The 54,260-nt window shown below is 38.1% G+C and overlaps 3 protein-coding genes across 3 annotated transcripts; 2 read left to right on the top strand and 1 right to left on the bottom strand.

The window, feature by feature from the left end:
• Window positions 1-1,072: 1,072 nt before the first annotated feature.
• On the top strand, window positions 1,073-28,984 carry LOC141905017 (uncharacterized). Its single transcript, XM_074793713.1, has 6 exons — window positions 1,073-1,273; window positions 14,298-14,595; window positions 18,626-19,816; window positions 20,138-20,228; window positions 21,019-21,127; window positions 22,287-28,984. Exons 1-6 carry the CDS (start codon window positions 1,166-1,168, stop codon window positions 22,542-22,544), a joined length of 2,055 nt encoding a protein of 684 aa, XP_074649814.1. The 5' UTR covers window positions 1,073-1,165; the 3' UTR covers window positions 22,545-28,984.
• A 617-nt stretch (window positions 28,985-29,601) lies between these two features.
• Window positions 29,602-34,168, bottom strand: LOC141906283 (serine--tRNA ligase, mitochondrial-like). The gene is made up of 2 exons (XM_074795528.1): window positions 34,097-34,168; window positions 29,602-30,980 (listed from the first exon to the last, which is right to left on the bottom strand). Exon 2 carries the CDS (start codon window positions 30,952-30,954, stop codon window positions 29,602-29,604), a length of 1,353 nt encoding a protein of 450 aa, XP_074651629.1. The 5' UTR covers window positions 30,955-30,980; window positions 34,097-34,168.
• Window positions 34,169-35,530: 1,362 nt separating this feature from the next.
• LOC141906282 (uncharacterized) lies at window positions 35,531-49,397 on the top strand. Its single transcript, XM_074795527.1, has 21 exons — window positions 35,531-35,609; window positions 35,840-35,886; window positions 36,317-36,389; window positions 36,477-36,570; window positions 36,923-37,065; window positions 37,433-37,521; window positions 37,645-37,709; window positions 37,971-38,099; window positions 38,447-38,553; window positions 38,756-38,850; window positions 38,956-39,048; window positions 39,758-39,834; window positions 40,828-40,914; window positions 41,261-41,431; window positions 41,597-41,737; window positions 42,243-42,338; window positions 42,538-42,577; window positions 43,052-43,161; window positions 43,282-47,970; window positions 48,151-48,216; window positions 48,439-49,397. The coding sequence occupies exons 4-21, from the start codon at window positions 36,520-36,522 to the stop codon at window positions 48,538-48,540; spliced, it is 6,351 nt and encodes a 2,116-aa protein (XP_074651628.1). The 5' UTR covers window positions 35,531-35,609; window positions 35,840-35,886; window positions 36,317-36,389; window positions 36,477-36,519; the 3' UTR covers window positions 48,541-49,397.
• The last annotated feature ends 4,863 nt before the right edge of the window (window positions 49,398-54,260 follow it).

Here is a 54,260-nt window from a genome sequence, read left to right as displayed (position 1 = left end):
CATACCCCATTTGTTAGAACGCATCGCCGACCAGAAAAGGCAATCAAGTAAATACCATAAGAGCGAATTGCTTTCATAAATACATGTATACTTGTAAAATATGTAGTCGCTGTGAACAACATGAATCTTCTCTGGTAAGTACGGAAGCCCCTAGGTGACATATGAGATAATTTTTTTCATAATTTCGACTTATTAAGTCGAATTTTGACATAATAAGTCGAATTTCGACATGATAAGTCGAATTTCGACATAATAAGTCGAATTTCGTGTTAATTAAGTCGAATTTCGACTTAATAAGTCGATATTCGTCATCATAAGTCGAATTTTGTGTTAATTAAGTCGAATTAAGTCGAAATTCGACTTAATTAACACGAAATTCGACTTATTATGTCGAAATTCGACTTATTATGTCGAAATTTGACTTATTATGTCAAAATTCGACTTAATTAACACGAAATTCGACTTATTATGTCGAAATGCGACTGAATAAGTCAAAATTGTGAAAAAAATTTTTCGTATGTCACCTAGGGACTTCCGTAGGTAAGTGACAACTCTGTTGTAATCAAAATAGTTAGCACAACAAATTCAAAAATAGAAGGAAAACTTTATTTTGGGACCATTTTCTGATTTTCCATAGCCATAGAGAAAGAAAATTCCATAGCCTTTCAAGGGCCTGGAAAAAAATTCCCATTTTCCAAACCAAAACTTCTCAAAACCTGGTCCCTGTTTTTATCAGTTTAAGTACCACAATCAAAAACGCGCAGTTTGATCGTTTATTACTTCATCTACTACAATTTAAAGATTTCAAGCCGATCGATTTTTACAAAATTACAATGTATAAAATTCCGGGGATATTCCCATTCAAGAATGTTATGTATCTTGCTACAATTCTGATAAATCGACATTTCGTCTTCGCGTTTGACATATCACATCACATATCGGATATATCGCGTTCTACTTCACGGGAGATTCCCCTGCGCCCGACCAATCAGAGGCTTCGCTACGCGAATCATGACGTAAAATCGGGGATACCTGGCTTCGCCTCCATTTCTATTGACGTCTATGACTTCCTGGTCGGTGTTGAGTTTATTTTTCGATGAGATTTACCGTCAAACGTACCTACGATGTTTTGACGACTTCAACGACGCGCGTGTGAGGAGTAACGATGAGTAACGATCATCTAGCCAACGTCGACGAGGTCATTTACTCAAGTTTCCTCGTCAAATCTCCCGGAAAAAGTCGATCGTTTCTGGGCAAATTCGGATACAAAGCGGTAAGTACATTTCTTAAGCGATTATATCTCTACTGCTGCTAATAAACCCGGACTGCGGTTTCGTATTTTCACAAACCACAGTTTTTTAGAGTTGTATATATGTGGTTTAACTTGAAGTTCGCTTATCAAAACACACAAACAACTAGAATCCAAGATCCTGGGTGTTGTAAGAACACTGCTATAACAGTTGCCTACTCAGTAGTACCCGTCACAGCTTGTCTTGTTTTAGGCTATAACAACAATTGCAATCTCTTTCTGTTGATTGTATAGCTTGAAAACAGAACTAAGAAATAGGAAGGTTAATTACGGAAATGTCTGCTCTGTTCGATAACCGGACTGAGATTTAGTTTCACGATCAGACATTTTCAAAAACTACAGCCCTCTATTCAATACAACGGCCGTTTAAAGCATTTGATATAGTTACACAATCAGATTCTGAAGTCCCAATTTCATGTGATCAATTTGCTATTTGTTAGGCCTAATAGTGTAGTGCCTTTTAAAAAGTAGCGTTTTTAAAGTCCCCAGTTTTTGGCTAACAAGCTTAACACGAACAATTAGGCTAGGTCGCTAACTAACAACGACACCATCTCGGGAATCCCTGACTGAGATATTGGGCTGTTACTTCGTCTTAAAGATTGATTAAAGCCTATATTTTCTTGCCATTTTTAATCCTAACTTAAATTTGTGGGTTTTTATCTTGAAATAGGGATTGACCCTGTTATTCATTTGATTGATAGATTTCGTTTGATTTGTGTCCTTACAAACCCACCGCACCTGCAGGTAACAAAAACAGGGGGTTTGATTTTTAAGTCAGAAATTGATATTTGTCTTACCCCCAACTTAGCGTATGTCTATAGGCCTATTTGTGAAACCTAAGAGATAATGGTATATTTCGTATATATCGCTAACTTCTCATTATGAATATGCGAAACATACTCAGGTTAAGTCTTTTTGGACCATGAATATTTGGTCATGGGTCGAAAAAGTATAGACAGTTCTATCTGAGTTCCAATGAATGGATATTCGATCTAACCTATCATCATTTCAAAAAGATGTCAGCGATATCCATAAGATGGTACAGAAAACCCGACTAACTTTTTCCCAGAAATATTTTGATTCCGTTGTTTGGAATACCCCAATGTCATTACGCAATATTATATCCTGCCAGTGCCACTCGAGAGAGTTTAACAAAAATATTTTATCCCGCAGCTTATAGGTCTAATATTTAGTGGTGCAAGAAATAGAAACAGCACTAGTTGCCTTTTCATATGCTTTCCTGTTTTAATGCTGAATTTATTGCGTTATGATATCCGGTCAAATGAGTTCAAAATCCTATACGGAATTAGCAATGGGTTAGCTTTACCAGCGAACCACCAGGAAAACAGTGCTACCAAAACAGGCATGAAACAAATCTGGGAAAAACAGATTTTGATTTTGTGTATCTCGTGTAACCCTACTGCTAGTGAACCTGATGCCTCTTGTCATGGATTCCACATTAGGACATCTAATCTACCGGGTAGACCATTATCCAGATTTCTATCTCATTTGTTTTACAGCCCAATCGTACATAGGCTATAGCGGATTAGGCTAATTCTAATTTCTTATAAATCCGATCAATTTCCCTGATTCTAAGTGATCTGAATCATTAACGGTTTATTGCGTTTCAGTTTATGACCATGTAATTATATCCAAGCAGAAATCTACGGGGCAGAATATTTTTCTTTCTTTCCCGTCTAGACAGAGATGATACACAGTATTATCAGGCCTGTGCGCTATGCGTTTTTATTGACGACAAGTTGACATGTTTAGTCGAATCTTTACATCATCCAAGCTGCGGAGGATCTGACGAGATTTTGCAAAAGCGTGGTCAGTCAGTGACCTCCTTTACTTCAGTTGAGCTGATCTAAACATAGAAGCAAGTGGAGTAAAGAGTACAATGAATATCCCATGTCAAAAAGTGTTTCAGCGAGTTCATTACTCCCCGAGCTCTAGCAGTTTTTAAGTCAGGGTATTCTGATATTATTACATGATTTTGTGTGCGCGAGTGTGTGTGAACCAGTATAAGCCTTTCATATGAACACCTGTAACAACTCCAATCTAGCTGAAACCAAGAACGATTTCTTCTTTCAGTACTAAGGTATTAATAGTAACATAAACCCTAATCAGTCGCAAGGAGCATTTGACTGAGGGCTGGGGGCTGAATTTGACTCTTAATTTGAAACCCAAATTAACCATGTGAACTTCAAGCCCATATTAGCTCATGTTTTGTTAACCATCATAATCATAGATTTTGCACACTTATATATTATGGATATTTAATAACTTAGGAACATCTGACACAACCCCCCCCCCCCATAATTTATCAGTGAACGCAGATGTATATCCTTTCGTTTTGGTGCCCTTTCATTGTGTTGACAGATGTCCTAGAATCAGACTCGTAGTATAGTCAGAAATATGCGCGTGCGTTCGTTTTTAATTTGGCTGAAACTGAACTGTGGTCTGATGGCGATTTCTGCTGATACAACAAACTCATTTGATATATAATATCTATTTGGTTGTAATAGTTGTGTGACATGAAAAGGGCAGAACTAAAACTCTGATCTAACGCCCCTAACACGCCATGGGCATATTAAATGCTTTGGACAACAGGTTGTTCTATTGAAACGCGTTTGATCCCTTTAGATATAGAGGTTCGGTTTCGGGAAAAAGGGGACAAGACATCTCGACAGTTTCTTCGACGATACCGTTAAAACCATCGGCTTAATCGGTGATGGGCGGTTCGATAGTTGTTGGATGTAAATTATGAAACAATATATAGAAGTGTAGAATGTTATTATCAAACATACTTAACCTATTTTATCTATCATATATATAGATATATGTATGTGCGTGTGCGTATGATTTGAAAAAATTGTAATAAGGCAGAGAAAAAAGCAGAGTACAGAATTTTCATCATCAAGGGCAATAATGATAATGACTTTTGATTCAATAGCCACGATCACACGATAGCGTTATTGGCCCGCGCTGGATAAGGCTCGGACTAACCGTCGTACGTACGGGTGCCTGAAGGGCCCGTGCATGTTCGACACCGGCGAAATTTGGCCGGACCAAAAACGTCGGACACCAGATGGTTCTGGAAGCGATTCGCCTCGCTTGCCCTCATGGTTTTTTATGTCAGTGAGTGTTGAAATAACGGAACAGATGAACCAGATGGTCATCTAAAATCTTGAAAACTCCGTGCAGCTGGCTTCTAGGTATGAAAAAATAACGTTCAGTTTTTTAAGATGATGGAGTCCGGCCGTGACTCAATGACAGTGCGGGATTATGTAATAATAGTAATTTATAAGGCGCTTTTCTGCAGAAAAACAATGCTTAAAGTGCCAGCTCCTCACAATACGCAATCCTAAAAAGATTTTCTTAAAATTGCCGACAAAAATTGTCAATATCCGACGCTCTAAAGCTAGCAGGGAGAGCATTATATAGATGCAGACCGCTTTTAACTGCTTCTAGAAATCAGCAAATGTAACCATCTCTTTGATATATGATGGCAATCTTGCGATCTCGACATATCTTAACAAAAACTAAATTGTGAGAACTATGAGATGATGATCTGTACACGCCCAGTCATGGAGGGGGGTGGCTGTTACAAGCGGAATACCAGACATTTGTGAGATTGTCGACAGAAATGATCAGTATTTTCCGTTGTCGGTGAGAGAGAGAGAGCACGTTTATTATTGCACAATAATTACTGAAATGCAGACTGCCTGTTCTTTTTTTTTTTGTTGATTTCGGCGGACATCAGTGCTGGCGTACTGGTGCACCACCTAGCAATGTAATAAGCGTGTTTAACGTATTTTTCGGCTGCCTCGTTCGTATTTACGCACGCGGCTTGGATCATCGTCATACATCACCGTTTTAGGCAGCTTTTGATCGAAGCACATGACGAATAGAAGTACCGTATTAATATAGGCTATATGAAATATAAAGTAGAATATATGTATATATATATATATATATATATAATATATATATATATATATTTATATAATCTGTGAAAGTTTTCGAAAAACCTGATCTGTTTTCATCACAGACAGCATGATTTTCATTTTAGAATCGATGGCAAATTTTTGGCAAAATGTGCACTGTTATTCAGAGAAAGGTAATTATTATGGTCCCGATGAATTTGGTCTCGTTTTTTCTAACTCTTTAGTTTTAGCTTTAGCCGGTTTAGGTAGTTATGTCGTTATATTGAGGTCTACGTTGCAGGATCGATACGAAATAACGTTCAGACTTAAACACCAGTCTTAGTTCAATAGTCGTTCTAACAATTTTAGATCATTCTCATGAATTTAGACCATTATTTTCAAGGTTACAAATAATGTGCAACTAGACCCAGAGGCCAGTTTCAATGATGTAGCTCAAAATATACCCTGGGAAATCTTTGCAATCTATTAATTGATGGTTTCTCTTTGTATGGTAGTTATAAGCCGTGATTGTGCAAGCATTTGTGGCCTGGAACAATCGTTCCCACAGCTGCCAAATGGGACCGGGCTACATTTGGCGCGGCCAAAAACGTCGACCGAAAACGCGGGCCCGAGCCAAATTTTAGCACGGGTTAAATTATTGCATGTGATTGCAACTGGTTCCGGAAGTGAGTCACTTCGCTTTGTTCAGTATCAAGTGAGTGATTTACGTGACAATGCGTTCTCTAAATTAGGCACGAGCCAAATTTCACTCAGGCCTCATCCGTGTGGGCCGATTAAAACCAGTTCCTCTAGTCTCACAGGTTTGTTACCTAGAGCCTAGAGGTAGGCTATTTAGGATATTTCAACGTATTGTAGCCTCCACGTGCGACTGATTGATCAGATTCGGCCAGAAAATTTTTTTTATATCAATTTATTTGAAAATCCAGGTGCCATTCATCTACCTCAGAAATCACATAATAATGATAATCATAATAATGTATTTTCTTACATAGCACGGTTATAAAACCTGAATCACCACGCTTTATATTCAAAAACTACATTATAAAAATTGCAAGATAGAAATTAATCACCATACGTTTTTATAAAAAGAAAAAGTTTTGAAAGTTCTGGATTTGAAAGCTGAGGCTGATGGAGACTGAGTCTTATGTTGCGAGGTTCCAAAAGGTAGAAGCTGGGTAATAAAATGACCTTGCGATAATCTCTTTTAGCATAGGTTTAACTAGAATTGTTGGATCACTACCTGAGCTTGGGTACGAGGTGTATCCTATGGTGTCAAAAGAGATTGAAATCTCAAAATCAGATGGTCGCGAGGAATCTCTGAAATGATATGTGAAAGTGTCAATCGGTGTTACAACTTTTGACGCTGTAAAAACCGTTACAATAATGTTTATATACATTACTGATACCTAGTTTGCGTTATGTAAGGGGTTCTGTACAAGTCGATGTGTACTATGTCATCAATGTTGGCGTTTTGCATTTACTTGAATATATTTCATAACTCATATTTATATTTATTAAATTCTAAAAATTATGTTTTGAGAGGATGTGCATTATGTCATCAATGTATCGGAGCTCGACTCATTGGCGTGCGATTCAATTCAATTATCGGTGTATTCAAATCCAAAATAACTTTATTGACCCTTGATATCATATAATATAATAAATTATATGATATCAAGGGTCAATAAAGTTATAAATATAAATTATATTTGATGATTTATTGTCGACAATATTAAGCAATATATATATATATGTGTTATTTTTCACAGCGTCAATAACTTTCAAAATAGAATCCATCCTCTAGTATTACAGTAGTAGTGTTGCTACCTAGAGGTATTAATATATATATATATATATATATATATGTATATATATATATATGTATATATTTGCTATACCTGTAGGCTCTCACTCGGCTCTCCGCTCTCTCACACTGGGTGTAGGTTGTTACACCTGTACGGTACACCCGGTTTGTTTATAGTGTATTGTGTTACGATGCTATGCGCAGAATGCGTGGTTATTTTCAGAATTAAAGTCTTTTGTTTTTTACGTTGGCGGCGGCTGACGGATACAGTGGGATACAGTCGGACGCGTTTCGTCTACCTGTCGTTATTCTCAGCACGGGCGTCACCAGAGGTGGTCGGTGGGGTGTCCATGACCCCCCCTTTTTAAGTTAGTTCGGCATCATTTTTATTTCCAAATGAATTCGCATTGCAGAAATTTCGTAGATATTTTGCCTTTACTACAGTACCAGAAAAGTCTCTCAAGCTTCGAATTTCAGAAATTACGAATATTTAAGGACATTCCAGCAATTTCAAGATTTCAGAAATAGTCAGATACGGCGCCAAGTATGGCATATAGTTCCACTTGCATTAATTCTGACCCCCCTTAGTGATGCGGCTGCTAAGGAAACTGACCGAAAGTCTCAGAACCGACTCTTCAATCACCCTTGGGACAGTGATGTCAAGTTTTAGATGTGTTTGTTGACGTCATTCATTTTTATTTACAAAATGGCTATTCGTATGAATAATCCGTATTGATAAGGTTTAGTGCTATATGTAAGCCGTTTCCCAGAGACAATTTCGGTGGTCAGGCTGTTAAAAGATTACTATAGGCTACAGTTGAAGAAGTAGAATTAAAGCAAAAGCAACCATATCAGTAATTATCATAATGAAGTATGTAAGAACTGATGATGGTCTAAGAAAACCATATTCTATTCTTTAACCCTTTCAGTGCTGACTAATTAATATCCTATAATGCTGGAGATAATTTGAAAATTTTTGAAAATTCCATCCTAGTGAGTTGAATAACGGGAATATCACTATAGTGCGTCTACACCACGACGCAGTGTATCAATAGTTACTAGTATTTCACTATGTTTGACAGGTGCTGCCATTTTTCAAGAATGATAATTACTAATAACTAATTACATCAATACACCACAGTGCGATGAACTAGCAAAATCTATCACTGATTTGTACACCGCACTGCGGTGTAGACGCACTGAAAGGGTTAAACAATAGAATATCTAATATTGGGTTGCTACGTTTATGTACATTATATATTTTGAGAGATGCGGGAATACGTACGATAACTTCAGTTACATCGGCTGTCCAGGGATCAGTATTATATATATATGTTTGTTATTATAGTTTTAGACTGATTGAATAAAGAGTACGTACCAACTGAATATATATTACAATCTTATCAATTTCATAGAATCAGGAAGTTAGTGTGAATATGACTGTCGGTTTGGTGTCCGTGCTCTTGTCATAAATTGATTGGACGAACAGGTCGTATATCAAAGAGATTAGAAAAAGTAATTACGCTGTCGTTTCAACCAATAGCTCTTTTTACAACTAGTAAAAGTTATTTGTTTATCGTTTTTTTTGTCAAATGTAAACAATTAAGTCAGATCGAATCTGGTTTTAACTCATGATACGTAGCCGCAGAAATAAAACATGTTTTGCTAAAATCAGGGTTCTTATGGGTTTCTTGAAAAGTTAAAGAATATTGAAATTTTTTTACAGGCTTTGGAAAAGCTATGCAAATTTCTCTATGACTATGGAGAAGGTATGGAAAATCAGATAATGGTCTCAAAAGAGAATTTTAGGTTTTATGTTCCTAAATGTCTTTTTACACATTTGATAACAAACGTTATTAAAATACTTTGTCCACGGTATTGATAATTGGCATTTATTGACTTTGAACGAGTCTACATTGCCAGTTCTAAGTTGGTTGTATGTAACTTAGTAGTTTTGAAGATTTAATATCTGGATATGGAAAAGGTATGGAAAATGAAATTGGTTAACCCATAAGAACCTTGTAAAAGTGTACACTTGTTGATACCTGTTAAGGTCGAGAGCATAGGAGCATATTTTTGCGAATTCATAGATTGCTAAAAAAAAATTGACCGTGTGCCCGATCACAGTGAAGACGATTTAAAGCCATCCTATAGAAAAGCTTACAAGACGCAAACTTTCATAAAAAAGTTACATATTCATGGCATATTACCTCTATGTCATCAGGCTCGGGCCAAGTTTGGCCCGTGGCTTATTAGAGAGCGTGTTCACACGCAAACCATTCACTCGATACTAACAATGCTCAAACAAAGCAAAGTGGATCATTTCCGGTGCCAGTTGCAATTCAAACGCAATCATTTGTGTGGTGCTAAAATTTGGCTCGGGCCTGGTCCGACGTTTTTGGTAGGGCCAAATTTGGCCCAGGTCAAACAGGCTCCGGCCCATTTGGCACCTGTGTGAACACTTGTTCTGGGCCAAATTTGGCACGGGCCAAAAGTGCTCGTGTGATCACGGCTATAGAGATGCAAGCATATTTAATGATTTTACAATTTCCTAAAATGGGAGTTTATTATAGTACGATACCCACACTCAAACGTGGTGAATGGATAATAAGATAAAAACCCTCTATGTACAAATTTATAGAAAGTTAAATGTAAGTAAATGAAAGTTTTTATTAACTATCTCACACCTGACGATGATCCCTACGGTGAGATCGAAACGTCGTGTATTATGCATTTTAGATTGATGAATAAATTCTCGATTTTATTAAAATCGAGAATTTATCTTATTTATTATTTTAAATTAAAATCCTTTTGATTTGTACATAGTGGGTTTTTATCTTGTTAAGAGTTTATTGTTATTGAGTCTGATGAGCAGTATGTTTTTCCATCCCCCAGGTCCTAATCGGGGTATTATGGCAGGTTTGAGGTATTTTTTTGCTGGTTAAGGAGAAGAGGGCAGGGATAAATTTTGAATATGAAACTCTGCTGCTACCAGGATTTGTGATTAGAGCTTATGATACAAATATCAGTATATACCTTCATATTGTCTTAGACTCTGGCATCGCTGTAAATGAAAGTAATATTTAATTATACTGTTGAATCCACTGTATAGAACACAGGGGTCTGCATGTGTCATTGTTTCTGCACTTATAGGTGTCATCATTGACATTTAAACCTTGTAACAACGCAATTACGTCAGAACAGATTCACATTTTGCTCCTTTGGTTGGTGACTGTTTGCTCCGAAATAGGAAACATTATTTACAGAAACATTATTTACGGAAAAACTGTTTCATGAAACCAACATGTGCTCCTTGCATGCTCCTGTCTGGTTCCGCCCCTATCGGGAATTTGTATTCAAGTGTCTAGCAGTTGTGACCTCTAAAATAAAATCGAGAATTTATTCATCAATCTAAAATGCACGTCCGAAATTCTGGACGGTTTCCAGTTTTTTTTTAATGTCGGGAATCTTGTAAGCAATCGACGCATTAAAGAAAAAAAAAAACTCGCTAATTTCTAATTTCCTTTGGCCTAGATGACTGTCTAGTGTGTCGGCTTGCTTCCTGCGTGTCGTCGTCGTCGTGCAGGGGACATGAGTCACCTCACGAACGACGAACGCTGCAATAAAACAGATATGTGTTAGGTGAAGATTAGATGCTGCTGTACATTCCATTCATAGTATGTATTGTTTTGATTTCATAACCTCTCACTGAAATATCCAGGCCATCGTTGGTCGGTTCGTTCAGTAGGCCTAATCGCGGTAAGACGGAGAAATAGAAGAAGAATCGAAGACAATGTTTGAAGACTGGTCGTTTGAGTCTCTCGCGCGCGCGCGCGTGCACTGTACCCGACGATGGGATCTAATTCTATAATCGGTTAACTGCGTGGTATGTAGAATTCTTTATGTCCTCGCGATATATAAGGGTTGTACTTTATCATCGTATTGATTAGAAATATGCGGGCGGGTGTCTATGCATGTTAGTATCGGGAGTTTTCTTAGTACAGTACTGTAATGCCTGAAGATTCCTTAGGAAAGACGGTCAGATTTGGTCAGTGATATAGAGGCCTTTGCAATCTCCGAGGAGTGACAATTTTTTAGGTATCGAACTGGCTGGTTATGATTTTTTTTCTGCGGGGAAAGGCATTTGAAAGTATTAGTCTCGTTCGCAGATATGCGCGGCACTTTAGATTCGGCATCTCGGTGGTATTTTGCTATGGATTCAGCGTCAATACCGCGTTAAGCGTGGTATCTTCCGCAAACAATAGAACAGGCGACTGGCCACCTTGTGGCGATAGCAGAAATGAAAATCCAGGCTTTGCGTTCGCGCAACACGAAGTACTGCATCTGTTATTGGTTCGGAATCTCATTCTGAAGCACTGAATCTTATAGTTACGTCGGCTGAACACTGAATACTGAATCTTACTATTCGTTTGAATGTAGAGGTCCTTCGTTGAGATTTCATGAGCCGCGGCTATTTGCTGAAATTTGGCTCAGGCCTGGTCCAGCCTTTTTTCGTCTGGCCGAACAGGCACGGGCCCATTTGGCACCCGTAGAAATATGTCATATCGGTGATCAAATGGCAGTTGAGTGTGACAGTTGTGCGGTAAAGACTTGCGCAAGATATACACCCAAAATATGAAACAGAAAGGCTTAAGGGCTGTGTATATGGCCGCTTCAAAACAAGAAACATGGTTTTACTGAAACTACATGCGCAGTCATGAAGCCAGAATAGATAGGCATCTATGTTCCATGTTTTGGGTTTATATCGTGCTATGCGCACTCAGCTTTGTCACTCATACTTGATGACTCTGTTAAGAGACATGGATCCTTAGGCAGATGGACTGTTGTACACTTTCTATCAAACTAGCATTTTTGGCGGGGATCAACTGTCCACACGTGTGCCAAATGGGCCCATCCTGTTTGACCAAACCAAATTTTAGCACGGGTCAAATTATTGCATGTGAATTGCAACTGGTTCCGGGAGTGACTCACTTCACTTTGTTTAATCAATGTTTAGTATCGAGTGAGTGGTTTACGTGTGAACGCACTCTCTAATTATGGGCATGGACCATATTTGATTCGGGCCTGACCTTTGGCCAAACGATATTCGACATTTCTGATGACTTCTCGTAAGGAATCTGAAATATCATCAGGTGTTGATGGTGTCTCAGAATTGCCGCGGATGAAACGTATTGTTTACATTTCAGAGAAGTTAGTCCTTGGCATCTTCAACAACACCGACTGTGACGACCTTTTGACATTTTCCCCCGTCTACCTTCTTATTCGTCTATTTTCGTCTGTTTATCCTTCTCCAGCTTCCTACTACGAATCGATATTTCGAACGCACGCGGATTTGTTTTCGTCTATTTCATCTTCGAATTCTCCGGCAGTTCGCGCGATTGCTTGAAAAGGATTATTCTGAAGATAACCATGACATTTAAATTGATATCCGTCTTCATTTGTACGCGTTGTGAGCTTTGTTTGACTAGGATCGCTTGCCTGGTAGAATAGATTTACTCTGACATGGAGAACAGGTTATGGTTTTGAAACCCCTGTCATAAAGAAGTTCGAAACATTGAAGATGGAATTCATTTTCAGAAACAAAAAATGCACTGGTGGATCTAGGAGTCTTTGAAGAGGATCGACCTGAATTGGAATGGACACTTTATTTGATAAGGGCAATATGAGGGCTGCAAGAGAAACATTGGTTAGGTTTAGGGTTAGGGTCTCATTAGGGTTTGGAAATTTAGGACAATAGGCACTTTTTTGGCCCTTGTCAAAGCCCATTTGGATTCATTTTTCATCTAATTAATAAATAATTTTCCATACTTTTTGGAGGGCACATTTGATATTTGAAGGGGTGGACTAGTTTACACAGTCCACCCCTCTATTCCGCCCTTGAAATGACATATTTTTTCATTTCTTCAAATAGTGAATTTTATTTTCAATCTTTAAATGTGTAGGCTTATATAGTGGGATTTAAACAGTGAGTCTAGCTTATTTCAGTTTATGTTGCTAACTGTTTGTCTAATGATGTGTAAGAAAGGTGATGACCCCTAGCTGCGGTTACCTGCTGAAGTTATTAAATGTGTATAAAGTGAACTCATTATTGACTGAATTATGCACAGTTCGTGTGGGAGTATATGTAAGTGACAGCTATTATTTGGTTATTACTTCTGATAAAGTTCTAGGGCGTTTATCTACTAGCCTATCATCGTACGGTGCTCACTCAGGCACAGTGTGGGATGGGTACTCGACAAATATTGCGTGGTCAGTTCAGATGTTTATCGCAGTGTTACGAATGGCAGTGGAATTAATGATTTAAGTATGAAATGGCCTTTTTGTGCCTAAAATGGTTGATTTTGGCCAGAATTCTTAGGCCTCTAGCTTCTGTATAGTTTGTCGAAATGGGAGTACTTTTGGATAGGATCTTAAACATAGCAGACAGGGGTTTTTTCGAATCAGTTATTACGCAATCAATGGCCATCTAAAAGTCTCATCAGTGCTCATTCATAGATTGAAAAATGTGTCTCAAGGAAAATATCAACTTAGTAAGCACTTTAATCAGGATACATCTGCTCGTGTGGATTTGATGCTACCTATTTTTCATTCTCACCACCAGGAGGAGTAAAATATTGAATTTTACACAATTTGTCTATTTAACGTACTGTATATTTGTACCTATGCATAGTTTGTAACCACAATCAGCTGCCAGTTGCTCGAAGGTTGATGGTTAGAGTTAACCAGGGGATAGTTGAAATAGTGACAATCATAACTTAATCGTTAGTATGGTTTTTATCTGCCAGTTATTTTTAGACCAACTTTTGAGCAACTCACCCAGTGTTGTAGATCATGACAGGTTCTATGATTGTTTAGAGTTGTTTATTAGAGTTCTACCTTGGAGTAATCATTGGAGTTAATCGTTGAATGATTGCTCAAGGTTTTACGTCTAAACTGCAAGTATCAGTGTAAACCTAGTGGGTCTTAAGAGATGGCCGGGGCCTTTAAACCTGTTTAAGTTAGCGGAACTTAGTCCATGTTTGTATTGACAGCCAACGCCAATGATGGTTTCGAATTAGGGACCTCTTGGTTCCCAGTCCTCCTCTCAACCAACTGAGCTAACCGCACGAGTTTCAATGTCTCTGGTTTCTATTACGCGTCAGGTCAACCTGTACCTATAGCGAGATGTCCCGATATCTAATATTTTATGTTTGTAACCTCTTTAATCTTCCAGAAATGGCGACGACGTTACTTCGTGCTGTTCAAACCGAAGGGAAGTCTGTTCGGCGATTTGCAGTTGGACTATTTCGACAACGAACAACGTAAACGCCACTACGGCAGCGTCGACTTGGACCAGACGGAACGCATCATATCATCGCTAGATTCGAATCAATATAACTATGTGTTCGCGATAAAGACGAAATACAAACGCAAGGATCGGATTTACTATCTAGCCGCCGATCGCGAGGAAACGATGAACAATTGGGTGGAATATCTTTGCACGGCCTGCGGCTTGACTCCCGAACCGGAATGTAAGTAACGCGCGGATGAGAGTTTTCCGGTTTTCCGTGGGGCTTCCAGCATTTTTGGCTGTCGAGATATTTCAGAGATTTGGGTTTTTCAGATCTTACATGTCTGGAGAGATATCATGTGTGGGTAGGGGGGGGGGAAAGAATGTGAGTGATCACCAGTCAAAACTGATGATTAGATTTGATTAAAAGTGGCTACTGGCCGAAAATATCGAAATTTTGATACCGAAGTTTTTTTGGGGGTCGAAAGTTATTGATTTTGATTTCCGAACCTCCCTCATCAGTAGTCAGGCAGAAATCGAAGTTTTTAGGAGAAACGTAGGTAAGTGTGAACCCGATAGCGCAGCGGTCTTTGTCAGTCCTTGCCCGTCGGATTATCAGCATTCTCATCCCACAACATGCCTAAAATGTGCCATGCAGCGCTGGGTATGTCATGTTTATCTTTGTTATCTTTCCTATCTGATAAAGAGTTATTTGATTAAAAAAGAAAGAAGCATTCTCATACCCTGTAACATTTTGCGGGCCTCGAGCGAGTTTCGGCTTAATTAGATATTGCTCTCACTCTGTTTTGGAAATCTGATATTGCGTCCCCTAATTCTGCATTCATGCAATCAGTTTCATTTTTAAATCTTGGGCATCCTGTGTGCTGTTTCTTTCGTCTCTGAGATATAATTATACGAACGACATTTTTCAACGGCGACGTGTCCGCCGCTGTGTTTTCGAAATAAAGCCGGTTGCCGAGTCCGAACGATTCGGCGAATGTCTCGGCTATAATTGTTCTCCGTCTGACTGTTACCATGGAAATGGTCTATAAAAAAAAACAACTTTTTGTTATTATTTCAAGACAAATTATACCGCTAAGAATAGATGCTGAATTCAGCTTATTATTCGACAAATAGGCCATTTTTGATTGTGCGCTGTGTTATTCATTTCAATTCACTCTAGTGCCTGAAGGTTTACAGGTATGATATATATATATATATATATATATATATATATATATATATATATATATATATATATATATATATATATATAATATATATATTTAAATTGCTACTTGTCCCTTGTCCTGCTAATAGATTTGAACTTGGTACCGTACCAATGATCTGTGGGCCGAGACATCTAACGATATAGAGCTTTTTTGTATTTGATCCCCTGGGGGTGCCCTTGGGCTGGGGCCCATATCTCTATGAATTGCTACTAGTCCTGCAATTTTCATAGGATCAACAAGATGAAACTTGATACCAACGATATGTGGGCCAAGGCCTAAAACAATATAGAGCTATTTGTTGTATTTGATCCCTAAGGGCTGTCCCTATGGAGCAAGGCCAGTATTTCTATGATTCACTCCTAATCGTACAATTTCAATTGCATCGCTACTGAATTTTGTACGAGTATCATATGGATCAAGGGCTTCGAGAATATGTAGGCGTTTTTGGATTTGACTCCCAGAGGGGTTTTTGGCATGTGACCCATATTTCTATGAATCGCTGTAGCCAAATATTCTATAGATGTTCGATGGGCCAAGGACTAAAACAAGGTGGACCCCTTTAACCCTTTCAGTGCATCTACACCGCAATGCTATCATTACCAAATTTGGTATGGATCTAACATGGCTCTTTTTGTTTGACTCGGGGGTGCCCTAGGGCTGGTTTTTCTATCAATCGCTATGACTACGAGTCTTCTATCAGTAGCAGCTACAAAGTTGCATTGTTGGTTTGAAGATTTGATGCTTTAAGTGTTCCCTTAGTGGTGGGGCCATTATTTCTATGAATAGCTACTGATCTAGCCGTTTTTAACATATCAATTCCATATTTGGCATGTTTGTTCTATGTCAAAATACAGGCAGTTCAAGGATTTGTGCCCCCAAGGGTATTTATTTTTAGCCTCGGTAACATAGTCCCCTAAGCTACTGACTAATATTACCAGTACTCACGTAAATGTGTCACCCTAAAATCAATAAAAAAGAAGTCCGATCCTCTACCCGGTACTTATGTACTTATGTAAAATCGAAACCTTTATAATCTTTAAATCAGGAAATCATTTCATGAGGTATTTTCTTCATTAATCAGACTTTTGTGAATACAGACATTTCGGTTTTTTTTTTCTAAAAAAAAGGATATTTCAAAGTAGCGAAAATATCTATGTGCATCAGCCTATTTTTGTGTTCTTCGTAAAGATGCGGATGACTACATCAGTTTGTGCTACGTGCAATCATCTCATTGTTGAGATGATTGTTCGTAGGTTTGGTATGAACTGGTGGCAGCTTGCACTGTTTTACCTGTTGATCTTTCTGAACCCTGTGACATGATTAAGCCATATCTCTAGTCGAGTAACACACTCCAGTAGGTGCAGCTTGAGTTTTATGCAGTACCAATATTCAAATAGATTAGATTAAATCTCGGAAGTTGCAGAGATCTGTGAATTCAATTCAATTTCACCCCAAAAAAAAGAATCGAATCAGTATCATCTAATTCAGCAAACCAACCAAATTCAATTAAATCATGTTTAGCATGAATCGTAGGAAAAAAGATCCACTGTCAACTTAAGTTGAAAAAGTGAAAAAAAATTGTTAATGGTTTCCCTCTGAAAATATTATATCATATCAGCCAATGCTAAGAGCACTCTTCGGTACATACACCTCCTTCAATTTATGACATCAGTATCGAAGTGTCAAGGCTAATGAGCCTCTTATTTTCATTGTTATTTATTCGACATTTCTTTAATTGTTACCTGTCCTACAGTTATGAATGGATTGAAACGTAACTTGGGATTATTGAATGAACACTATTGAATTGAAGAGACGCTATATCCGTGTTGAGACGATAATGTAGATTGAATCCCACTATGATAACAAAAAGCAGTCTGAAAATGTAACTGGAGCTAGTAGTTTATTCAACGTATTCCTGAAGATGACTATTACAATATAGTCGAAACGTCGAATAAACCACTAGCTCCAGTTACATTTTCAGACTGTTTTCCGTTATTATTGTGGGATTCTCTCTACATCATTGGTTTAATTTTCATGGGAAGGAGGACTTGTTTGCTTGACCCGTTCAGTCAAAAGCTTTCATTAGATATATAGATGAAGAATTTCTATGAGTTTAGTAAATTTATGAAAATTAAGAAATTTGAGGACGAAACAGCAGAGAGCAACGTCAGCTGTCAGGCTGTCACTCATATACATGTACCATATACATGTGAACGATGGGTATAGTTGTCATATAATTGCTTATTCCATCTCCAGGTGGGCCAATTCTCTTTTGATGTTGTTATATCAGTTACCTCACTGTCTTCATGTCGCTGAAAGATAATATGATGAAAAATATCAAAATCCTGAAGGAATTGTTGACATTTAAGTTTATTGTGAGAATAGATATATAATTGAAACTATGTATATGCAAGTTTGTATACATGTACCATACAACAAAATGAGAAGCTACCATAGGAGAGACTATCCACTGGTCAACTCTGACCATCTGACTCAAGGGGTGTACTCTTTTATCAGATCTGAGAATCCGTTTGGCTCCAATCATACTCTATTATCGGTTGTTTGGAGAGTCCGAAACCTCCTCTCTGTCGAGGTGATGTGATTCGGAATTCCAGTGGAGCCAACTGAAGATTTTGTATGGAGACTTCGGAGGTCATAAAAGAGTATGGGCCACTTTTGCTGTAAAAACAACAAAATTTATTCCCAGGCCCGTCCAAAAAAAGGGGTCTCATTGGAGATGATTTGAAAAATTTCTCCCCATTGTGTTGAATAATGGGGATACCACTATAATGCTTATACACTGCAGTGCGGTGTATCGTGAGTGACTAACATTTCGCTATGTTTGACAGGTGCTGTTATCTTTCAATAGAGATGAAAACTAATTAGTAATAATGTCAATACAGTGATGCGATGTACTAGCCGATCACCGATACCATCACCAATTGATACACCGCACTACGGTGTAGACACTTTGAAAGGGTTGATGAAATCTGTTGATTCAGTAGATAATGAATGATGTTTGTTTCTCTTTCATTGTAGTCGATATGGAAATGCCTCTGACTACATCACCGAGCCCGACGAGTACATTAGCTAGCTTCCATACTGCTGTCAGTCAGCAGAATACGGCTACTTCTACCGTATCGAGTGGTCACCAGGTCGGTCTAGGTGGAGCAAGTAATCCATACACGCCAGATCCGACGGAGCACGACTACGACGACGACGACGTGCCGCCGGTGCCCGTACCTCGTCCGCGTGCCACGTTGATGAACAGTCGCGATCATTCGTTCGATAGACCGTATATTCCGCTGGATCAGTGTATCAGCGCGCCGCATCGTCAGAGTTTGACATCGATACCGGACGAGCCGCCCCCGCCGCCCCCGATCGGCGGCGCGCGCAACAGCGAACAGGATTTCTACGACGTGCCGCCGACGCATCGATTCCGACGCGTGTCTGATTCCGGCGAGCAGGATTTTTACGACGTGCCGCCACATCGATACGCCGACGCTGAACTCGCGCAAAATATGGCGCAGTTGGCGTTCCGTACGAGCGTAGGCGACGACGACGTCTACGACGTTCCGCCGCCGCGTCGAAGTCAGTCTCTGCGCAATTCGAGCAATTCGCAATCGTCGGACATGCCCCCTCCGCGTCCGGTTCGACCGTCTGTCAATCACCGGCCACGGTCGACATCGGCGGGCGGTTTCCAACCCGTCTACGGTAATCTGCCGAGCAACAGTAAATCGCACCCGGAAAACAGCGGCTACCATGGCAACCACAGTCCATTGAGCACGTCGCCACCGGTCGGCGGCGTGTTCACGTCATCGATGGATGAAAACTCGCTTTACGATTTCCCGAAGTCGATGCGTGTGCACAACCCGCTGCTCGCGCAGTCTCCGCCGGCGCCGGGCAAGCCGCAATCCGGCCGGTCGCACGCGTACGTCAACACCGATAACTGCCAGTTCGGCAACAAGGACAACAGCGTCAACAACAACCACCTCGAATACAACTACGTGAACGAGTACACCGACATCGACAACGAAGAGCCGTATCAGAATATGGGTGGTGACTCGCGTCCGGAGAGTTTCTACCAGGTGCCGCCGGCGTGTAAAGTGAAACTGCACGGCGAAATGAAGCCGAGTTCGCCGACGGTCGTAACGACTCGGCGTGTTACTCCGCCGCCTATTCCTGCTCGTCCTGGCGCCTCGAAAACGAATTCGGATCAGCTCGGTATTGGTAAGTAACTCGTTACTTTCGGGTTTTAATCAGAGCGTGTTCTGTCATTTTTTTCGGGGACATTATATGTGGTCTCGAAACGAAAAGAAAAAGAAAACAACATTACGTTAAAGATCCTAGATCCACCCCTGATCCTCAGCAGGCTATTGTGATGGAATCGAGTTATTTTGCGAAGAAAATCGGGTTGATCGCAAACAAAATGTCTGCCTTTTGCCCTTTTTAGCCCACCTGGAACTTGTGTCCCCGTGGGCTGTGTCAGAAGTTCTTATACGATTTGATGATGCATGCATAACGACGATTAAAAACCTGTATCAATTTTAGGTCAATTCGATGATTCTGGTACATACGATGTCTTCCCCACTAAACGGACGAAAAGTTTTAAGAAAGATGCTCATTCCTCGCCATTGAAATAGTAAGTTCTAACTCTTGTTGGACTGTTAAGTCTGATATCGAGCAACAAATAGTCCAATTATTGACTGCGAACCCCAAAAATATTTGGATCACTATAATTAATGACAAAAAAATGGCGGGCAATTGCAATTCTCTTATGAATACTACCGAACATTGTTGTTGAAAATAATAATGATGATCTTTCCTTGGGGAGAAGTAACAAGCGCTCAGGAGTCATCTATCAGGCCAGGTACCCATTTACTCCTGGATGGAGAGAGGCAATGAGGATAAGTGTCTTGGCCAAGGACACTACGGTAATGTACAGGGTTCAAACCTACGACCTGGCTTCCCAGTGTCGAATGCTCTAACCACTCGGCCACACCGCTCCACAAGTGAAAAGAACAATCATAAGCCGCGATCACACAAGCATTTTTGGCCCGGGCCAAATTTGGCCCGAAACAACTGTTCACGCGGGTGCCAAATGGGCCCGAGTCTGTTTGGCCCAGGCCAAATTTGGCCTGACCAAAAACGTCGGATCAGGCCCGAGCCAAATTTTAGCACCTGACAAATGATTGCATTTGAATTGCAACTGGCACCGGAAATGATCCACTTCGCTTTGTTTGAGCATTGTTTAGTATCGAGTGCATGGTTTGCGTGTGAGCGCGCTCTCTAATCAGGCACGGGCCAAATTTTGCCCGAGCCTGATCCGTGCCAATTTGGCCCAGGCCAAATCGTGTCCGTGTGATCGCGGCTATATAGTGTAACTGTACACTTCAACGTGTTAAAACTTAATACACCGCGTATCGTTACAGTAAACCACCTTGTATTCCTGCACGTGAACCAATGATTCCAACTCCTGTACGTACAAGAACCGGAAGCTCTAAAAGTTCCAGTTCCAGTTCCGAAGATGATCACGATGAGGTAGGCTTACGTTTCCATTCAGGGAATCTTGAAAGGATCATGATAATCAAATAAGCGGATGGAATGATCATTCCTGATCGGCATTCCTTGAAGAGATATAAAGTATACTGACGTACACGTTGGAGCTATGCGCTATCTTTATCAGCTAAGGTTTTAAATCAAATAAGAATTTCTGTAAGTCGTGACTGCGCACAGAACATTTCCGCGATATGATATGTATTTGATTGTCACGAATTGCCAAGATATAATGTAACGATTTGTACGCGTAATGGTCGACTTCTCATAATGTACGCGACAGTTCAATGGGAAACCTCAACACTACTGTGTAGATCAAGGATTTTTCTTGTAGAAAGCTAAGATTTTCCAGTTTTTGCTAGAAGTTACTAGTAACTCAGCCTTCCGTGTTCAATTTCCTCTTCATTTTGATTAAAGTGAATCATTTATCAATAAAAACAACTAAAGCAAACACTGGGTAGGACGATCAATCTAAAATCTACTGTCTGTTACACCTGCTCTCCGTGCGATGTTTTGATCCGTAATTTCGTTAATGATAGTTTGATCTACCTTTATTACATATCAATTTGTCCAGTGAGGAATTTGCATTCAGAAATAAACAACAATTTTTACTAAAGTTGTTTTTGTTTTCATTTATGGGCGATAGTTTACTCAGCATACGCTCGCGTAATGCTGAAAAATCCGCTCCGCGCGGAAACGTTACAGTGACGTCATCACCTGCTCATTAGCATATCAAAATACAGTAGTGACAGTAGTTAAAGCGTTATGTGATGATAATATGGATTTTAGGAAACTGAAAATCCAGTTCAAAGTTCATTGAAAATAAAATATTGTTGACCGAGTGCTCGGCACAATATCTAGTAGGTTAGTTGGTTATGTACACTTGACTCGGCTCAAATCGGATATTTTGGGACCATAAAAATGTAACTGACTTGAGCGATATCCGAGTTGGATGTTATGTATTCCGTAAATAGTGTCACAAAAATAGTTTGACAAACATCCGAGTTGAACGGTTATCCAAATTGATCAGATCAGACTCAGGCGTAGTCAACGGTGATTCCCCATTTAGGAAAATCTCGAAGGTTTCACCTGGGCGATTCACGTTTTCATACTAATAAAGCATCGTTTTTGTCGATTATTACAGAATTTGGAGATGTATTCCGTTTTGCCGAACCGAACAAACCCGATTCCGGTTCAAGGCTGGTCGCGGCGTCGGAAAGAGAAACTACAGTACATCGATCTCGACCTGAAAACGAGCAACGAAGAGCCGACTTTCAAACGCAGTCCGCAGCCGTCGAAATCTCCGATCGAATACAAAGAAATTGACTTTATACGAACGACGGCGTTGCAGAAAACGAAGAACACCGTCGAGAAAAATCGTAAAGACAGCATCGCGTCTTAAGAGAAAAAGCGCGTCGATGCCGTGTCGAGTCGAATGCCGTTGACGCCATAAAATTGTTATTGCTGCTGAGAAACTGACGAACTTCGCCTACTGATGAATAAGTTATTACCAATAATCATGATGATGTGCTTGGTGGTTGCTGTAACCATATTTTTTTAACTCCCGGGGAGGTCGTGCGGAGAGTAATGCAAAATGCAGCGATTGCGACGATGTCACTAGTTTGAATATGTTAATTTTGTCGTACTGAATATGAGTAACAAATTTCTAACTAAAAGATTGCATATACAGATACAAATCAAAGAATGGTTGACGTATGTACATATGATAGACACAGATGGATATTTTGTTAGCCCTATATCATTTATTTTGAATGTTTCTCTAAAAAAACAAAATCGAAGTTGCCATGATTAGTATTTGAAAGTCAATTTCAAATGAAATCTTCATTTAGAAGTTTTTGTCTCGGTTATTTGCTCAGATCGGTGAATTCTACAAGCGAGGATTTCTATCAAAGGACTTTCAACGTGATTCTCACCTCTGTATGCACAGTCACCCATTTCATGCAGTTCCAACAATACCTGAACTGAAATCTTTTGTATGAATGACGATATAGATATTGTAGCTATGACTCGCAGATATCAGTGGTACATTTTCATGATTTTATAGCCGCAATCACAAATGTCGGACCAGGCCAAGCCAAATTTTAGCACAAGAAAAATGATTGCATTTGAATTGCAACTGGTACCAGAAATGACCCACTTTGCTTTGTTTAGCATTGTTTAGTAATGAGTGAGTGGTTTGCGTGTGAGTGCGCTCTGTAATTAGGCACGGGCCAAATTTGGCTCGAGCTTGATCCGGGCCGAAGTGTGATCGCGGCTTATGTTTTGTTTTTGTTGTCTGAACTGCCCGATGTTTGGTCAGCCTCCATAACCTTGAGTGAATTATACATGAATAACAATCAAGAAGGCATTTCGTTCATTCATTGGTCCCGGAGTAACAAAGTACTTTTTTATTTGAAAAAAAATGGTCAAGTGTCAGTGAATCGATATTGATGTTATTTTATCTGTATCAAATGTCTTTTCATAACTTATTTTAAGTTAATTAGCTGTCGATGAGAGAAAATTTTGTTGTTGAAGATGACAACGATGATGATAATGATGATGTTTGATATTTTGTCGAATTTCATATTTGCTGCCGATATCGAAAAGAGGTAGCTAGCTATAGGCTGTAAAAAATAATAGTAGCTTATATAACCACATGTTTACAGGATTTATGATTTGTATGTGAATTTTACGAAAAACCGATAGTGTAAATAGGTATTTGAAGCGCTTAAATGGTAGAATACCACGCCCAGACCAGGCCCAAGCCGAATTTTAGCACGGGTCAAATTATTGCGTGTGAATTGCTACAGGTTCCGGGAAGTGACTCTTCACTTCGCTTTGTTTAAGCTTGGAGTAATCATTTGAATGATTACTCAAAGGTTTAAGCATTGTTTAGTATCGAGTGAGTGGTATACGTGTGAACGCGCTCTCTGATTAGGCACAGGCTAAATTTGATCGTTGGAAATTTGGCCAATCGTCTCGGTGTGATCACGGCTGTAGAGCCCTTGACAAGTTTGCTGACAAAGTAATTCTTTCCAGCAGCTACTACAAGTAATGTCATTATGTAGTTTGTTTATACTGTCAGCCATTTAGTAATCGAATAGCTGTGCATACAGCAAACTAGAAATATCAGATAACTCGTAGTGGCAATTATGGTTGAACTTTGAGTACGAGAGATCTCGTAGCGGGCACTGAACACGTTAAATAGGTTGAAGAATTCTTCAATTCAAATATAGACCATGACTTGTCTATGGAAACCAATGTGTTAAAAAAGTTTTTGTTTGTTGCAGTATGGCTGTATGTTGGTTCTGAGAACAAAAATTGCTTTGATCATTAAGTCGCATCCCCGTCACTGAAGGGAATTGTTGGGGGACAGCAACTCTTGGTTATGGATTGCAGTCTTTTCTGACCATTGGAGAGCTGATTTACATTGTCAGAGCGTACTATTATAAGTCAGTCATACTAGATCAAAATCTTTTCATTTTCAATTTAACCCTTTCAGTGCTGACTGATTACCGGTAATACCTTAAAGTGTTAGAGATAGATTGAAAAGATTTTTTAAATTCCACCACAGGCATACCGCTATAATGTGTCTACACCGCAGTGCGGTGTATTGTTAGTTACTAATATCTAACTGACAGGCGCTGCCATCTTTCATTAGAGATAAAAACTGGGCTTCTTAGCTCAGTTGGATAAGGCGTGATGCTGTTGCATTTACAATCAGTTCTGAGTAACAAGTGGGTTTGTGTCCTGGCTGCTAACAGTGTGCAGGCAGCACTTCAAAGGCCATCCTGTAGTGAGGTTAAATTAATAGTTCAATAGGCTTAAGCTGCGTTCACACAAGGATTTCAGTACGGTACTAAGCGTTCACACTAGGAAATTATTCCAGGCCTATTCGCGGCTTTTTCAGTTCCGTATTGAAATACGCGGCTTATTAAGCGCGGGATGCGATTCCGCGCCGAAAACCCGATCTCAGTGCGGCACTGAGCTGGCCGCGTATTTTCTGTAGTGTGAACGCAGATTCGGCACTTAGCTAGCCGCATATTCACATTCTCGTAGTACAAAACACTTAGCACTAAGTACACTCCCCTCTATTAGCACACTGGGTGACTACTATACTAAGTGCCGAATTGCGACTCGAAGTGTGAACGTAAATGGCTGTATAAGCACCGTATTTTGGTAAATTCGGCACCAGCGAAGTACGGTACTTTGTAAGCGCCAAATCCAGTGTGAACGCGGCTTTAGTCTTGAAAAACTAAGATCCAAACGACGTAAAGGAAACTAATTACTAATTATATCAATTCACTGCGATGTGGTGTCCATCACATATTTATACACTGCACTGCGGTGTAGATGCACTGAAAGGGTTAATCTTTTAGTCAAATCTTAACAAAAAAGATGGTTGAATGTGGTTTAGAGTTAATTCCTGGCATTGAAAATGTAAAACCGGTAAGTCCAACTTTCCGAAGAAAAGCCGAACATTTAATGTGCTATTTTTCTATTGTTAGCTGATTATATTTGGTATTGTGTAATATACTGGGTAATTTTATCTTTTGTTATTATGTTAGGAGATGTGTATGTACATTCATATCTGCGTTATGTTATGTACAAACCCTTAGATAAGCAAAGATATTCTTGTCATATTTACCAATCAATAATGTCATATTTCTGTGGGCGGCTTTTGCTGCTGATATTTTATACTTATTTGTACATGAACAATCCGATGAAGAATGAAATAATGAATGAATAATTAATGCATCGAGCGAAGTTGAATAGAATAAGCATTGTTGTTAAGGAAGTTTGTCCCGTTTATTGGGTCATGATGTACTGGGCTTTGTATTCGCAAAAACCCATCATAATTGAGAATGTTTTCCTGAATGGTTTGATCGTACTTAAAAACTTATTTTCAAGCCTACCGGTAAACAAAACTTGCCGATAAAATTTTGAGAAGATTATCGCTAGGCTTTAGTGAAAGCGAACTCTAGAGACAACTTTCTGTGGCGAAAGTGATTTACCTCATAATACAAAGTACATAGTATCGTGGAAACCTGAAGATAATTCAAATTTAGGTAATGAGCCCTTATATCCTACTACGAGGGGCTTTTGCCCAAGGGATATACATGGTATTTAGTTGAGATATTGCTAGAGATATTTTCGCATCATGCGACAATTCACCGCTACAAAAATGTTCGTATTATCAAAAGAATTTTGTATACATTTATGGCTTTTATCATTGAGCATAATTTTGTGTATTTATTTGTATTATTGCTGTAATTTATATTTATGATAATTTTTTGAAATGCGGATAATTTGATAAGTGATCAACTACAGTTAAACCCACTATTCCGCGAATTGTAATCGAAAACTGTTACGGGGCGATATGTGATACCCGCTTGTAGCAAGTGGCGATCTTATTCCAGACGAATTATACTTAAATTCCAGGCAGTTTTTAACTTAAATCCTGATAAAATCCAGATGAATTTTATTAATGAATTAAGTGGGTTTAATTATAGCCAGAGTTAAACATTTTCGGTAACCTCAGGTCCGGTGTAATCATTGAAATTATATTCAGAATATACGCAATTATCTAACAATGGCAAGGTAATGCCGTCAAAGTGTTTGGTCACAACGTTGGAAGGTTGTATATTTCTTTGAAGTATCAAAAATGAATTTTATTGAATTTTACAAGGATTTTTCTCCTATATCTATTATCAGAATCATGATGTGTATGTACATAGTATTGTATTTGTATGATAGGGTATTTTTATCATTTTTTTTTTATAAGACTAATACAGTTGAATACACTAGTTACTATTGAAAGTATGTTAGGCCTAGAAACATTTATGCACACAATCATGAATATCTGACATGTGTTCAGAACTCTCTTGATATTTGCCTTATGAAAGATTTGTTATTCGCATCATGGTATTGTTTTGCCTAAAACAGCCATCTTAAAAACTTCGAATTTTATAAGCTTGTTATTGAATAATTACACTGTACGATAATTCCAATATCGTTTAAATTTCTAAAAATGTTATCCTTGCAATTTAGTTGATCCCAGTTGTGGAATCAGTAGTAAGTTAAAGAAGGTGGTGGGATCTCCCTGTTTTAATTAGATACTATGTTTGTGATGGCACAATATCTTGTTCTTGGCCAGTATTTTCTATAGAAATTCGAGGTAGGGCATCGGAGAGTGACGCTGAAAACTTATGCATACCAGCCTTTTAATCTTGTAATGCGGTACAAATGGAAACTGCCATATGAAGATTTATTTCCCTGCATACAAAGCATTGGATGTTTTTGAACAGAGAATTTCATCGATAGAATAGCTAGAAACTGGTCATGAGTAAGATAATTTGTGGAGTTATTAAATGCAATTTATAGTAGAAATGACTTACAAATAAAAATCTTTAGAAATTTTATGGTACCCTCTTTCATGCACAATTATACCAATAGATCTCGCTGAACATCTGTCCGGAACGAAAACAAAAAGACGGTTGAAAGATATTTATCTGTGGCACCTGGATGCGTACAGATGTCTTTGATGACAAATGTGCCTCAGTTAAAATATGAACAAGAAAAAACTTATCATGTACATTGTGATATATCGATACGTTAAAACCTCTTGATATGAACAGATGATTGTGTAACGCTGAACAACATTTCTTTTCGTTGGAAAATCTTTTTAAATTGAATGGTAAACACGGCATGAATATTTTCCATGAATATTTGAATGATGTTCGCCACCAACTACAGCGTATAGCTCAATCGATATCAGAGATCCAGTGGCCAATTTTGCAGGACTTTGTGACATCGCAAAAGGGTCACTTTCATGTCCTAAAAGGTGTACTCAAGCACTGAGGGGCTAATTTTGTCAAGTCCATAAGGGGCACTTAGATGTTCAAAAAGGCGATATTACGCGCACCGAAATGCACCAATTATCTTTGTTGACAAAATGAAAAAGGCACTCTGAGAGATTTTTAATGGACTTGTTCAGGTCTCATAAATCCCCCCCAGATCCGCCCCTGAAAGTAATGTAACAAAGTACTCTTACTCTTCCTTCTGTGTACTGGTAGTGTTCTGGCTAAGAGAAAGTTGATGTGGTACTTGTAAGGTAGCTGTGGTGGTAGGGTTGTTGTCGTTAGTACACTGTTCTCTGCGGTGTACTTACTGGTCTGAAACTAAATAATGTGAAAAAAAACGTGTGTATATGGACGTTTTCGCCTGGAACCGAAAGTGATCAATTCGTAGCTTCGAACATACATGCATTTTAGATATTGTGTTGCACGCACGTAAATCCCTATTGTTTGTTTGTGTGTAGTTAAGTTTTCAAATTCTTACACGCCTTATTTTGCGCGCATTATTGCTTGTTGCTGCCGTAGAGTTGAGAATTTTTTATATACGTAAACTATTGCTAACATTAACTCGAATAACACAATATAAGAAGTAAATTGCTTTCATTGTTGTTCCTTATCGTATATGCTAGGATTTTTGTGTTAATTTTCCATGAAATCCGTCAGAATGATGTGGGCGGCCCTTATCTTCCTGTGGCCTGAAGCCGGGATCCGTTTCACAACATGACAGAAAAGCTTCATTACTGTAAAACACAATGAAAATACCAATAAAACTTTTGAAATGTCATTTTCTGAAGGTCTTGACAATTGATTGTCACCTTAGGTGCATGTATCAGTTTTAATCAGTAAATCGTTTGATATAGAATATTCTAGAAACATAATTCATTGGTTTGCTTGATGCATGAACAAATATATAATTGTATATATGAATATATTAAGACCAGTGTATTCTATGATATAAACCTAATAAAAGACAGTGCTCAAATAAATATGTATACAAATGTTGTTTGAAGTTGTTAATGTCGTTTATCAACAATTTGAAGTACTACAGAAAACTGCCATTAGTTATTTGGTAGCATTGGAACTGAAATCCAAAAACCAAGGATTAAGGAAATTATAGGAAGCAGTTTTCCAAGCTGACCAGTACCTAGTCAAGTTACCTAAATTGATTATTTCACAATTGCATATTTTCGCAAACCAAAAGGCCTATCCTACTAACTGGTATCAACTAAGGAGTCAGCTGTATTTCTTATGCCCTTATCGGGAATTCGGCTGGTTGATTCAAAGTGATGTGATAAAGCTTTATCAATGTATTGGTAGGTAAGTATGTTTCAATGGTGAATTGACTACACATGTAGTTAGATAAGCCTGCGACATCTTTGTATCAGACATTTAGATGTTATGCCCAGGTTCAAACGCATCAATTCAAACAAATCACTTCATCAAGGAAGGTGCTCTTTGAAATAAAAGATGTATACTGTCTGGAAGTAAAAATTGTCTTATAGAGGCTCAAACAGTCAGAGTTTTTTGATGAAGATCTGTTCTCCCAAAAGAAGTTGAATGAGACAAAATAACCTAGAAATTAATTTTCACATAATTTATTTGTCATCTTTCAGTTGCACTAAATTTCAAAGTACTTCGTGAGGATGTCTCGTCAATAGTATCAAATTTAGTATACGGCTGAAGCATTTCTGGAATCGTGATCGATCCATCTTCAGTTTGGTTATTTTCGATAAGTGCCATAATAAGTCTCGGTACGGCGCAAGCTGTCCCGTTGACGGTATGAACGTGTCGTAAAGCGCCACCCGGTGTTCGATATTTAATACCGAGTCGTCTGCTTTGAAAGTCTGTACAGTTCGACGCACTCGATATCTCGCCGTAGAATTGCTTTGCCGGCATCCAAGTTTCGATATCGAACTTGCGAAACGCCGGCGCTCCGAGTTCTTGCGTGGGCATATCTAGCACGCGATAGTGAAGATCTAGATCGGAAAAGATACTCCGCTGTAAATTAACAAATTCTTCGAGAACTTCCTCGCTTTCTCGACCGGATTCTTCGTCGTTGTCGGCGGCAGTTATACCGTACATTTCGACCTTTGTGAACTCGTGCACGCGATAGATGCCGCGCTCGCGTTGGAGGTCCGACGTTTCCGCGCGATAACACCGACTGACCGTCGCCATTCTGCGAGGTAGATCGCCGAAATCGAACGTCCGCCCGGCGTTCATACCGCCGATCGCCAGTTCAGCCGTCCCCGATAAACACAACGCCGCCGCCGCCGCGTGTTTCTGCGGGTTTAGACGATAAACCTGTGCCACGTCGCCACTCGTTCGAAAACCACTGGCTTCAACGATATCTGCACTGAGAAGATCCGGAACGCTTACTACTTCGAAACCGCTATCGACGAGTTTATCTAGAGCGAATTGTACGAGCGCGTGTTCCAATTTCGCAAGCTCGTCGACGAAATAATAACTCTTATTACCGGTCGTTAAATTCACGTCGTTTGTACGCAACACGCCTAAACGTTCGCCGAGTTCCACGACCGATTTCGCGCAGAAATCAAAACGTTTCTTTTCGCCGTCGACGAAAACTGTTCGCGCGTTGGATTCATCGCCGATCGGCGAATCGGGATGCGATAGATTCGGAATCGACGTCGCTTCCTCGATTAACCGTTTTTGCAAAGTCGTTTTTTCGTCAGCCGCGCACAACTTCAATCGTTCGGCGAGTTTGCGTACCGATCGAATGTCGCCGACGCCTTTTCGCCGACGGATGTTTTCGTCGATTAGATCCGCGTTTTTTTCGTCGAGGAGAAATTGCCAGTTTAATTCAGGAGCGGCTAGCGGACTCGCAGGCGACGACTCCTTTCGCAGACAGATACGAGATCGGAAGTTTTTCACTGAAGTTTTTCCGACGAGATTCATCCGTGAAACGACCAGGAAATGAAAACGGTTGAACGACAACATGACACCCGACGCCGGTAGATTTCAACCTGAAACAGAGAAGTTGAAAATTCAACGAAACAATCCCGGGGAATACTATCAGCCGCGGTCTTGAGTCAGGACTAGGCCTAATATATCTATCACCAAGACTAGAGGGTCAGTCTCTAGTCAGGGGCTGATCCAGACATGGGGGATTGTGCTTATGATAATTTAAGGACGGAATGGAGAGGAAGGAAAAGGAGCAGGGACTGTATCACAAATATCTTGTTCGGTTCCGTCCCTGCTTTCAATTCCCTATATAGGAGTTGATAAAACCAGGAACGGAATGGAACAAGAATTTTCAAAACGAAAAAGCCGGATCGATATGATTCCAATGTTAAAATCAATCAGCAGTGTAGCAAGTAGGCCTACCAAGCACCAGATTTTTTTTTCAGAATCATTTGGAATTGAAGTGTAAAAAGAAACATTTTTTTTCTCTCCTGCTAGTCCAGGGCCAGATCTGCCCTTTTCTTAACTTATTGACTTAAATTCATATGTAGCGTTGATCGAATGTTGTGAGAGCGTCCACTTCACCAACAATAACAATAACAGATTATATCGCTGTTCTCGGTTTTGTGATGACCACATCCAGCGTAAACCTCAACCCTTTCAGTGCGTCAACACCGCAGTGCGGTGTATAACTCGGTGATGGACTTTGCTAGTACACCGCAATGTGGTGTATTGATGTAATTCGTAAATGTTTACATCTCTATGAAAGATGGCAGCACCTGTCAAACACAGTTAGATATAAATAACTAATGTCTACACCGCAGCACGGTGTAGAGGTATTTGATGCCTGTTATTTGATGTACTTGGCTGGAATTTTTCAAAAATTTACAAATTATCTCCAGCACTTTAGAGCATCTAATTTAAAAATCTTAACGAGACCGCCAGACTATCGCACCGAAAGAGCAAAGCCTGGCACTCACTGGTGATCAAGCTGACGGCTAGGCTAGGTAATAGGTTAATTAAAGAGTTCAATATTAAATGGTTCATTCAGTGCCAGTGGTGCTGTGGCGTGACCTAGGTCTTAAAGATGAAACATAGAACTCAAATAATATAGTATACTCCAACCTTTTTTCTTTTGGACCGACGACACTATCCGGCCCACAGGGACTTGACACAAAGAAAAGGATTTTTACCCCAATATCCTAGGTACTATATACAAAAAGTCTTTTTATATTTAGTTTAGTAGCTAGGTCTAGGATACTGAGGTAAAAAAATCCTTTTCTTTGTGTCCAAGTCCCTGTTGTTGTCCAGAGCCCCAGCATCGTATATAAGGCTTAAAATGGGACAGAGGAATGCTTAACTTCCCATCAAGTTACAAGTAACATGTAACATTAGGTCATACTTCATTTTTGGAAAGCCAAAAGGATATTTTCGCGCTGTAACCTCATATAATCTACTTTGCGAAACTGTCAAAGAATGCAAATATCCTAATGCAGTAACAGTCTGAAACCCCTGTGTAAGTCAAAGTGAAATATGTGTAACGCTATGTAACACCCTGTAACAAGGGTGCAACAGGCTGTAATGCCCTGTAACGCTATATGAAACGCCTTGTGAAACCCCTGTAACTCAAAGTGAAATATGTGTAACGCTATGTAACACACTGTAAGAATGGTGTAACAGGCTGTAACGCCCCGTAACCGCATGTGAAACCCCTGTAACTCAAAGTGAAATATGTGTAACGCTATGTAACACCCTGTAACAAGGGTGTAACAGGCTGTAACGCCCTGTAACACCATGTGAAACCCCTGTAGGCTAACTAAAAGTGAAATATCTGTAACACTATGTAACACCCTGTAACAAGGGTGTAACAGGCTGTAACACCATGTCAAACCCCTGTAACTCAAAGTGAAATATGTGTAACGCTATGTAACACCCTGTAACAAGGGTGTAACGGGCTGTAATGCCCTGTAACACCATGTGAAACCCCTGTAACTCAAAGTGAAATATGTGTAACGCTATGTAACACCCTGTAACAAGGGTGTAACAGGCTGTAACGCCCTGTAACACCATGTGAAACCCTAGTAACTAAAAGTGAAATATCTGTAACAATATGTAACACCCTGTAACAAGGGTGTAACGGGCTGTAACGCCCTGTAACACCATGTAAAACCCCTGTAACTCAAAGTGAAATATGTGTAACGCTATGTAACACCCTGTAACAAGGGTGTAACGGCTGTAACACCATGTGAAACCCTAGTAACTAAAAGTGAAATATCTGTAACACTATGTAACACCATGTAACACCCTGTAACAAGGGTGTAACACGCTGTAACGCCCTGTAACACCATGTGAAACCCCTGTAACTAAAAGTAAAATATCTGTAACACCCTGTAACAAGGGTGTAACAGGCTGTAACGCCCCGTAACACCATTTGAAACCCTAGTAACTCAAAGTGAAATATGTGTAACGCTATGTAACACCCTGTAACAATGGTGTAACGGGCTGTAACGCCCTGTAACACCATGTGAAACCCTAGTAACTAAAAGTGAAATATGTGCTTTGAGTTACAGGGGTTTCATATAGCGTTATGGGGCGTTACAGCCTGTTACACCCTTGTTACAGGGTGTTACATAGTGTTACAGATATTTCATTTACAAGGATTTCACATGGTGTTACAGAGTGTCACAGCCTGTTTCACTCAACCTTTCAGCCTGTTACACCCTTGTTACAGGGTGTTACATAGCGTTACACATATTTCGCTTTTAGTTACAGGGGTTTCACATGGTGTTACAGGGCGTTACAGCCCGTTACACCCTTGTTACAGGGTGTTACATAGCGTTACAGATTTGTCACTTTTAGTTACTAGTGTTTCATATAGCGTTACAAGGTGTTACAGGGTGCTACAAATATTCACTTACGTTTCACTATGAAGAACAGGGATTTCACTCATATTTCACTTTTTCCAGATTGAGATGAAAGGTTATATGCAATATCAGGGGCTGACTGCCCATCATATATAATGTTACAAGTTACATGTAACTCGACTAATAAAAGCTAAGCATTTTGTGGTCCCATTCTAAAAGCCACTCATCTCATGCATCGCATGCAGCATCGAGCTTGTAAATGGATTTTTAATTAGCCGAATTGTTCTTTCATCATTTCATACTGTGTGAATTACCTACTTAGTTCAGTATTGATTGCTATATCTTGCCATATCATGCTCTAAGGGAGTGAAGTTGGGGTTTAAGCGCACCTCAATAAAGGAAGATAAATTTGAATTTGAATTGCAATTGAATTGTAGCATGTTAACTGTTGACTCGAGTATAGGTCGAGTCCCAATTTATTTCATTGCGTACTGTAGTTCGAATCCCAATAATTGTCTTCATCGCTTCCCGCAAATTTGATTTGAGTTCGCTTCCTACGCTTTCATTCACAAAAAAGTGCTAAGCAAACTCGAGCTTTTTACCAGTTATCAGTTAGGCCTACAACGTAGGCCTAACGTTTTTTACGTGTTACATCCATCGCACAAACTGATTGATGACAGGATTTGAAAAATGATGCAAATTGTTAGAAAGAAATTACAATTTTTTGAAATATCCATGATAGTGGTACGGAAGCGTTCTCGGACAGGAAAAATAGAAATATTCGACGTATACAATTGGCAAAACGTTTTATGTACCCGTATTGTAAATCGAATTAATGTCGAGATATGTCTTTCTCAGGACCCCGAAGAAAATAGCAGTATGCGTAGTTGTGCCGTACTTTTGTGTAATATAGGACTTAGACTTCTTTTTATCTTTTTAGTGGTCATTGAAATTTTTGTTTTTAAAATAACCATTAGAACCCTTAAACGGGTATGCGGGTATGCCGTAAGGAGTAGTCGGTTGGTAACAATCGATTGCCCTAAATACTTTTCATTTTTACCGGCTTTTCCTTCTGAAATACCTGTTGAGGGTTCTAATGTATGTTAGCGAAAATACGATACTATTCTAGGATTTATGTTCTTACGTGACTGAGTAGCACCCCTCGCCGAACGATCCACGACGATTGATAATAACATATGATTTAATAGATGTGATGATCTCGATACTACATTTTGTTCAGTAGATCTGTACCAAATTCTGTTTTAGAGTTATTTTACCAAGAAATCATTCTTTCAACCAGGCCCGGCGATATTTGAGAACAAGGTACCAGATGTCTTTGTGAATTTCTATTTAGGCCCTACTGTAATTTCGCAAACTACACGACAAACTGTAGTAACTGTTGTTCATACTACGTAACCGTAATATGATATTTGCCTAGCCAACAGCGTTCTCTTGTTGTTCTATTGTGAGTTCGGATCGATGAATAACCCGCGTGGAATGTGACAAATTTCTGTCAGCACTGAAAGTATTGATGATAGACCAGAAACGTTGACCGAACGCGGCTCGATTTATATTTGGAATTAACACTTTCGAAACGCTTCGGCGGAGTGTGTGCACTGGAATGAAGGATAATAAATTCATAAAAAAACCAGTTTTGCTCCCGTTTTGTTCCTCGCCGTGTGAATTGTCGTTTTAGAGTGGGATTTACGAGGACTGTAAGAGAGACGTACCGCATACTGTCACACTCACACAAACACACTTGTTCTTAAGCTGAGGAACCAAACTGTAACTAATCAGGATTAAAATATGATATAGAATCGATATAAGGTATCTCATTACTATCTATATGTTATATGAGGGACGAGGTGCATCAGGGTGTTTCGGAAATGCTAGATGCTGATTCTAGTTTGTAGTTCATTAAAATATTGGGTGAATTGTTGTTCCATGCTTTGCTTTGCAAGAATTGCGTTCAATTAGCAAAAGAATTTTACCGAAATAATGGAAACCTTACAAAGCATACTTTCGGTTTCCTCATTTTGCTTTTTTCTTTTCTCCAGTCTACCTACCGATATAAAGATCCTGTGTACGTGTATGCCTCTTACCGGTAAATATTTTCCCCTCTGAATGAGGGGATCAAAATTTATCGTACGTATACTCAGTAACCGACTAATGTGATTCTTGTGGCATAATGTCCGAGCTGAAAATTCATTTTGTCTCAAATTGGTGTTGCATGGTAACATCTATTCTACTTTCATTTCTAAATTGAGACGTTATTACAATTGTATACACCACCAGCTCTGGCTACATTTAATATACATGAATCTGAGTGGTCGTTATTTGCTCGCAGTGTACATGTAGCGAGTTTCATGGCTTTATCGGTCAAGTGTTCTTCAATATATTTGTGAAATATAAATTCGATGAATGTTTTACGTTCTACGTTCTGCTAGTACACGTATCGACATTGTTTTCATTACCGGTCATATACGTACGTATCAGATACTGATTTTGTTACATTTATGTTTATCACACTATAGTTATCATTGTGCCGCAAGCTATTGTGTAAGGAATATCATTTACAAAGACGATATATCTGAACTATTTAAAACAGTAAGAAATTCATAAAAATTAATTTGTGGTTAGCGTTTAGAATTTGTAGGGATTCACAGCGCTATTATCAACATTCTCTTCTTTCAGAAAAAAATGTGATCTTTTCTCCTGTTAGAACGCAGCCGTCAAGATGTCAAAGGTGCGAGAATTTTTCAAGTCAAAGAAGACCCCGGGTCATACAGTATGTATAATTTCTAGCATCTCACTTGCTCGTAGGTGCAGCCTATACCTGACGCTGGAAACTCGTATCAATAAACTACGAGAATACTGGCGCATTTTCCTGGGGAAATCTATTCATTGACATACGTCATAAAAGCCAATAGCATTCCTCTCAACAACATTTCTATCAGGTTTTCTGTAGTTAAGAAATAGACATATAAGTCGAATTCAGAGGCAAGGTAATCGATTTCAGTTTCTATGGTAAATTGAAAAGATGAAAACATTGCCAGTCAATATCTATTGAGGCGTTTTGAATATTTTTGCTTTCTGATGTGATTGAAGGAGTGTATCATGAATATTTATTTCTATATCAGGACAGTTCAGGGAATGACTGGACGAAGCAAGACGATAAGCTGCTTCATGTTGTAGAAAAAGGCGACGTGGTAAAAGTGACAGCTTTAATTTCTGGCAAAAAAGCAGTAACTTGTACTAAACCTGATTCCCGGGGTATAACTGCGTAAGTAAAGATTCAAATGGCCCGGCATCTGTACAATTCTGAATGGTTATTTACATCACAGGCGCGTTGGAAGCAATTTTTGATTGCCGCGGCCAATTGCCGATTTTTGACATATTCTAATATTGCCGCGGCGAATTTACTTTAATTTCGCCAAAAACGTGGTATAGAAAGAAAAAAATGTCATTCAGTAAAAAAAATTTATTGCCGCAGCTTTCGCCGCTGTAGTTCCAACGCCACTCGTGCATCAGAAATGTAATAGCAACCCGGTGTAATGTTCATTCTAAATTATTGCTACAAAATTAGTTATGCTTATGAAAGGATATTCAATCTACAAGGCTTTTTTTGTAAATATGTAAGTTATTTCCAGTTTCCATTTGGCGGCGAGTTTGGGGTTCACGGGCATGGTTGATGCGTTTCTGTCGTCGGGGGCAGACGTACAAGCTCTGGATGGTGAAGGTGAACATCTGTCGATTATGAATATTGTCTTAAAACGTGACTTTAAAAATGATAGTAATAATACGGAATTATGGAATCACTAGGATACGAACACAAGGATTTTTTGTAACCTTTCCTCTACAGGTGATACGATATTGCATTCAGCCGCTGGTAATGGACACACTAGCGTTGTGAATAAATTATTGCAGGTAAAACACGATGAATTCGATTCGATGTACTATACAATCTGAGCTCCCGGTAATTCAGTTTGAATATTGTTTCCATGTGTATTATTTTTCACAGACGCTAGTTTGCATCCAACGTTGTGGCTCCTTAATTTCTTTTGGGAATTTTCAAATTTTTAATGAAATCGGCGGATTTATTCAGAGCATAACCGATAAGCTTTTTGTTGCTCAAGTTTCTTATATGAAATCCGTTGTACCGAATTTTAACAAATCTGTTTCGGTCAGGCTGGTGTTCCCGTGTTTCTACCGAATGCGAAGAAAAGATCGGCTCTTCATAAGGCCTGTGAGAATGGACATTTAGACTGCGTTGTGGCCCTAGTTCTGGCCGGATCTCCTGTTCATGCCCAAGATAAGGTATACCGTATACTAGTTGAAAGGTGCCTTGTACAAAGTAGATAATCAACTTCAACTCCTTGTTGTCAATATTTGCAGCAGTTAATTTCATTGTAGTTAATTGCTATTTTTCTACTAACAATGTATATTTTTTGGAGAGCTATGATTGATCCATCACATGGAAATTCTTATCCGAATCCAAATTCTCAGTTTGTTATACAGTGAAACTCACTTAAATTGCCATAGTTGGGACGATCATGAATTATCCAAATGACAGCTTACTTAATGATAAGTTTAGATACTTTCTTCATAATGAATTTCGAGGGTCCGAAAAGTAACCGATAACCTTCTTTTAAACGAATTTTCAGGACCAATGGAATCCATTGTTTTTCGCTGCAGTGCACGGGTATGCGGATATAGTCGCTTATTTGTTAGATAACGGAGCGAAAATCAACGAGCAAGATAATGAAAACAGGTACATCAATCTTGAAATAGTCAGTGTAGATATTTAAGTCACATATGAAGGTACTACACACTAGAAGCGAAATCTGGTGATTTCAAATAAATTTAATTAGCCTATGCAGTTTATACTACCTGTTTTTACATTTATTAAAGAATCAATTGTGAACTGGTTTCTTTTCTTTAATAAATTCGTTAATCAATTGTACTATTATCAGGACGGCTTTAATGTTAGCTACGGAAGGACACCACTTGAGAACCTGTCAGTTACTTATTAAACGCGGAGCTAACGTCAAAATCAAAGATTCGTTAGGTCAGTTTTGTAGTGTTTGCAACTAGAGGATTTATTCCTTCGAGAAGGACAGTACGTCCATCTTTATGCTTGCTAAGGATATTGTTATAATGTTGTTATTCTTAGGTCGAACTGCTGCCTCAATTGCCACTGATCATGAGTTCAACGACATCAAAGCCTGTATAGATAACGCGCCTTCAATTGCAGCATGGGATTTAGGTAAGTGATTCACTGGCTGGAAAAATAATTAAATCCTTTGAATCTAATTGTTTTACACTGGCCGCATTTCGATTTGAGCAAAGCATTCAATTGCCTCATTGTCGAATATCTAATTCACAAGTTGTACGTATGATGGTATAACAGGAAATGTTTTGTCATTGTTTAAAACTTACCTACAAAAGCGTTCAATTTATGTTAATTTTCTCCAATACTCAATCTCAAACATTAACTGCGGTATTCCTCAAGGTTCCGTATTAGGACCATTACTATTTTTTTGTATGTATTAACGACATGTTATAAAAATGTAAACCTTTTTGCAGACAGCACGCCTGTATTCATTATTGGGTGCTCAATTGATTGTTTAATACAAACCCTTGAAAATTACTTGAATATATTACAAGATTGGTTTACTGCTAATAATTTAACTGTTAATGTATATTTTTGCACTCGGTTCCTTCAATTTATGAAAAATAATGACACATTATATCACCTCATATTCAATGTATGAAATTCCGAAGAATATGGTCTACCTTTTCTAAATGGTTAATTGAAAAACATAGCAATAACGCAGCTTTTGTGTTAGATTTTTTCCAAGTACAGACTACAAATGGCTGTTCAAAAGCCAGCCGACGGAAGACTGTTTGTACGAAATAAAGGCAAACTGATAATTTCGTTTCACTTCCATTTGCATATATCTTTCTTTTGAAAGGATCGACGGAAAACTATGATGTATCAGCAACTATTTCAGAAGCTCCTAAGAAAAACTTCGAAACATTAAATGATCAGGTCAGTACCTATTGTCTATGCTACCTACTATATTTCTTGGTTTCTAAATATTCAAAATCACATCAGTGTTTTTTGTTTTGTTTTGTATTGTTTATATCGCTTTACGTCGTTCGGATCTTGGTTTCCCAAACTATATTTATGTCGACTTTTGCTGAATAAAAGATTGTGATGATATCATTTGTTTAGAGTGATTGGATGGAATATCCAAACTGGTATCATAGATGTGTACGTGTTTGTTGTTCTTCTGCACCATTCACTTTTCAATCACCTATATCACACGCGACCTCTAACAGGGATTCGAGCGTCTCGATCAATGCCATCAGGTTCGAATCCCTCAAATGATGAGGGGTGCAACGAAAGGATGTACGCCTTATTTCCTTGTACTGAAATAGAGACGTTCTTTCTATTTTTGACCTTGTCATAGTGAAATAATAAGTAGGTAGTACAAAATGCAATATCAATATCATGGGGTCATGAAATTTTACTTTCGATGAAATTCTTCGAAAAATACAATTCATTAATCACACTGCCGTGTTCTCTGGCCGCGACTCTATATCGCAAAACTCGTTTTTTTATGAGTGGAAATAAAGATGTAGGTCACCAAAACTTAATTCTCAAGTATGGCACACTGACATAGGCTAGTAATCTTTTAGTCCACATGGGGTCAATTCATTATCAGATGATAGTTTATTAGCCTTTCCAAACACGAGAATAATCTACACCACAATGTCACTTTGGTAGAAAAACATGGCTTGTAGTATAATAGAACCGGAGATATTGAATAAATGTACATTTAAGACAAGAATAGTAGCTGGTATATCTACAGCTTTTAAAACCCCTTCAAAATTCTTAATAAATCATCTTCAATAAAAATCTTTGATTTTCCTACGCGTATATTCAAAATACGTGATCACTGAACAGTCTACGTGTCTCCAAAGTAAAAGGGCGTTTTTTGTTTGTTTGAAGAAAACTACATGTTTGTTTTTGGTATAGATCGAATATGTGGCAAGTTTTGACGAAGATTCCACGCAGCAAAAGTCGCCTAGGAGAAAGCAATTACCGGCACCTTTGCCACCTCAGGTACGATGATACTACGTGTCCTTGTTGAGTATGTTAATTGTACATTCTTAAACCTGGTGATATAACTGTAATGTTTAAAACCCTAAATGAAAGCTGAAATATGCTGATCAGATTTCACTGCCCGAGTGTAAATAATTATTCTCCGCGTTGAGTGACGATACAGCTTATTCAGCCACGTATTTTGGCGATCGTTCATTTTCTTTTCATGCCTTTAAAGTAGAACCATTCTTTAGTGACCAAAATGAAAACAAAATCTTCGCCAAAAAAACCGAATACAGTAACGTTTTAGCTCGAACGTTCTGCGTATGGTGAGTTCAGTCTGAAACTAATTTGCGCCTGTTTTCAGTATTCAGAGCCGAGAATAGCGGATGTAGTGGTTTCTCCTGTAATAGATCGAGATGCCTGGTCATCTGAAGATTCGGACGCCACCGACGAAACCAGCGCAATAGCCATGACAACGAACGAAAGTATCAATTTAAACAGTATTAGCGAAGAACAGTACGAAACTATAGTAAATGTGAGTTCGGAAATACAACGGAAATAAACATACTATCATTGTTTCAAAGTGATTTTTCTGCGAAACAATATTTTCATATGATTTGCATATCCTATTTGTCATCCTCGTGAAATAGACGAAATAAATGAATTCCGTTGTGTTCATATTCGGTATTCTGATCGGTAGGAACTCGAAGAAGAAAATGAAATCCTAAACGAGGAGTTTACGCTTATGGGAAAAGATATGAAAAAATTACAGATTAGAAACATGGAATTACAAAAAGCTTTAGAAAGCAATGCGACCTTTATCAAAGCTAAGGATATGAAGGTGAGATATTCCTTAATCAGACCTGATATTTCACGCAAATGTCCGAGCTTGTGAAACGATAACAATCATATCATACTTATAGTCATTGTTTAGATTGGGTTACTCAAGACTCTTATTCAAACACAAAACCAGTAGGCTACTACTTGCTGGACGTGTTTAATATAACGCCAGCACGCAAACCTCAGATTAATGATTTGGTAATGGTCAGTAAGTCAAAGACTATGAGTTACTGAAATAAAATACCACTTATTCAACAGACCATATCTTCAGTAAACGGCAATTCATAAAAATAGAAATTGCCTTCCTAGTAGTGTACATGGCTAGCAGAGATTTTCAGTGGGACGTTATGTATAGACGTATAGAAATGGATAGATCTATATTTTTTGAGGACAGAGGGAAGGGTTGATCGACTCGGATGATTGCCAAAAAATTAAAACAATATGATAAAAATTTCATATGAATTACTTGTGGGTTTCAAATAGACCACTCATGAATATCACGACAGGTACACCATCTCGAAACTGAACTTGAAACGCAGAAAGAATTAATCAGGGATTTGAAACATCAATTGAACATGGAGAAACATCAAAACAACAAAACGGTGAGTTATACATCATAGCGCAGTAATAGTGAAAATAGATACCGAAAATGAATATAAATAAAAGAAAAAGAAAATAGTAAAAGATAAAAGAAAATAGGATTCTACTTTTTACGCTTCATTTCAATGTATATAAGCAGAGTATTGAATGTTTCTGAGATCTGTCTTTCGGTGAATTGATAAGTCGATATTTTGTATGCAGGTGGATACAGACAGTTGGCCGGAAGACAGCGAGGATGAAAGTAAGACGATTTCATATAAAATATGTTCCTGTTTAATGGTTCTCGTATCAAACTCGAAAAATATTTTTGAAGTATTTTTGAGTGAGTTTTTTTATTTGCTGCCCAGAACGGAATGAGGTGATAAAATCAGTGTATATTTATCGTATCGTAAGCCGATAAGAGTTTTCAATTCACATGTATGACCATATAGATAACAGTATATAATATGCTCAACACCGTATAAGTGCAAGGTATTCGCCTATACATGAGGAATATATATTTCATATGATCAGGGATGTGCTTACCTCACCGATATCATAATATTTAATGCATTACATGCACTATTAAACTAGCGTTGTACTCGTGGTTCAGGTAATTTGAATTCATAGCAAGTTCTAAACGTCGTTGAATTGTATAAATAAATACTGAATTTTACTTATCATTTTTCTGTATGGCATGGAACAGATATCTTATGTTGTGTATGTTCTGTTGCAGATGTGTCTGAAAAGCAAACGGCCTACCTGGATAAACGATTGATAGCCGTGCTACGAAGTCAGATACACACGCTACAACGTGAAAACGATCAACTACAGCAGACATTTCAGGTAAATATGGGTCGTGATTTTGACGTTTCGACAAAATTCTGATATTATGTTCATCGTTTGTCGTATATGTAGAACCCGTAAGATATACGATATTTATTTCCATTCTGGAAATCATTGCAGAAGTATGGTATAAACGCAGAAGAAATTAACAGTTTGCAAATACCCGCCGACAATATTGCCCTTAAAAAGTGGAGTACATTCCTTGAGAAAGAAAACGTGCGAATTATGGAACGTATGAATAAGGAAAAAGCACCGTGTGCTGGTAATTCTAGTCAAAATATGTTAATGCTCGAATACGAAAGTTCACAGCTCAAATCAAATAAGACACAGCTTGAAGTAGACTTAGAACAATGCAACGCGAAACTGGAAAAACTATCGGCTGAGAATGTGTCTTTAGAACAAAGAATTCAGGATATAATATCCTTCCAAGATGAACAGCCGGCAAACATGGATGTCATTGCGTTCTTCCAAGAGATTAACTCGTTGAAACGTCAAAATTCCGAATTACAAACGCGAAACGACGATTTGGAAGAGGAACTTCTGGAGTTAAAATACCACAAAACGGTTGGACTGGACAATGTAGCTGTGATATTGGATCAAAATTCTGTGCCAGTCGTTGAAAAACTGGTGCAAAATGAAAACATTTCTCAGGTAAACAATGAACCTCAAAATTACTCGAATGGTGAAACAATTGTTGAGGAATTAATTGTAAGTACGGAAAAAGCAGCCGTTCAGAATGCCCCTCCGAAAAATGAAGTAGACATTAATTTGGAAAAATTCGAGAATACTATAGAATCGTTGAGAAAGGAAAACACCGCGTACAAACAAGATATAGAAGAATTATTAGAGTACAAAAACGAGCTAGAGAACCATGCCGGACATCTTCAACTAGTTATAAACAATAATGAAACCGAGTTGAGTAGTCTAGAGACCAATCGAAAGCAGCTCGTAAACGATGTCAAATCAATCCAGAAGCAATTGGAAACATCTGAAAAGCAGAAGACTAAACTACAAAAACAAATCAAGAAGATGGTTCGTACAAGGGACGAGGAAAAGAATGCCGAAATGAAAAAACAGGAACAGCTTCTTGAAGAGCTTGAAGTAATTGATTATGAGAATAAACAACTGTTAGCGCAATTATCAGATGTGAAAACTGACCAAGGACACGATGATGAAAAAAACGAGTCAAAATCATTATCAGATGAAAATCAAAAGCTACTAGGGGACATTGAATTGTTGAAGGATGAAGTGAGGAAATTGAAATCAAACGGAATCACAGAGGAAAAAGGAGCGACGCTGCAGAAAGCGCAAGATTCATTAGATTTTGATATCAAAAGCAGAGTTCAGTTAGGAACAGAAAATGATATATTGCAAAAAGAACTCGAAGATGCCGAATCATTAGTAGAGAAACTTACTATGGACAAAGATGAGCTCGAAAGACAAATAGAAGGTATGACGTCAAAGTACGAAACGAGGCTTAAAGAAGAAAGAGAAAAAGTTAAAGAGGCTAAAAAGCAGATGAAGATCCTGAAGAAAGAAAAGACGAGTGTTGATGAAGAGATAGAAGTCATGAAAAATTTAATGGAGGTTCTTCAAAGAGAGAATTCTGAATACATCGAACAGCTGTCTGAATTTAATGACGAAAAAAGCAAAACACTGGAATATAGTGAGAATAGTGAAATGATTGTTAGAGAATTAGAAGGAAAGTTGTCGGCTTCGAACGAAGAGCGGGCCGAATTAGAAAATGAAGTGACAAGTTTGATGCAAAAGTGTGACGAGCTGCTTGATGGAAAAGAACAATTGGAAAACGAATTAGAAGAGCTACGGGGTAAGAATACTGATGGGAAAATAGAAACTAATAATGATGAAGTCTCTTACCTAAAGAAACGGATTTCAGAGCTGGAAGAAGATAGAATTCAGCAGTTGAGAAGAATAGATGAGTTTGCTGATTGTAATGAAGCAAATTTCAATGAAGTGAGAGATCTTGTTGAAGAGCTCGGAAATTGTAAAATGGAAAACTCCGAGCTTCAGATGGAAAAGGAAGATCTGGAACGTGATCTTGCGGAAGCTGACGCTCAAGTTGAAGAATTGTACGATAAAAAAATGCTACTTGAAAGTGAAATGATCGAGAAAAATGCACGAATCGACGAATTGGAAAAAAGTAGTGATAATCTAGCGGATCGTGTTTCTCAATTGAACGATTCGTGCATTGAATTTGAGAAATCGAAAATTGAAACTGAAGCAAAACTTATCGTTTTGAAAAAGAAAATTAGCAAATTAGAAGAGGAAAAGCTCAACGCCACCCAACGAATGTTGGTTGATAGTGGGTCAGAAAATACCAAAATCGCGAATATTAACTTGAGGAAAGATCTTACCGAGAAAAACTCAAAGATCCAAAAACTCGAAGAAAATTGTAAGATTCTGCATCAACAAGTAAATAAACTTAAAGATGATTATGCCGCAGCAACGTCAGCCAAGCGTGTATTACAAAATGAACTCGAAAATCTACAAACTGAAAAAGAAGATTTAGAAAAGGATCGATCTATGTTTGTTAAAGATGCTGAAGTAAAACTCGAATTATCTGGTGTCCAGATTGAAAAAGCTGAGCTCGAAAATAGCAATCTTCTCGAAGAAATAAAGACTTATAATCGAAGGATCGATGAACTGGAAAAGACACGCGAAGGATTGGAATCGAAAGTGAAAGCAGTTGAAGAGCGAAACGATGCGCTTGATGAAGAACTCGAAGAAAAGTACAGTGAGATTCAAAAGTTGAAGGAAGCAAATAACATCTTGGAAAATGATCGCCGTGATCACGTAGAGGGAATACAAACACAGCTATTGTTCTCAGATGGACAGCGAGAACAATTAATAGATGAAAACAAAAACCTTCGAAATGAAATGATGATTGGCAAGAATAAAATTGAATTATTGGAAAGAGAAAAAGAGGATTCATTTGAGCGATCAAGTCGTTTGACAGAAGAAATATCTGAAATGAAAGTATCAAATGCCAACTTAAAACAGGAAATCGAGAAACTGAAAATAATATCTTTTGATTTTGAAGCTGAGAAAGGGACTCGAGACGCGTTGTTAAAAGATCATTCTCAACTACAGGTGCAGTATGAAAATCTACGAGATGAGTTCACACAATTAGAATTGAATAAACAAACTGCTGAAATAGAGGCAAAGCAGTTGAAAACTATTATAAATGAGTTAGAAAGTGAAAACGATGTAATCATTTCTGAAAAGTCTGACTTGCAAAAACAGATCGAAAACTTGGATGATGAGTGCACAGAATTGCAAACCAAAAATCTAACACTCAAAGAAGAGATTCGTAATTTAGTGTCTACCAATGAAAAGCTCGACGAGGAAAAGAAGAAATATGTTAATGAATTGACGGCTCAATTCGCCAAGGTCAATGCTGAGTGTACGCAGTTGAAATCTTCAAATAAATCACTTAAAAAAGAGGTGACCAGCCTTAAAACATCCAATGAACAGCTCGTTAAGTCGCAAGAAGAGGAGTCACGGTTGTTGACAGAGCAGCTTCAGAAACTAAATGTTGAGTATTCTGAGTTGAATATGAAGAACGAACAACTTCTAGAGAAGGTGGATGACCTGAATAAAGTCGACGATGATATAGAAGTTATCACGATGGAAAACGTTCAAAATGTGTCAGCGCAAATTCCACGAATGGAAGAGGAGAACGAAGAATTGCAGGCATTACGTATGGAATGCGAAGATTTACAGCGGTTGAATTCTGAACTCCAGCAGCGAGCTCAAAACTATAACGACGTTCAAGACGACATGTTCGATTTACAAGAGGAAAACGATCAACTGCAGGCCAATAACGAGAAAATCAGTACTGAATTGTCATCGCTGGTGAAGGATTACGATATGCTACAAGAAGAGCTAGATTTAGTAAAGATGAAATTAAATGACCAATCTTCAAATAACGTTGACATCACTGTCACTAACGGTGATTATAAAAATCTAGAAGACAAAGTAACGATTCTAAATCACGAATTGGTGAATTTACAGAAAGAAAATGAGGCAAAAGAAGAGGATAAACTGAAACTCGAAGATGAAATAACTGAATTGACACAACGTATGAAGAGTTTGTTGAGAGAAAAGGATGTTTTAGCCGAAGAAGTTGATGCCCTTGAAAAGATTAATTTCGAATTGGAGGAGAAGAAAGCCTCCAAAGATTCTGACAGGCATAAATCCGAATTGGATAAACTTGAAAACGAAAGAACCGCTTTAGAACAAGAAAATCGAGATCTGCAAGAATATGTTGACAAAGCCCAACGAGAAATACTTGAATTGAGACAATTGGCGGGTAATTCACAAGAAATTCCACTACGAGATAGTAGCAAAGTATTTGATAAAAAGGAAGAAGAGTATATCGAGGAAATCAAGCAACTCAACGAAAAACTGAACTCGCTAGAAGATTATTGCCAAAAAGTTGAAGAATCCGGAGACGGCCTCGTTCAACAAAGCGATGAACTTATTGAACAATTAGAACAATTCCAACTTAAGTGTGAAGAATTGGAACGCGGAAATAGCGAATTATCGGAGAAATACGCGAAGTTAGAACTACTGAATAGAGATATACGCGAACAAAATACGGAATTGTTACACAAACTAAACAGTGAGTGTAATAATAACAGAAGTTTATCGATGGATATCGTAACGGCTGAACTAGTTTCCAGAACGGCTCAATCTCCGACATTTATCTCAATGGAATCATCGGCCTATCCGAAAGATGGCGATTCAGTAGAGAAACAAGTACAGGTACTACAAGAACAACTCGTAGTAAGTATCGATGGAGTTCATTCCTGAAATGTTTTCATGCAGTACATGTATATATTTTTAAAATCTTATACACAAGTGCACACATGCGAAAGCAATGAGTCCCTTTTCGTATGTACTTGAACTTACATTTTGTATTTCATTTGTTGAACGAGTTGAATTCAAAAGTTGTTTATTTTTTAGGATCACGATACCAAACACAAAGAAATTATCGATGTATACAGAAGTCATTTACTCGATGCTGTTCAGGTAACTATTTAGTCAATCGTTATCGTAACGCAAAGGTTTATCCTGATTATGAGCATTTTGGGAAAAATTGAATTGCGATTTCAGTCAGTGTGTCCTATTTCGCTAAAACAATGGTGTTTTCATTTCTGGTAATACACAGAGCTGATAACAACGGGAAACCAGTTCGTTTTAGAGTCCATGGTCAGACCCATAATTGTAATCCATATTGTCATTTTAATTCAGGGAAATATCAAGCCAGAGGTAAACGAGGCCCTGACTGCAATAATTGAGATTCGTAAAAAGAGCCCTGATCAGCTGGACCATCGAGTAGGAGCCGATTTTTAGGATGTGACGATCGTTTATAAACAGTGGTGAAACCAACTCTACATGTACAGCCGCCAGTGAATTCAATTATTAAAAAAACCTATTTAAGAGAATGTGAAATTTTAGTATTTTTATAAATTTAACTTTTTAAAATATCTTTGTATCCGCATCTCTTTTTATGTGAAACCAGATTACGACGGGATCGTTCATTAACTAAAACTAATAATGTTGATCTATTGAAATTCGATACAGTCTAGTATTGTTTAAAAATGTAGAAATTGCGGAAATGAATATATCTCAATGGGGTTACCGGTACAACACCAGATGGCGCTACAAACAATCGATAAACTAACGTAGACAAAATTCAATAAACTCGAACTGGACTTTATTTTCAGCCTTTCGAAAGATTTATTATACCAGCCGCAAAAGAAGATAACACTTAAAGATAATTTGCTGATTTTGCTGAGAAAATTCGGTTCGATAAGAACCGAGTGAAGAAGAAATTGAAGCGCGCATATTTGAGTTGATTACTAGCAAACCTGGCTGACCCTAGCTTAATCATCGAATGCCACGTTGGCCGGTACCCCTCCAAAAACCAGTGCGATGTATTTTTTCGGTCAATCTAAAAAACGATTTAATCAGAAATAGAAAAAATACCCAATCATATATCATTCTAGCCCCTATAAATCCGATGAATCGGCTTCTAATTGTTTTTTAACGAAAATGCAATTGCAGCACCGTATACTTTTATTTTAGATATTAACTCAGATATATTCAAGGTATATATGTATTCATACTTGTATTTATTTATTCATGTATATGATCGTTTATCTTTCCTTATCCATGTTGATTTGTGTTACGAAATTATTTCTATACATTTTGGAGAAAAACAATTGAGAATAGAAAACATTACGAAAATAATAATTTCTATATTAAAAGCGTTGTTTTCACGTTGAATCTACTATTGGGACTGCACTAGGCAGGGTTCGCAACATTTTAGCCATTTCACAGAACCACTGAACGAAGCCTTCAACGAAGTTTCACCAGGAGAACAGCGATCGGAGAAGATCACTTGGAGGCAGTAAACCTCACCTAACTCGGACAAGAATTCTACGCAATGCACACACTCTCGATATACCCCATTTTGGCACAACCCATAGGTCATCCTTTCCTGTTTATTGATATTTAATTCTATTCAAATACTGCATAAATCTTTATTTTATCCTAAACGCTCTGCACTTATTTTCAATAAAAATTCTCATCGCTGGTTTTCGTCAATGTATGGCTTTATAAGTTCGCCAAAATACAGTTTTCCTTTATTTGTCATTGACAGGGACCCGACTCGATAATCTCTGGATTCTTCCTGACCCTGGCAATCTCATTCTTATCTTTTCTCAAATGTGATACTTCATTTGTTACTTTGTTCTTTATGAGATTGCAAATAAAATACCAATACAAATACAAAATTGAAAAGCGAAACACCGGGATATGGATCGTAAAATACGTAAGGATATTGTGAAGTTTTTGTCCGAATTAATCAAAAGTCCGAGTAGGACGTGTGTCTGAATTAGATGAAGTTTACTGTATAGTGAAAGTAGTGAATTCAACGCACGAATTTCAAATTTCCCGATGGAGATAATTTTAGTTGACACTAGCAATTAATTTAGGCTGTTAGAAATATGAGAGTATATTTTCAATTTTAATTGATGGTTGATTCGATAGAAAATCATGATGAGTTAGTTTCTTAATTTTCTCATGCGTAATGGGAGCTCCGGTAATTCTAGGCACGGCAATCATTTCCACTAATGGTTTCATCACTGGCTCTGTACTCCATATCTAAATTCGAAACAGAATTGGTGAAATTGGTGAGTGAGAACTAGTTAACGAAGAGCCTATGTAAAAGAAATCAAGCTTTCGAAAACAACTCCTATTCTGGTTTCCTATTCGGTTTCTTAAATGAAATTCGGATGAATCATAGCTTAATAATTTTAATCTCAAAAAAAATTCTCCGATTATAAAGGCAAGACAATTTTGAATCTTTAATAGTGACCTCGTTCAATCTTCTAGCAAGTTACTTAAAATCAGGCATACATTATGGAGAACTTGTCGACGTCCGACCAGTGTGAATCTTACACAATGTTATCTTCAGTTATCAGATACTATATTCAGGTATACGTTGTACCTCCTCTGCTCATTACAGGACTTGTATTAAATGGATTTTCTTACGCGGTTTTCTACGAGCTGAAATCCAACAACCGCTGCTATCATCTGCTCAAATGTTTGGCCGTCGCAGATTCTTCGTTTCTAGTCATTGCAATTTTTCAAGGCCCAGTTCGTTATTTAATCGGTTTTAAAGTTCTCGGTAAGGTTATCTTTCGAGTCGGCAGTTTTTCGGTGATGCCTCGTATCGTTCTCAGTCTAGTCGTTTTTAGCCAAACTGCTATTGCCCTACGAAATTGGCTAAACGTAATCATACCTCTCGAACGCCTGGTCACTATAACTCTTTATTTCGAAGCGACGAATTGGAAAATCTACCAAATTAACCTAGCACTAGTTTTTGTTACGGTAAGCTCTGTCGTTTTAAATTCTTACTATCTGTTCACACGCGAAGTTGGAACAACAACAAATTACTGGTGTGTCCCAAGTGTAAGAGCTCTACCACCTACAAATATTAAACTTTACAGAGTCTTCAATAACGTTGTGAATACAATTCTGTTTATTATGGCGCCCATACTTTTAGTTATGTTTATCAACGCTATACTACTTATCGTGGTATCAATCAAATTAAAAGCCAGGTCGAATATTCATTCGACTAGATCACTGAATAGTCTCAATGTAAAGACTATTAATATGGTCACAGGTCTGGCGGTGGTATTTTTGATTTTCGAGTCCCCAAGTGCATTATCAAAATTTACACAAGCAATCAGTTTCCCTTTACACAAAGTCGTGTCGATAACGAATGTAGTGATTTTAAACGGTATTTCTACAGTTTCACCCATCTTGGATTCATGTGTCAACATGGTGGCATACTACGTGGCCAATAGGAAATTCAGGCAGATTTTACATAGTTTATTACTAGATTCTATGTATATTTCGAGAAAATAGCTTCTATTTCTGACTGCTGAAACTTGCATTTCATGTAGCTATTTGACGAGATAATTACTCTAAGGTAATTTTTACTAAAAGGTGCCCCTTAAAGACGCGCGCAGATGTTATCTTAAAGATAGTTTAAAACCATTTACTGGTAACATCAATGCGTTGTAAGTTCCACTGATTTTCCACACACAGCTGAGCGAGACTTGTTTGGGTTAAGATACTCACTCACACACCAGACGATGCTCTCAAAGAGAGAGCTCGAAATGTCGTGCCATTTATAATTTGATTAAATAAATTCTTGGTTTTAAAACTAAAAATTCGAACGAATCGTGAGTGAACACGAATTATCTCAAAACAAAACACATACGACCATATAGCAAAAACATTTATGAATCTTCAATAGTGGCCTAGTTCAATCTAATAGCGTTTCTAATAGGCCTTTTTGGTAACCTTGTCGACAACCATCCAGCGTGAGCCTTATTCAATGTAATTACCAGTAAATATTATGCTGAAGTTTATGCTGTACCTCCTCTACTCTGAATAGGTCTCGCATTGAACGGATTTTCTTTCGCATTTTTCTACAACCAGAAATAGAAACAAAAAAACTAACTTGAAAGTTTATTAACGCCTTGAAAAACGACACACATATTACTTAATACGGTCGACAATAAAAAAAGATGATAATAAGTACATACGCATGTAAATATCCAGGATCAATAAAGTCATTTTAGTTTTGAATATATTAATTATTGAATTGAATTAACCGGCAACCAGTCTAACCCCGATAAATTAATGACAGTGCACCTTCTCAAAAGTAATCATCATAATTCATCAAAAGTGAAATAAGAGTTATGAAATATGTTTAGTTACAAAATAAAAGCCAAAATTCCAAATTATAATTGTTATTTTGAAACACCAATAATGATGACCCAGTGCACAACAGTCTGAGCTAATTCTGAAGATCAACTGGGCTGGTGACTGGTTACTACATACAGCACAGAAAACGGTGGTGATAGATTTGTACCGATCGATAGCAGTACCCATTTTTGGAGATACGATCCCTCACTTAAGTTGAAATATTAGATTTCAAAGAAAACTGATTTGTGTTGCTAGTTTACAAAATGCCATGCAGAGTTTGTCGGAATTTTCGGTTAATCGCATAGTATGCGAAAAAATTCACACATGAATCCAATAAAGACGAAACAGCGGAAACGCTGTTGAAAATCACTATGTTTGTTATTGATGTCGTTTTATATAAAGGGAATCTCATTGCTTGTATGAATTTAGATAACGTACTCGGAGACTCTAAAATAAAGAATACAACTGCCAGAACTATGACCATATTGATAGTCTTTTTCTCGAGACTTGTCAGTGATTTAGTCGAATGAATATTCGACCTCGCTTTTAATTTTATTGATACCACGATAAGAAGTATAGCGTTGATAAATAGAACCAGATTAGTTGGCAGCATAACAAATAGAATTGGATTAACAACGTTATTCAGAACTCTGTAAAGTTTGATATTTGTAGGCGGTAAAGCTCTTACAAGTGGAACACATTTGTAATTTGTGGTTGTTCCAACCTCACGAGTGAAAAGGTAGTATGAATTCAAAACGATAGAGTGTAAAGTTAGAAGTGCTAAGGCCAGGTCAATATGCGAATTTTTCCAATTTCTCGCTTTGAAATAAAGACTAATTGTGATCAGGCGCTCGAGGGGTATTACTACATTCAACCAGTTGCGCAAAGCAAGAGTGCTCTTAGAAAATAGAACAAGACCCAGAAAAATTCGAGGCATCACCGAAAAACTGCCGACTCGAAAGATAATCTTTCCGAGAACATTAAAACCGATGACGTAACGAACTGGGCCTTGGAAAAATCCAATGACTAGAAACGAAGAATCGACAACAGCCAAACACTTGAGCAGGTGATAACAGCGGTTATTTAATTTCTGTTTGTAGAAAACTGCAAAAGAAATCCCGTTCAATACGAGACCCATAGTAAGTAGCGGGGGTACAACGTAAACTTCGACATAATACCTGACAACTGAAGATAACATTGAGTAAGAATCACACTGGTCGGGCGTTGACAGGTTTGGCATAACTAGAAATCTATATTATATATAGCTATACACTTCAGTCAAAACAGACCGAAATTGATATCGAGTGATCGAGTAGATGCACTACTATTATAGTGAGTTTAGAGTTTCTGCAGTGTCATATATACTTATTACATGTTTGAGAGAAAAAAAAATGAAAAGCATCAAGCAAGTATATCTTATCCAATTTCGAATGATTTTGTTGAAAAAAATGTTGGCTCAAATTCCAGTTATAATGTAAACGAGTAAAAACCACTTACTTTATACAGGCTATTCAAAGGCTATCTATACAGGATATCTTCAAACATTCTTCAATATTCATAAATTCTTAATTTGCCTCGATATTTCTTCTGATGTTCGACTATTGTATGATGATACGAGTGTATTTCATCCATATTCTTGTATTCTTAGTTTTGCAGTGTACGGCACTCATTGTTGCTTTTCTTTTATATTTTGTTAAATATTCAACTACTGATCACATTTGTACACTAAGAACTGTCGTCGACTTCCGGTTTGGTCTGTCGTGTAACATGATAAAAATTGATAGATA

This window comes from Tubulanus polymorphus, chromosome 5, assembly GCF_964204645.1.
Source record: "Tubulanus polymorphus chromosome 5, tnTubPoly1.2, whole genome shotgun sequence".
NCBI lineage: Eukaryota > Metazoa > Nemertea > Palaeonemertea > Tubulaniformes > Tubulanidae > Tubulanus > Tubulanus polymorphus.
Note: the sequence above shows the minus strand (reverse complement) of the source record. Positions and strands in the feature narration are given on the sequence as shown.

Bases quoted from the DNA above. Each gene is read 5' to 3' on its own strand.
- LOC141905017 (XM_074793713.1), top strand. From the start codon at position 1,166: ATGAGTAACGATCATCTAGCCAACGTCGACGAGGTCATTTACTCAAGT. The intron at 14,596-18,625 runs GTAAGTAACGCG...CTTTCATTGTAG, and splicing joins CTTGACTCCCGAACCGGAAT to TCGATATGGAAATGCCTCTG. The intron at 20,229-21,018 runs GTAAGTTCTAAC...GTATCGTTACAG, and splicing joins CATTCCTCGCCATTGAAATA to TAAACCACCTTGTATTCCTG.
- LOC141906283 (XM_074795528.1), bottom strand. From the start codon at position 30,954: ATGTTGTCGTTCAACCGTTTTCATTTCCTGGTCGTTTCACGGATGAAT.
- LOC141906282 (XM_074795527.1), top strand. From the start codon at position 36,520: ATGTCAAAGGTGCGAGAATTTTTCAAGTCAAAGAAGACCCCGGGTCAT. The intron at 38,851-38,955 runs GTCAGTTTTGTA...TGTTATTCTTAG, and splicing joins CAAAATCAAAGATTCGTTAG to GTCGAACTGCTGCCTCAATT. The intron at 39,049-39,757 runs GTAAGTGATTCA...TTCTTTTGAAAG, and splicing joins AATTGCAGCATGGGATTTAG to GATCGACGGAAAACTATGAT.